The sequence below is a fragment of the Ruditapes philippinarum genome, unplaced genomic scaffold (genome assembly GCF_026571515.1).
Source record: "Ruditapes philippinarum isolate M1 unplaced genomic scaffold, ASM2657151v2 ctg168_1_1_1_1, whole genome shotgun sequence".
NCBI lineage: Eukaryota > Metazoa > Mollusca > Bivalvia > Venerida > Veneridae > Ruditapes > Ruditapes philippinarum.
In genome coordinates, this window is record NW_026854841.1 from 1 (window position 1) to 72,089 (window position 72,089).

Sequence of the window (72,089 nt, forward strand, 5' to 3'; positions counted from 1 at the left end):
CCACCAAAATATCATTTTTTTATTTTGCAATTTTTTTTGTAAAATGTTAAAATTGAACATTTATTTAATTTCAAGTCAAGTTTCAAATTTTTATATACTTAGCCGTTAATTGAAAATAAAAACATATAAAAAATTAATATTCACAAATATCATAAAATTATATTAGGGTATTTGCTCACTCATTATAATGTTGACCAATTACAGACTCCACAGCTACTGTACACGCCATAGCTCCCTCTTTACCAAGCAATGCAGACCCAGCTCCTGAAATACAAACACTTTATAATTATGTTACTTTGTCATTAGTTTTCATCCAGTATGCTACATACTAAATAATTATATAATCTCAGGGCATTATAGTTTTCCACAAAAATATTGTGTTTTCTTTAGTCTCCATAATGTTGTGGTGCTGATGATAATTTTAGTCCTAACCACTTGATTTTAATTTTGAACATGTTAAGTTGAATGTCTTCATAACCTCATTAAGACCAAGCAGGTGCTCACACAGAAAACCAATTATATATTAACAACATGTTCCTGTAACACTGTCACTTCAAGCAAATGTGGAGAAAATTCAAATTATATAAAAATGGGATAAGAAATAGCAAACTAGGAAGAGATAGAGTTATCAATTAAGGGCATAAAGCTATAATATTATAATGGTTGATTCTCAAAAAATATAACATATGCCTTGTGTGTTTTACACACATAGAAATTGTACGTAAACAGAATAATATGTTCCAGAACAAAATACTATGCTGCTGTTTTAAATAGGGTTTTAACCTTAAGGCAATAATATTGTGCATGTGACATTCACTCTAACCAAAATTTAAAAACTTATTTGTTTCCTTTTTACTAAATTTTGCAGCTTTCTACACTTTAACATGTGTACAAAATCATTTACCAAGTGCAAATCCTGCAATATTCCACAGAGGTAAGAGTACAGTTGGTCTAGCACGATGATCTCGCATCAACTTTACAAACTCTGCCAGATGCTTCTCTTCTTCTTCCTGCATCTCCTGAATGTACAGTTTATAATCTATGTAATGTATACAGTCTGTGGTTTTCTACTTTTGTCTTTCTAAACATGCTTAAAATCTTACAGCAGGGACTCAGTGAAAAACACTGATTCAGGCGAGTGGCAATTCAAACTAATAATCATATTGTTACAATTGTGTGAACATCATTTCTATAAAAAAATTGTAAATTGCATGATTATGTTTAAGATAGAACAAATCATACTGGTTAGGAATTGAGACTAAATGCACATATTTTTCAGAGTTACTTTATTTGTGCTACATTCTTACTGCTTCAAGAGTTCAATCCTAAAAACTGAATGCAGCATTTATCAATATAAAATTTACACAACTGCTACCAAAAACAGTTTTGAGCTGTAAGGAAAATATCCATCTTTGTTTGTTGTTACAACTTATCACAGACTTCAAACATAACTGGTTTTAGCAACATTTCATGGTCAGAGAGATCTTTATACAGGATTTATTTAAATACATGTAGTTTGATTGTGTATGAATCTATAAACTTAACACTCTCTCAAATCTGATCCTGGAACCAACCAGTTCTAAGAATTGAGTGTAAACTTGGAGACAACAGCTTGCTCATGAAAGGGTTTGAACCCATGCAGCCAGCAATCCTTAGATTAAAAATACTACTCTGACATATTAACCATTTGGCCACATGGCCATGCTATCACCTCATAAGAGATAATTTATATGAAATGCAAATTATGCCTCAGAAATGAATATTTTTTTCTAAATCATGTATTTAATAAAGTTTAATAATGGGTTTCAAGCATTTTAAACTTAGAGGCTTATAACTTGTAGAAAGAAGTGCTGAATGTAAAATAATTTGTAATAAATAAAGTTAAACTTAACAAAATGGTGTTTTGATATCCATAAAAATACTATATTACCAAAGAACAGAAGCAAAAGATGGTTGAGCGTTATCTTAAAGAGTTCTTTTTGGGACACACTGTAACATGATAACAGATATAAAAGCTATTGAGAAATAAAGATCATAAATGTTTACCTGTATTATAGGTCCTGTTGGGGTGTTGCCCAGTATAGCAAGCTGACCCTGGTAAATTCTTTTAGCACCAAACTCTCCAGCATGATCTATTCTGATTATTTTATCTAGTAAAGCCTTTGTCTGCACCTCCTTGGCTCTATGACTCATACATCTTGTAAGTGTACGGTACATATGATATCTAACATATGTCCTTGCCACTATGGGTGCTGTCATTGCCATCTTCTGTTAATTTGTTTAAAGTGAACATATAATTTCTAAATTCACCAATGAATGAAAACTTTTAATGTACAAGATTTATGACATCTAGGCAGACAAAATGACAATGTACATTGTATGAAATCAAAAATGTCTCTCTTGGTTTTACCCACTATGAGAGGACGTGATGTGTGAGAGAGGGAGGTGGCAGAGACATTTATTGCCATATTTAAGTAATCTACAGGCATTTTTGTTGTGCCCTCCTAAAGTACTTAAAAGTGATTTCATTACAAATAAATGTAAAAATCTAAAAAAAATCCTCCTGCCTTCACTAATTAGCTTGTTCTACAATAACATTTAACTATCTATATGCAGTCATATACAATGTATTTAAACCTTTCAAAGTTTATTTCAAATACAGAACAGTTGCTTTCTCTCTAGCAGCCAAATATCAAAAATAATATAAATATCAAGACTGTCCAATGAAAATTCATGTTGCAAACGATAAGTATTTATTTTCCTATCCTCAACACATTCTAAAAGTTCACAAACCTTTTTGACCTGAATCCATGTTGGAGGTCAAATAAAATATTGTTGACCTCAAAGTACAGAGTAATTTGATGCATAGTTTTGCAGAGAACACATGTCAAGGGAATGGGTCCGTAATTTGCCGACTTATTGCATTTCTTAGAAGGTGGGAGGGTCGTTGCTGTTTGCCTTGGTCCCATCAGAGGGAATAGTGCCTGTATCTGATGACTTTTGAAAAATTTTGGTGACCAGGGAGGCAATATATACACCTAAATTTTTAAAGACTATTGGTTTTAATTGCTGGAGATTGGAGTATGTATTATGTTTATGCGTTGGGCGTCCTCAGGCAAAAGTAAGTGTATACAGAATCCAAGCTTTGAAATATACACATCCAGCAGCAATAAACATGCGTACAAGGACTGTACACTGTTTTCCCTGCTATTAAATTTCAAGTTAATTTATCTGAGGAAGTCAAAGGCAAGGACAATGAAGCAGGCCCAGGCTTTGGCTTGCCCTGCTATAGATTACACATGTATATTTATGTAATAGTTTTGTAGTTTGGAATTTCTTTACATGCAAAAATATATAATTATATAAAGGGAGATAATGATTCAAATATAATTGTTGAAAGTTTACATTGATATTGTACATTAAGATAAAGGGAAATAATAATTAAAATTTTATTTTCAAATTAAACATAGTTTTGATATTAAATTGTTTTTTGTTATTGTTGAAACAGTACATTATTATGAAATTCTGATGATTTGTTAAAAATTTTGTATACTTTGAGAAATTTTAAAACCATGTAAAACATTATATTGTGAGTTAAATATAAACTCTTGATTGCTTTGCTGTCATCGGTGGTTATCTTATTGGATTGGACATAAGTATTGTTACTGGTCCCAAATTTGTGGTAAGGTAACAGTAAGAAGCATGAGGAAAGTTAATAGTAACACCTTGATAGGCTACACTGCAAATGGTTAAGTTGTGATAGTTAACACTTCAGACATTATATTTGATAAAATCATATCGAGATGAATTATACATTGGGAATATTTATGTATTATGAATTAAATTTAATCTTATTGCACAAAATTAAATGTCATCAATCTGATCTGTTTTTGTTATCACTGTTGCTAAATTAGGCACAGTGCTAGAATCATTCAGGGCTGTAGTCACCTCGCAAACTAATACCGCTACATTTAAATAAAATCAAATAAATAACAATTTAAACATAATTATATAGAATTCTATACCCATCAAAAAATTTTTCATTGTTAGTTTTAGTTGGGCGCCGCCATTTTCAAAGTAACTCAATGGTAATAGGCAGGGTATTCCAATAACATTACAAATTTTCAGATTAATAATAATCGTTGAGTGTTTCAGGTGAAAACGGAAGCCACGCATGAAATATCGAATGACACAAGGGCATACATGTGAACTCTCCCACTTTTAGCGGGAGACTCCCACTTTCTGCAGCCATATTATCAAAGATTTTTCTTAAAATAAGTGGTATTTTCACAAATCAAAGAAATCTCCCTATTTTTGATGTCAGAACTTCCTTCTTTGTTTATTGCAAATTCTAAAATCTCCCTCTTTTTGAAAAAAAATCTCCCACTTGATCATCAAAAAAAGTTCACATGTATGCAAGGGTCTTTAAAACAAAAAAATGAAAGGATTTCTTTTACAGACTTCCCTGTTAATAGGCTTTGCCTTATTTCATATTATCATGGAGCTAAATATAGATGGAGAAGAAATTGTGACGTCACACAGTTAAATTCAGTATCGGCAGAATTGTGTTCGCACAAGTTATCATATGTCACGGAATTTTGTGAGATTTGATGCATCCTCCAGGTAAAAGTAGCCAAAATACCGCCATAATGAATTCCCGGAGTTACATCGACAAAAAAGACGAAGCATTTTAAACATATATAAGAAGCAATATTTATTTATTCTAAAACGTCCAACACACACTTTTTCACACAAATATTTCTCCGATGAAAATCTTTGTCGGCAATGTAAACAATAATTCACGGATATCGCCAAGTTTAACGACAGCGCGAAAATTAAAGACTAGCAGGAAAACCCGATTATCATCATAGCGCACAAAGGATTGTGGGTCTGAATCTGACTATCTGTTGTTTATATATCTGTCATCTGTGATATTATTTCACTTAAATTGCCTTCTTGCAATATGAATTTTATTTAATGATATCATAATGCAATTGATCCTACCAAAAATTATTGAAGATGTGTGAAAAGAATTACATATTACATATAAGTTCAGCAAATCGATACCTATCGTTTAAATTGCCAATGAAGCAGTACGCAGTACAAATTTTAAACGGGGCGAATCGTTAGTGGTGCGAATGATATCAATTAAACTGACCTGAAAAGAATTTTACAACCCGCAGGAAATCTACATAGATATACGATTGTTTTTCAAACCTATTTAGTAAATTTTCAAATTTGGTAGACAAAAGATAAAAATTACCTTCCAAATCCTTTGGAATAACGAAAGAAAACTTTATAATGATGCTGTTTGTTTCGTAACAATATTAATGGAAGCTGACATATTGAAGGAACGAGGTGAAGAATTAAATGAGATTTTTTTAAATATAAATTTTATTTATCTTTTCCCTTTATTTGATTCCATACAAACATATTAGCATCATCTTTCTTAATTTTTTAAGGGAAAGGATATCCAATTTTTATTATCTTTTGTTTATTTTCGATATCAACCAATCAGTGTGTTTCAAAATCAGCTGATTTCCCAATTCATGATTTTGACAGATGGTGGGAAACTGAGTTATCTGTGAATGAAGACATGATACACAAGAAGATTCTGCTCGTGTCTAACGAATTCATTCTTTTTAGGTAAGAATTTTGAATGTAATTGTAAGACAGATTGTGTCCACATTGATAATGAACACTGATAAACTCTTATCTTATAGGAATTGAGTTTTGATAAACAGATAAATAACAGATAAAATCAATTATTTTCATTGATTGCTTAATATAAACAGATAAACAGACCTATACTTTCTGTTTTTGATGCACTGCTTATTAATTTTCATGAAATTAATTTTTTTCTGCAATGTTACAATTGATTAATTTATCAATTGGAAGTTTTTCTTTTAATTGACTTTTTATTAGCTAGATGTTTATCCTAATTACAGTATGGATAATCTTAATTGCACGTGATTCATGTCAAGACAGAATGACAATAGTCTTACTAAATATGTAACTCTTCTTTGTTTTAGGAAACCTTAGATAAAAATGTGCTTGAACATAGTCCTAAATTTGCACATACTGCTTAAAAAATTTTAAGGTCTGTTTATTAATATAAATATTATTGTTTAGGTTAGCACATTGTGTAAGAGCTGTCATTGATAGAGACAATATTGATGTATTGTTGATATTTTTCTGCCAACCAATAATCGATAGGCATTTGTAAAAATCGATAATTTTGGTTTTTTATTAATGTCTTAATGAATCATGAAAATTTGACCAAAACATATACAAAAACAGGTGGCCATGTCTCAACACCAAGCTGTTGTGATATAATGGACACATTTCATAGCAGTGATGACAAAAAATGGTTAGGGAAAAGTCCTACAAAGGACATTTATAAACAGGACACAACATATTTGTATGAATAGAACATATATTTTACAAGGTATGAAAGTGAATTATATAAGAAATAAGGAGTATATATCGATATATTGGTTTATTGGTGTATTTGTCATCCGATATCAATGTATCATCAATATGCTTTACTATGAATCAATGATAGCTCTACATTGTGTAAATTTTCTTTGATTTGGAAACAATTTGACATTTGTTGAACAAATTTGTGGGTAACATGCATGTCTGCAACCCCCCCCCCCCCCTCCCTGTTTTTTTCATGGCTTAAGCTGCCTATTCGTTGGCAAGGCTTTCTTTGGGGAAAACAGACTCATTGGCTTTAAATAATATCAAATTTTGAGTTTTATACTTAAGTTAGACTTTTTTAACATGTGTATGATGTCAGATGTCGGAATATTTGTATATGCTTATGTGGAGTATATAAAGCAGTTTTGCCATTTTCCTTGTAGAGTTAACTTTTTCAGCTAGCTTAACTTACCAGATACCTTGGTGATCCTGATTTAGTCATTAGCATTTGGAATGCCAGCAATGAATTAGAAAAAGTGACAAGTGCCAATCAAAGCCAAAACTTGGTCCTAGTACTCCTATGGTCTTGTTCTTATTTAGATTTATATCAAATGACAAAATTTAAGAAGTTAAAAGCTCCAAAAGTCTTTAGATCTCTCAATTTTGCAACCAGACAAATGTAGTGTGAATCAACTAGGCCATCACTTTAAGGACATTTTCGGGAGTTTTCATATAGACATATAGGCAAAATTAAAACTGTTCAATAGAATTTCTTTAAATTTGGCATGTTGTTAGAATATGATAACAGAAACATTTTAGTCTTGGCTTAGACTCTTGACCACAAGCATATGTAACTCAGGGTGTCCGTTCAACCCTTGAAATGATTTTTTGACCCTTCAAATTTCCAAAAGGCCTGAATTGACACTCAGGATTGAAACTGGAGGATCAAATTTTGTTAAAATCACGGTGATTTGGCCTCGTAGTTCAACTTGGTAAAACTTAAGTCAAAATGACCCTCAGTGTTTCATGGCTATTGTACACCCTGTAACTTATGGCAATTTTTTTTTTAACAAAATACTCTTGACCATTGAGCCAAAGAATCCATTCCCTGATGCAGCTCACAGACGCTTGGGGGTCAGATCCTGCCCCCCAACGTGATACGCCCCTGTAAACACTCTACCAAAACTATTTTAATATTTAATGGGACATCTATTACAACGATAAAAATGGTTTTCAAACAATTTTTACATATATGAAAAAATACCGTATACCATCAAGTCTCAATAAATACTCAATACAACCGAGCCTGCAACATTTTCAATTTTGCCGTGTTGGGCTTTCTTTAGGGATTCTGTATTTATCTATTTTATTATTAAAATGATTTTAAAGCTCTACGCCTCAGTATGATCGAAAATCAATATTAAGAAAAGTGCGGTTTAAGACTGACTTTGCAGTATTTTATCACCATATTTCTACTGCGCTACTAAAGCAGTAAGGGCTGGTTTTGCATATGTCAGGACAACCTTTTGGTAATTTCTGTGGATTGTAAGTGCCAATTGCAATATGTTAATTACTTTATTTGTTCACCTCACATTTTTTTACTTTTAAATACAATTCCAAAAATGTTATAAAAATTAACATGAGTCTGGAGCTTTAAGATATAAAGAAAGACTCATCACATATACACAAACAAGAATATGATCATAACATACTGTGTGGAAACATAATCACTGTATCATTTATTGCAAGTATATTCAATTCAATATGTATGGGTTATGTGTATATAACAATAATTACAAGATCTTTCACTTCCTGTCACTATATCATATATTTTGCAAGCATATACAATTCACCTTGTATCATCTTTTGCGATCACAGGAAGTAGATGCGTTTTACTAACAGTGATAAGTGAATGAAAAACCTTATATGTTACTTAAAATGATGATATATGACTGATTCAAACTGAACATTATGTGTTATTATTGGCGAGATTATAATTTCTTACATATAGTCAGTACTGTATATAATCCTAACTGACAGGGATGCAAACTTAGGCTATTAACCCTTATAAACTTTAATATTGATTTTTCTTCTTAAATATGTTCATCTGCACTTAACTGAGGCTTTAATAACAAGTCACTTAAGTGTCATTACAATTATTAATTTCTTTATATTATTTATATTATTGATTACTTATTATTGATTGCACTGAAAAGTACATAGATAGATAGATATTTTTTCAGGTTAAAACACAAATATACATAATACAAACACTCATACATTTTTATATTTAAGTTATAACACAATTGTAATAAAATATTTCGGAAGTTTGTCAAACATAAATATCACATGAGGCTGACATTAAATAATAAATAATAATAATTAAGAACAAAGGCGTCCAGCAGGTAAAGGGTTAGTCTGGACTGAAAATGGATGTTTACATAAATATTTAATAAGATAATCATACAATGTTTTGGTACATGTATAGTAAAATGCTTTTGTCATGTTATAAAAAAGCCATTTTCCTGTAATATTTCTATTATGCATTATAATCAAATAAGTAAATAAAATATATATATTTTGAATTTTATTGTAAGTATTATGTTTCCAATTTCATTTTTTTAAAATTGTAAATGCATAATAAAAATATTACAAGAAAATGGCTTTTTTATATAGCATGACACTTTACTTAGGTTGCTAATCTTGGTGCAGTGACAATGTACTAAGAGATGAAATAAATAAGTTTTATGGTTTAACATTTGATACATATATTTTTGGTGGGATACAAATTTGACTTTTTTACTTCCATGTAGGTTTAACATAGTTTTAATAGTTTTGGCAATATTTTAGTATTTTCATCTATATTTTATAATTATGTAAAACAAAATTATATTTTGGTGCAAATATTATTTTCATGTTTAGTTAGAAGTTTTAATTTAGATGACAGTTTTTCATTACATTCAGTCAGAGTTACAGCCCTTTTTATATACAATTTAAATTATTTTTATGTTTTTATGTTTATATGATTATCATGTTTATTAATCAAGTTGGGTATCTTCAGATGAATGATATATTATCCAGTTTCTAGTGTATCTTCCTTTTTCATATTTGTGTCTTTGAAAATGCATGACTTATACAGCAATTAGTGCTATAGGGGCCATCTCATTAATTTTCATCAATCTGCTAGTCATATGACCAAACTCCGTACCAAATCTTAAGACTGTAGGCTAAAGCATTTCCAAGTTATTTATGTATAACACTTTGATTAGTTAATCCACTCAGACAGGGAATGACTATCATAAGTCTAAATGAATCAAATTTTATTTAATCTTGAAAATCCCTAAAAACTATCTGTGTTGAAAAATGATTTAATATTATAGTGGAGACTTGCAATTATATGATGACAGTTGTAATGTCACACTTCTTTATATAAAATACCAGATAAAACTGGAGTAAACTGGAACATCTACATCAGTGATATAGAATGAAGTTGCTGTGATTATTGTAAGATGTAAATGAGGATATAGATATTGTTAGTCTTTGTAAATTTAGATTGGACATTGTTCAAAGAAAGAAGGCCTCTAGTTGGTGTACAATTATATAGAAAGGAAATGTATTTATAAAAAAACAACAAATGGAATAATGATGTCAATTGATTTATACTAACACTTTCTTTCTGTGACCACTAGAACTTGAAAAATGATTACTTCAGTTTTTGTTGTTCTGTTTCTAGAATATGCCTTTGAACTTTTTATTATGGTGGCATAGAGTTAACATTTGTAGTATTATTTTATCTTGCGGCCACAACTTATTATCTTGTTGCCACAAAATAATGGTCACAAGATAATATCTAGAGGCCACAACTTATTTTAGCCAATGAAAATAGTTTTCTCATCTTGAATGAAAGTTGATATCACACTGGCTGTAGCTTTTACAGAAAGGTGGGTCAAACATAAATTTCTTTATTTTGCATCAATATTTGTATTAACAGATTATTATTGTTCTGCTTGAATCGATACTGATATTAGAAAATTGAATAAATTTATCACTAATTCAAATTTAGCATGATTCTTCATCTTGTTTTACATCAAGAATACATTGTGGTCATCACATGTTCTTGTATAAACTGCTTAATATTATTTTGAGTTGATGTTTGTTTTAATGGGCTCATAGGATCATGTTACATAACTACAGGACAGATAAGGAGCATTATAAGTTATGTTACCTTTACATGTGTGATAGATTTATATCAAAGTCATACTATCCATAGACAGCGAAATGTACAGAGATGTCTCCCTCCAGCAGTATGTCAGATGACTAATACATATACATTTAGGTTTAAAGTTTAACCTAAAATAACAATACTGTAATAGTACCAGCAACATTCTGTCTGCTATTGATCTTAGAACAAAGAAATTACTTTCAGTTCTGTAAGAACTGTATTAGCCTTGAACTGCTCATGTACATCTATGCTGACTGGCTGAATTTGGAGTTACACTCCTTGAACACATGCTCAAGGTGAGCTATTGTCATCACTCACCATCCCCCAGGTGGTCATGGGTTTTCCTTAAATATATATATTTTTTTTTTTTAAAATCATCTCTGAAGCTATAAAGTTAGAGCTTAGATATTTGACATGAAAAATCATCCAGTAGGCCACTATCAAGTTTGTTTAAACTATAGCCCCTGGGTCAAACCAGGGGGTTTACCTTATATGTATAAAGGAAAGTCTTTAAAAAAAACATCCCCTCTGAAGTTTTCAAGACTAGTGTTAATATATTTTGCATGAAACATAGGTAAATAAGATAAAAAAATTGTGTCCATCCAGACCATATCCCTTGGTGAGCAATTAAAGGCCATCATGGCCCTCTTTTTTTTATAAATATACAGCCTAGAAATTTCTTACTGGTAAAGTATAATAAAGTTATATGAATCATATAATATGATACAGAACTATTAAGCATAAAAAAGGTAGAATGAGTGTTTTATTTAAGCTCAACGTTTTGAGAAAAGGGGAGATGTGGGTATCGGAGTGGGTGTCAATATCACACTGTGGTTAAGTTTTTATGTGCAAGTTGGTATCTTCAAAACTACTGAAGGGATATGGTTGAAACTTGGCATACTTATTTGAGTGTATGAACAGGCCACTGGCCAAGGCCCATTACTAAAACATGGATTAAACAGAATAATGGCCTTTTTTAAACTTTGAAAATTTTACATTATCCAGACTCTTGTTTTACTATCAAGCAATGGCAATAGTCAAGCTATAAAGATACCAGCCCATTGATTGTTTACACCACAGACAATTTTTCTCTAGATTTATAGAACACATAATGTTTGCAGACTGATCTAGTGTCTAGCCATCAAATAAAATGAGCTTTCACTCCTGGTCATATACAATAATTAACTTGTATAGATAAAAATGCAATAATAAACTTGTATAGATAAAAATACAATAATTAACTTGTCTAGATAAAAATACAATAATTAACTTGTATAGATAAAAATACAATTATTAACTTGTATAAATAAACAATACAATTATTAACTTGTATAGATAAAAAATACAATAATTAACTACAAAAAAATACAATAATTAACTTGTATAGATAAAAATGCAATAATTAACTTGTATAGATAAAAATACAATAATTAACTTGTATAAATAAAAAATACAATAATTAACTTGTATAGATAAAAATACAATAATTAACTTGTATAGATAAAAATGCAATAATTAACTTGTATAGATAAAAATGCAATAATTAACTTGTATAGATAAAAATGCAATAATTAACTTGTATAGATAAAAATACAATAATTAACTTGTATAAATAAAAAATACAATAATTAACTTGTATAGATAAAAATACAATAATTTACTTGTATAAATAAACAATACAATACTAGTAATTAACTTGTATAGATAAAAATGCAATAATTAACTTGTATAGATAAAAATGCAATAATCAACTTGTATAAATAAAAAATACAATAATTTACTTGTATAGATAAAAATACAATAATTAACTTGCATAGATAAAAAGATACAATAATTAACTTGTATAGATAAAAATACAATAATTTACTTGTCTAGATAAAAATACAATAATTTACTTGTATAGATAAAAGATGATCTTTGCAGGTTTTATTAATGACAATATTTTCTTTGCTGTAAAGAGTTAATTTTGGAATATTGGGCTGATACTGTGATTTAAAAAAATGTGCTTATATGCAAGTATACTTATTTACCATATCTGAATTGTGTAGCTTATCTTATAGGAAAGATCAATGTTAAGATCTAAAAAAAAATAAGATGAAACAACTTTTTTGAAATTGAAAATTGATACTTTCCAAATACCATTACTAAATATTAAGGCTGTGCATTAACTGGTGCAACAGGTGTTGAATACAGCCAAATATATTGACAAGGATGTTTGGTTTATATGAGCATTTCAATGGACTTGCACAACTGCTATTGAACAATTCCATGCATGTGCAATTCTGGTGTCAATTTGAACAATAAATGCATGTGCAATACTGTACGGTCAAATTGAGTCAATGGATGTGCATTTTTTATATGCCTGAAAGAATTTCGGGCATATTATGTTATACCCCCTGGCGTCCGTCCGTCTGTCCGTCCGTCCGTTAGCAATTTGGTTTCCGGAGCATAACTTAAGTTCCATTTGGCCCACAATATTCAAACTTCATAGGATGATTGTCCATATTTGGTAGAAGACCCCTATTGATTTTGGGGTCACAAGGTCAAAGGTCAAGGTCACTATGACCTTAAAACTGAAAACAGTTTCCGGAGCATAACTTAAGTTCCATTTGGCCCACAGTGTTCAAACTTCATAGGATGATTGTCTATATTGGGCAGAAGACCCCTCTTGATTTTGGGGTCACAAGGTCAAAGGTCAAGGTCACTATTACCTTAAAACTGAAAACAGTTTCCGGGGCATAACTTAAGTTCCATTTGGACCACAATATTCAAACTTCATAGGAGGATTGTTATTTGAAGGAGGTAATACTTTATTTAATTCCAATGTCTTACAAATGCTTCATCTTTACTAAAAAAAAAAAAATCACTTTCAGGCATATAATGCTCCGCCTAGTGGTGCTCTTGTTTCCGTTTGTTATGTATTCCTGTTGTCATTATAAATACTGCAATCGTGATACAATACTTAGAACTGTCAGTTTTATGATTATATGCAAATTTTATGACCATGCAATTTTCAGTTGCCAGTCCCTATGCAACAGATTAGTTCTGCAATAACATCTGCTCACAATTCTGTCAATCTTAATACTTGATTTGCTGCAATTTAACTAAGCTTAACAGAACTGTTGTTGACAAATCCATAATTAACGCCAATCTTTAAAAATTTTAACAATTTTTGGCAATGCAATTCTGCTGTAATGGCTTAGTGCTATACTTCTACTAATCTTAACATCATAATGGATTTGCATTAAAACATGCATACAACTATTTATGTGTAAAGTACATAGTTAAGTAATCATTTATCACTAAACAACTAATAAACTGAGCAAAACTGTTATTGATACAAAATAATGGCCGTCCAATGATGTATTTTGGCATTTTTTTGAAATGCTTATATAAAGACTTACAAACTAATGACATGAAAAGTTATGCAATGATTTTTAGAACAGGCAATTTTTTTACAGACTTAAAAGACAGAACAAGCTTGTGTCAATTCTGTAGTTTTGAGTAAATTGATTCATCAATAGCAAGCAGCTTGTGAGAGACAGATATTTTGTTTTACTGTCAGGTTTCATGACAAAACACATTATCAAGCTGACTTTTCTCTCATTTTCAATATTTCTCTACTTACATTTCTTATATCTTGAACTACTGTACATATACAATGTATTTCAGACTTTGGAAGGAGAGAATTATATAACGTAATACAATTTTATTGAACACCCATAATCCAGGTTTCATGTCATCTTATTTCCAAACATAATAGACAACCTGACATTTTAAGCTTTTAGTTCTGTATTCATTATCTTTTATGTTTACTGACATGCTTTGTTTTTTTTTGTATGTTTGTAAACACTCCAATTTCTTCTGGCACTATTTTATAACATGTAGTGTGCATCACAAATATGAAGAACAAAATGTGACATATTCAGACAGTATGATCAGTATATGACATTTTAAATGTAGAATTGAGATACAAAATAATTATTGAATATTAGTCAGAAATCATTTGGTTATGGAATATTATGCTAGCCTAATATATTATGGTTCTTGAGAATAATTTATCCTAACTGTTGTCATTATAGGAGTACATCTACTACAATTTAATGGGTGATTTAAACTGTACATAAATCTTCAGTGTGATGCCAATTTTCTCAAGATATTTTGTGCATTTGGATATCAAATTAGCTTCAAAACTTGAAAACTTTTAGGAAGTTAAGTTTTTGCTACCTTACAAATTATTTCTGGAGAAGTGTAGAGGAAGAGAAAAACCGATCATTCAACATTAGGGCTGGTTTACTCTTTAATGTTTTAGTTATCTACCAGTTTCTTTGTATTTTTCTTCTCTCATATAAAAGATTTCACATTTTATAGAACTTTTCCCCATTATTATCATTATTATTATAGTTTATATTCATTATATATTTATCTTTAATATTCCAATATTAAAGATATCACCGTCATTAACAGTGTTTAATGTTTGTGATATTTGATTTTATAGTGATATTACTAAACAAATGTAATAACCTATTACAGAGTACAGGTTTTTTTCCATAGATTTAGTTTCTTGAAACTGCTGGTAACTGACTTTACAGGTTGAACTGATGTTAAGATAGTGAAATTTGTGTAATGTTTTATCTATACCTGCTGCCAATTTTATGATACAGCTCCTTGTGTTGAGAATAGAGAAATCTCATTATTACTTTTTTTGAAGAGTAACCTTGAAGAAAATTTTCCTAGTTCAGCACGATATTTGTCTTATCTTTACTTGGCATAATGCAATGCTGTTGTAATTTATAATATATGAAATTGGTTTTCAACATAATAATGTGCATGTGTTATGTCAGTATCAATTTATGTATATAAATTGTGAATTATCCTTTACAATGAATTTACATAAATAATCAAACATTCCCAGAGTATGGAACAAATAATAGCAACTTGTATCATAGTTTGGGGACCTTTCTGTTGAAAATGTGTCAGAGTTAAATCGTATACATATACGTGCACAGTGCGTTAACTGGAGTGCAAGTATTAGTTACCCGCACTCTAGAGCATGCCCATTGATTGGTTCATTTTTGCTGGGGTTTACATATTGCTACGGCAGAGAAAGCGACAGAAATATCATATTCAAAAGCTCGTTCATTGGTTACTTTTGAACATCAAAACACTCGGCAATCTGATTAATACTCGTACAAATCGGATAGCCTCGTGTTTCGATGCTCTTTTCTTACTTAGAGGTGGACTTGCACCACATTCATTTTGCTTTGTTTCTGCTTTTAAAGCACTAAGCTCAACACTAAAATTTAATACCAGTGCATGCAAAATTTAAGTAATTAATGAAAAATTATTAGTATGTACACCAGCCTATTCCTAAAGACTACCTAGCCCAGTTCGTGAAATTGCTTAATTGGGAAAATACAATGTATTTGGTACCTTCATGCTCTTTTGGCATAGTATTTTAAATTGTGCAAAATTGTTTACTCCAACCAATGCAGTTATTCAGAGCATAAAAAATGCATTAAAATTTGACAATGAAATTTGTGGAAACAAAGATTTTACTACTACCCATTTTAGTAAACAATGTATGCTGGCTCAAGGCAACATCAACAAGTATGTTTTTATTTGTTTGACATTGTTTTGTCTTCATTTTCTGTGTTTGTTTATTTTTGTTACAGTGCCAAAATGCTCATATAATTTCTTAAGTTTAAACAAGAGCCCGGTTTGAGCCGGGTGATGCTCCCCGAATAGGTTTTGGACACAGGAAAGTACACCTCTTGTAGTTTCAGAGTTCAAAGTGCAATAATTCCAAAATTAGGCAAGGCAGAGTTACTGTTCTTTGCACTGCACTTCTAATCAATGTGATCTATCGACCTACAACGTTTCTTGATGATATCTCTTATGATTTCAGAGTTATGTCCCGGACAACTTCAAAAAGTAAAAATAAAAAAAGGGCAATAACTCCAGAATTAGGCAAGGTAGAGTTATGATTCTTGTGCACTGCACATCTACCCATTGAGATATATCGACCTACACAGTTTCATGTTGATATCTCTTATAGTTTTACAGCTATGTCCTGGACAATATTTTTCTAAAAGGGGAGATAATTCAAAAATGCGGCTTAACAGAGTTATGGTTCTTTAGCACCGCACCTCTACTCAATGAGATCTATCTACCTGCAATGTTTCATCTTGATATCTCTTATAGTTTTAGAGTTATGTTCCGGACAAAGTTCAAAGTGTTAAAATTAACAAAGGGCAATAACTCCAAAATTAGGACAAAAACAGTTATTGTTCTTATGCACTGCACATCTACCCATTGAGATCTATTCACCTACAAAGTTTCATGTTGATATCTCTTATAGTTTTAGAGTTATGCCCCGGACAAGATTTTTCTATAAGGGGAGATAATTCAAAAACCGGGCAAAATAGAGTTATGGTTCTTTGACACTGCACTCCCCCTCAATGCCCTCTACCACTGTATGAAGTTTCAACAAATTATCTCCAAGGGTTTTCAAGTTATGCTCCGGACAAGACAACGGACGGACAGACGGACAAGGCGCGACTATATGCTCCCCCGAAATTTTTCGGGGAGCATAAAAAGGTCGGCTTTTCTTTATAATACATCATTCCATTTCTGAGGGACCACTAGTAAGTGCAAGCATTTGCTGATTAGATTGATTAATCTACACCTATAAAAAGCAATCATTGTCTGTTGAGGGACTTTCAAGAGGTTGTCCTGTCAGAGTAAAATTGTCCCTCTTTATAAAGTTGATACTTCAATTAGGTATAAGCTTGTAAAAGCCTTTGCAATTTCTGATGGAATAAACTCATGATCAAATAAAACACAGTTTAGAAGGTTTTATGATGGGGCACAACAAAATTCTTTTTGTTCATTTTTGTAACTTATTGATTTTATCAAATGTAGTTGGCCATTTTGGAAGAAGCAGTCTCAGTTGATTAAAACTGACAGCTATTAGACTTTTCCTTCAACAGTTTTGTTGACACATCATTCTAATAGACCTGAAGTCATGGTACTCAAGTAAGTAAAAACATATACATGCTTGTAAATGATGTCTTGCGTCAGTTTCTTATTACATTCTACATACCAGATGTAAAGTGAACGGCCCTTAGACTGCTGATTCTACCCATGCAACCACTGCAGACCTAGAACAACTGGCACCTCCGCTCAATTCAGTCAGTATTTATTATGAAATTTTCCTTTAAAAGGCTGATTGTTCTTGCCCAGATTGAACGATGGGCAATTTTATTTAAAGTTTTAACGTGGTATTGGTAAGAAGTTATGTATCTTATTATTATACATGCCATTTATAATATATATATAATTATTATGTATTTTTATCTTTGAATTACACTTCAGTAAACTGTTTCAAAAAAGATAATGTCAAACAGAAAGATGTATAAACAACTATTATCATAGTTAAGACTCAAGACAACATAATATTAAATTTTACTGATTTATAGTGGATGTATTCTATCACCATACATAAATGAAATGTTAGGAAAATAATTATGAAAAATTGTTAAAATAAATCACAAAAGTTATTCACTGTGTCTGAAACATAGTTTATATCATATGTCAAAGTTTTAATTCACAAAAAGAGATTTTTGTTGTAAGGCTGTTAACTGTCAATTATTTGTTGTTTATAATCTTGATTTAGTAAGTTACTATGACAACAATAGCTAAATTGTAACATATTATAACATGTTGTTGGCTTAATAACAAATATTTGGATGATTTAATACAGTTTTCTTTTTGTAATTGGCTGATCATTTGTTTGCTTTTATTCCAATGTTTTTGTTGAAAATAAACAATAAAGACTTATCTAACAAAGTAAGTATTGTATGGTAGTTCATAATTATTATTTATTACAGCTAAATCTTTCAGAGTTTCTGTTCTGTCTTGTTTTAACATAAGAATTGTTTATTTATGGATTTGACAAGATTACAGGCATTTTATGTTTATAATTGTATGTCAAAGCTACTATAATTCAGATAGACAATTCAAAATTGTTATTTTATTGAGAACATCATCAAAGTTGATTTAAACTAAAGTCTCATTGATTCAGCTTTATTGGTCAACTGCAAATTGCATTTACTTCTGAAGGTATTACATAAGTACACAAAATGTCATTTAAGTATTTTTTTGGTTCATTAGTTTGTGTCACTGTTATCCGAAACCATCTTGAATGACCTTGATACCCTTTTGTGAACTCCCATGGTTAAATTTTGACATATGCAGGTTCTTCTCCACAATCATTTGAAACATCACATGATTATAGTCCCACCACATAAATGCACAATCCTAACATGGATTTGCAAAGTGGCCTTCACTTATAAATGACCTTGATCATCAAGGTCAAAATTATTTGAATTTAGCTTGATTTTTACTACAACATTGCTATAACTTTGTTATTTATGAATGTATTCTCCTCACATTTGTATAAAATAATCCTTTGGACAAGACCTTTGCAAAAATTCCTTTATAGTTCTTGTTTTACATTCTTTTGAATATCCACCAAACTTGCCATCTTTTCTGATAGCTGTTGTATATATGTTGGAGATATTAATTGACATCAGACAAGAGATAATGTTCCTGTACCTTGTCAATATGTACATTATTTCTCCCTTGTGCCATGTTTTCTACAGTTAACATTGTCTATTACCCTTGTATAGAATATATTACACCTACCTATATATGGCAATAAGTAACATTGTCTGCTATTGATTGTACTAGAGTGACATTGACCTTCAATATATTGCACATGTGATTCTTTGTATGACTCTTTTGAAGTGGCAAAAGTGCCATCTGTTGCCCTAATTATAATACTGGCTTGAAATTATTGATTTAATTATAGGATACAATATGCATTATTTTGACTCTTTGAATCCACACTAAATATTATTCAAAATGTTTTATGGGGACTGAATAATATACATGATCAGTGCAGATAATGATCATTTGGCATGGACGTGCTTGCTGATCTTGGTTTGCACTTGTTCATATCAGTCACATATACTGTGAGCCAGCAGACCTTAAAAGGATTGATATTGACAAGGCAGAAGTTTAAAGAAGAGTGAAATTTAGAAACATTATTGTTTATATAAGGATCAAAGATAGATTAACATAAGCTCATAGTAATGGCAATGAATGAAGACTGAGGACACATTTTTGTCATTTATTGATATTGCCAGTCAGTGATTGGTTGCTCCACAGACAATAATTTTCCTGATTTATAGGGCACTGTATCTTTATAGAGGGCAAGTGTCTGGCTATAAAATTAGCATTGCCTTTTCCAGATCATTTCTTCTATAAATTGGTCGAAACATACAAAAATGTCATTGATATTCTGTGTTTTGTTATTTCATCTCAACTTATAATCTTTACAAGAAGTCATTTAAACTGAAATCTCTGCACCAATGCTGTCTGGCCTGACTAAATGTGTACAAAATGTTTGATTTTTAGCTCTACTACTGAAGGGTTTGTGCCTTTTTTGGGATAATTTTATGCATTCATAATAATCAAGCAGTGATTTACTTAATAAAACATCTTAATAACAAGCTTTGTACTTTTTCGAACAGTTTTATGTATTCATATAGGTAACCATTATTATACTCAATGAAAGACCCTTGTGACAACTTTTTTGAATAGTCGAGCATCGCTGTCCTCCGACAGTTCTTGTTAAATCTTCTAATGGACATGTTAACTGTTCAAACTAGGACATACCTAGAGTGAAATTGATATTACTCTAACAATTAACAAGTTTGTTTGCTTAACATCAGAAGAGAAATGAAGATCTGATGGAACTGAAATTGTTCATCATTTTATACTATAAAGTGGTCACATGGGACAAATTATTCAAAGGTCACCACTCCTTATGTTTGACTTCGAACAGAGGTTCTAAGTATTAAAAAGAAATAGGGATAGAAAATAGAAAAAAAGAATGGGGGGGGGGAGAAATTGTGCAAACAGAGGACAAGCTTGTGTCAATTCTGTAATCTTGAGTAAATTAGTTCATCAATAGTAATCAGTCTGGCTGAGACAATCATTTTATTTTACTGTCAGGTTTCATGACAAAACACATTATCTAGCTAACTTAAGTCCTCTCAGTTTTCTCTCATTTTCAATATTTCACTACTTACATTTCTTATATCTTGGACAGCCTATATATCAGATATTTTGTTAAAGAGTATAAAATAATGTAATCTTGTTATCTGATTTCAGAATGTCATAAACAACACGACATGCAATATGCCTTTTCTGTACTCCATAATTCTCTATTTTTTACTTTGATTTCTGAATTCTCTAAAATTTTCAGACATATTCATATTTATATGCACAGACATGGCAAAGACTGAATGGCAGTCATAGAATATTATCAACTTGCTGAATAGACTTTGAAGATTTAGTGAAGCTTAAATTTATTTTCATTTAATGTCATTGTGTTTATGTTTCTTCTAGTTTTCTATCTAAATCTAAACAGACAGTTATTCAAATGAAAGAGTCATGCAGTTTTATTTTAATTATTTGTTACATGATAATGATACCAATCAATTGTGAAGTAATGTTTAATTATTGCAATAAATATAAAAGAATATGTTGAAGCTGTGTATCAATAAAAGTAATTAACATTTGACAGAATTTGATATGAACTTTTTTATGAACCAGTGTCTAGGTCTTCATTTACTTCATCCATACATCACTGAAACTTGAAGTAATCAGCCTTAAAACCACCACTAGTATTAAACCAAGTTAATTACTTCAACAAATTTTGTTTATATATGAGGTGGCAACAATAACAACTAAAGTCTAGGTCACAAATAAGAAAATGCCGCCGGGCGGCGTCTGTTCCTCCAAAAAATCGCAATATCGGCCGGCGTCCGTCCGGCGGCAGTGACTATCGGACGGCAGCAGCTGAAAATTTTGCTCATCGGACGGGAGCCTTCGAGTTTTAAGTAATACTTAAAAGCTAACGGCGGCCGGACGATAATTTTTGGGGTCACTGAGTATAAATATCATCGAGCGGACATAGCTTGGGCGGCGACTGGTGGATGATTTTTTGATCGGGCGATTTTTTGTTCTACTAAAATAGCGTCCGATTTAAAAGGCGTCCGGGCAGACATAAGCTGGGCCCTGCCCGGTGCCTGAATAGAGACAAGTAGGCAAACGATTATCGTCCCGTACCCAGACCATTTATGTACAGGCACCGGGCGGTCATCGTTTTGTCATCCGGCGACCGGGCTGCTTGTGTTTGTTGTAATTTCAGCTTGAAGAAGTTGTAATTGCCTCAAAAATATATTTGTGAATTTCTTTTGAATACTAGTAAACATGATTTTTTTCTTCAATGTCCATGCGAATGTCTGATTGATTTTCGCTTTCTACGGCCTCGATACTGGCCGTTGGTGACTTGTTGTCAACAACACGGACCAACTCCTTGGCCTTCCCCTTGGCTTTGGCAGCTGACTTCTTTGCTGGCATAATTACAACTGGCTGATTTATCTAGGATGTCATTAAATGTAAAGTCATTGTCGCTCGGCGCCTGCGCGGCAACCGTCCAATTCACTTTTAAATCGCACAGGCGCCGTACGGACATCGGGCGGCGAACGTCTGATCCGTTCAATTCTTTCTGTAAAATCCACTCGGCAAAAACTCGCCCGACGACTGTTTCATTCATGACCACGCAAGGTTTCAGATTTAAAATCGCCCGGCGTTCACGATATCAAAAAATCTGCCGATTTTATAAAAATGGTTTAATCGGACGGGGCCCATTTTATTTGTGACCTAGGCATTAGTTAATCCTTATTGCAAGTGAACAAAACTTAGTTGTCAGTGTTTCATTTAAAAAAGTTTTTAGATGAAAGGCCTGGCAGTTCAATCACTTCCTGGTATGATTGATCAGTTTTTCCCTTTTCTTATTTTCCTATAAAAAGCAATAGGATTATCAAGAGGCTGTCCTGTCAAAGTGAACATCTGTTCTTTACAAAATAGATACTTCAATTAGGAATAATCTAGTAAAAGCCTCTAGATGGAATAAACCTCTTAGGATTTCACATATGTAGGAGCTATTACTAAATGTGACATGATCAAATAATACACAGATTACAAGGTTATGGATTGGTCACAACAAATACATTTTGTCCAAATGTTTATTGCTTTAACCAAATGTAGCCATATTGGAAAAGAAAGTCTCTGATAATTTAAGAATTGGAATAAAAGAGTCAGTGTTATGACAGATTTCTTTAGTTCACTTCTCAGTTAATCATCAAGTTTTCATTCAGAATCCTGAAATCATAATGCTCTGTGGCAGTAGTGTATCAGCTATTGATTTTATAAGATGAACATACAGAATCAAAATTCTGAAACATTTAGTAGCTTGATGGAAAAAGAGACAATTACAGATTTCTCGAGACATTTTTAAGTTGACATGGCAACGTTCTCATCAATATAACTTGGATTAACATATATTATTGTACATTATGTTGTTTCATGTTTGTTATACATAATTATGTAGTCATTCAGGATAGGCAATAGATCATGGAACATGAAGGAACTCATTTGTAATTACATTTGTATTTATGGAATAATCATTAAACAAAGCTTACAAAAGTAAACTTTGTATTACTGAATTAGCTATTGATGTACATGAATGCCCATAATGAGTTTCCTTTTAAAGTCTGCCATTCATTTAATTAGTCTCTTAAATTAGCAAAATCTGCTCCCTTTAATAATTTGCATGATTCATATAGCAGAATTGAATTAAATACATATTACTATTACCTTTAGAGTAATTATTAGTGTAAATAATTAAACAAAATTTTATTCATAATCTTCAAATATTACATATTAAATTACATTTGAATGAATTTTATAGATTAGGCAGGAAGCTTAAAGTATAATTACGTGTTATTTAACCCTCATTTTGACGTATATATACATAATGATCATCCTTTCAGTTTGAATCTTGAAGTGATTTTGTTTTTGAAACTTTTAATCCAAAGCCAGACAAAGCACATTATGGCCTATGTCATAGGCAATACCTACATCAGAGTAACAGATATTTAAAACATGTGGAAATAAAAACAATTTAAATAGGACACAATTTTCGATAGATTAAGGACTCAATAATTCACCCCCTTCCTCAACCTTCCTTCCCCTTCCCCCACCCCCCCCCCCCCCAAAAAAAAAAACAAAAAACACACACACACAAAAAAAAACAACAACAACAAAAATAACACACACACACCAAAAAAAGTTGTTTTATATGGTGCTTAGTCATTATCTCTGTAATTTGGATGTAAAGTTCTGATAAAGGAACATATAAATACTGATTATAACATTTTATTGGCCAATTATATTGATAGTTCATTGATTGGTTACACCACAGACAATAATGTTTGTGATTTATAGTGGTACTATATTGTTACAGATGCCTTTTGTTTTACATTGAAATTATTTAGGAAATAGATATCAATTCTGAGTGCATTGTTGTAGAATAATGCACGGTTTGAGTTCAAATGCGTAGTAATATAATCACGAAGGCTGATAGGCCTGAGTGATTAATTACAAAGCATTTGAACGAAAAACGTGCATTATTATACAATAAATGCACGAAGAATTGATATCTATTTCCATTCTATACACGTCAAGAAAAAATATAATTATTATTTATACGTTGGAGCTTTATGTTTGGTGGTTGAATTTGTTTTCGCCTCAGAGTTTCCAATAGAAACGTTCTTTAAAGGCCGTTCCAGTGGGTTGAAAAAAAACTGTCGTTAAATCTACCGTGGGTAGAAACATTTTGAAAATAACGAATTTTGAAAACGTTGATACAACTCTGTTTGTTTATTTATTTCAGTTTTATAATTTTCCAAGCGAAATACAAATTATTAAAAGTGAAATAAATGTAAAACTAAACTTGTTTGCAACATTAAAATAGCGTACTTGATTTGATTGGTTTTGCACGTGCTGTTTGGCGCTACATTGTGATTCATGTAAACAACACTTTAAAACGTCTGTACAGCGTTAACGACTGAATTAAAGATATTGGTGTTCGGATTAATTTTCTTAGTTAGACCATTTTCTTTCATTCTAGATAGTTTTCACAACAAAATTCGACAAAAATTGTTTTAATTTATCAGATTTTTTAAACAAAATGGTGCCTTCAATGTGAAAATACACAGGGAGATAATAAGAACGGCGAGTGCATTGTTGTAGAATAATGCACGCTTCCGGCCTTCTTTGTCTATATAGAAAAAAATCCGATAGTGTTAGAATGTTGTTTTTCACTATCTTTATGTCAGTCTTTTAATAGATAAACCATAAAAAAAATTCTAGGCCAAAAGTCAAAGGCTCAGCTAAAAACGTTTGGTATCTGTTTTGGGCATCATTAGGGGAAGGGGGACTACCTGGTTGCCTTTTATAGAATATATTCTGGGGATCCATTTAGGGATCATATATTTTCCAAGAGGAGGGCAGTCTTTAAAGGGCAAAAAAGTTACATATTGCTTTACATAATTATAGTCAAAATATAGTGAATGTTTACTGTTTTTGTGTTATATTATTATAAACTGGAAGAACATACCAGCTTTTTTAAATTTCTTGCTAATTTTCTTAAATTTATAATAAATTAAATGCTATTGTCTTATAACTGAGTTTCCTTTATCTATGTCAAAAAGTAGGAGGGGGTGTTTATTTGTTTGTTTGTTTGATTTTACGCCTTTTCCCAACAGTATTTCAGTCATATAGGCGGATAGTTTCCTAACCATCGTTCCTAGAGAGTTACACAAGTACTAGACTACCTTCCTCCGCGCTAAACCATTAAAGCATCTCCCGGGGATCGAATCCACGCCAAAAAGGTAACTGGATTAGAAGTCATCAACTATAACCCCTCGACCACGGAGGCGGTTGTAGGGTGTTTATTAAAGAATACATGGTGTTGATCATTTATAGACACTTTAAAAATGTTTCACAGCTGTGGTAAATAAAATATGTGTAAAAATAGAAATTGTTTTGCTATATTTAACACATTTGAATTCTTTAAGCAATGGTTACCCATGAATAATTTAGCATATCACCTATAAAATTTATACCACTAGTTTTTAGTATACATATATATCCAAGTTTTTACATATCACTGAATATATTTGAATCATTATTAATATTTTAAAGTGAAACTCTGATTGTCTATTTGACTTAAAAAGATGTACTTTTCTTCAGGGGCCCAAAATATTAAAAAATTTGTCACAGCTAATAAAAATTTCTTACTGACGCCCTGTACTCTCCCCAACCCAAAATAGTAATATTTTAAAATATAAGGAAAATTTTAAATTTTAATTGCAAAAAAAATTTAAAGGAGCAAAAATTTTTTTAACTTATTTGTTTTTAAATTTTAAGTTTATTATATTTTTAGGAAGAAAATCTTTGTAAAATTTTTTGGGTTTTTTATAATTTTTAATTTTGTAAGTTACTATGACAACAATAGCTAAATAATGTAACATATTATGACATGTTTTGGCTAATAACAAATATTTGGATGATTTATACAATTTTCTTTTTCTATTTGGTTGAGTGCTAGTTTAAACATTTAGTACAGAATGTCACAATTATAGTTATTTTTTACCCAAAAAAATTAAAACATTTTAAGTGTTATAATGAGCTTCTAACACTTTCTGGAATTGATAGCTTTGAAAGTTTTCCAGTTAAAGAAAAAATGGCCATCATGTAAGTCAAACATTAATATATAGATTACACAATTAAATTAATAAAAGCACTCATATTGCAGCTGTTCAACCAATTTGTAAAGGTTAATGTTTACTATTAAGCATTTACAAAATTAAATTGGTGCAACCAATTTAATGCATTAATGTACTAACCAGTTTAGTGTTTGAAATTATTTAAAAAAAAACTATTTACTAGCCTGATAAAATTTAGCTGTTTTACCAAAGTTAATGTGCTATAATTTATTTAAAATACTGCTATTCTATTGATTAAAAAATCATTTCAAGCACTAAAATTTAGTAAATGTTTACTATAATGAACGCTAAATATACATGTAATTTAACAGTACACTAAGAAACATTATGCTGCAGCATTGAAGTGGTATCAGGAGTAGACACGTTGTGATTGCATAGGATACTGACTGATGGCATGCACTTTTAACATGCTCAATCAAAGCAAGTTCCCTTATAATGCTGTTACTTTTGACACAAGTTAAGTTAGATCCCAGTAAGGATGCCCTTAGAGATGCAATTTTATCATCTCCTAGCACAAATCACACTAAGGTTGCAGCATGAATGCTTTGGTTGTCTGTGGTTTATTGGTGTAAAAGTTCTGTGTGAAGGCAGTTGAAGTCTTGAAAGCACTGTGGATAAGCTGTGAGGCCAACTAAAACTCTGTAGAAACAGAATATAGCATCCATAGCAAAGCCTTGGTCACAGTGATGACGCCATGAAATCTCCCTCTTTAAGTCATCTCAAATCTCTGGAAATTTAAACTACACCATACAAACATGTGACAGGTGCTTGATGAACATTGTTATCTGTAATTAAACTATTGATTACTGCAAATGTTATTTGACAAAAATCTAAAAACAACATGTACCTGAAACTTGTTAATATGAAGACAATTTCTTTGAAAATGGGACAACAAATGGATAATGATTTTTAAAACACTTTTTGAAAATAAAACACTTATTGAAAAACATGTCTGGTTTTACTCTGCCTTTAATGTGCTGGCATTATGTGTATAAATCCTCACCTTTGTTACAAAAAAAAGAAAGTTGGGGAAAATAGAATAGAAATGAACGATTTAAGACTCAATGAATTGAAAGATTTAAGGTAAACAAAACAGAACTTGTTATTCTTATTATTATGGCTGCTTTAAATATTATGATTTAATCTTTGAATTGTCAAAAACTTTGTCAATATGAAGGTCCAATAATTTACATACTAAATGTTTAATGGTCCTGTTTCTTTCTATCAAGACATTAATTAACATAACAAGGGATAATGTTCCATTTTGACGGGACTGTACCTTGTAAATTTAATGAATTTTTTCTCCTTGTGCTAGGGGTTTTTCTACATTTTACCATTTCTTTTTACCCTTTATAGAATAATTACACTCCCTTATATATGGAAATAAAAATTCAAAATTAAAATAACATTTTTCTGCAAATTGATTTTTTATAGGGTGCCCATTGACGGGTCAAACTTTTTCAATTAGAAAAAGCAATGTGAATTTTTGACTTCTCTTTAAAATACGGGTCACCGGGGGCGGGGTGAACTGATCTAACATATTAAAGTATTCTTAGAGAAAAACCTAAAAATTTTTTTTCAAAATTTGGGAATTTTGGGAAAATTTCTTTTTTTTTAATTTCCCATTATGAAAGGGAGTGAAGTGTTTCTTTTCCCTTTTTCCAAAAGTCGTGTTATATTTTTTTAAGCTTTTTTAAATTTTCCCAAATGAGATCTTTATATCAAAATGTGTCTTAATTTGGTGGCTGTGAAAGACTCAGTTTAAAGCCAATGTTAAGTTCCTGATATCACCATTCTATGACAATTAGGCTTCTATCATACAATCATTACCCTTGTGTTTATTACACCTGATTTGTTCATGATGTAGATCAAAATAGAATAGAGTTTCAAGCAGTATATATAAAGAAGACTGCTCTTCAGATTCTAGCCCCAACCCAGACCCCCTGTAACTAATCACAGAGTAATACCAACTGTATTTCGTTTTAAGCTATAATTGATTAACAGTTGAAATATTTGAGTATGTAACAGTTAACATTTAAATATTTCTTACTGAAATGACTTCATTGAATAATAAAATCATGTTTAAATGATACAAAAGGAGCTTTAATTTACTAAGTATTAACTATTGACTATTGTATTGTCATATTGTATTATGTTCCACTGAACATTATTTAGCCAATGTTTTCTGTTTTCCATGTCAAATACATTTCCAAGAAAACACTTGGCCTAGCACTTGCTGATTGGATTGATCAATCTACACGTATAAAAAGCAATCATTGTCTGTTGAGGGACTTTCAAGAGGTTGTCCTGTCAGAGTAAATAGTCCCTCTTTATAAAGTTGATACTTCAATTAGGTATAATCTTGTAAAAGCCTTTACAATTTCTGATGGAATAAACCTCTTAGGATTCTAGATATGTTTCAACTATTACTAAATATGACATGATCAAATAAAACACAGCTTATACAAGGTTAAAGACAGGTCACAACAGTTTCTTTCTCTTCAAGTGTTTTATTGATTTTGCCTAAAGTTGTCCATATTGGAAAAGAAAGTCTTAGATAATTTAATAGCATGGGGAAAAAAGAGACAGATATAAGTCAATTGCCAGGAGATCTTCTCTCTGGTCAAATGTTCATTCTTAAAATCTGGCTATTGTGATTGTGTTGTAGGTCAGGGAGAAATAAATGTGTTTAGTTGAATGTAATACATGTACTTTAGAATCCCAAGTCATTATAACACGTGAATCAATGATATCAATTATGAATGACAATGATCATTAACATGAGCCGCAGAAATTGAAAAGTCATGTGATCAACTGTGAAATAGCTCAAGTTTAATGTAGTGATACCTTGACAAGCCATTGTTAATTTAAGAAATTTATGTATGAAAACACAATAATTTCACTTGTCTGGTCTGGCTGCTCAGCCTCGCTCTATAGTCAAACTATTTTTACTGCTAGTGCTTCCAAGTGATAGTGCTATAATGAGGAAATTATCAAAATAATTATTTTCAGACATTTTGTGCAAGTCTAAGTTGATTATTACAAATACAACCTTTGACAACTGCATCAGGGAATTGATTCTGATTCTTTGGGTGTAATCTTTTAATGATTTGCTTGTAAGCCAGTGATGGCAAGTTGGAATCTCAATATAGAGGGGGATTTTTTTACTGCATTTGCAATCTTTTTTGTGTCGCCTCTACGGAGTAGTGGTGAAATATAGGGATCACTTCTCTCTGCGTCTGTCGGCGTCCGAGCGCACGAGAGGGTATAAAAATTATGTTGGTACTGAATACCCAACAACTATATTACTCAGCTCCGTATGTATGGCTTTGATTGTTGGGTACTTTTTTAACTGAAAAGGGGAGCTATCCTACTCCGCCCCGGCGTCGGCGGTCGGCGTCACCTTGGTTAAGTTTTTCGTACCAGAAGTATTACAAGTATTTTCACCATACTTGTTCACCATCATAACCTCCATCTACAGACAAGAGTACATAACTCTGTCAAGGTTTTTGACAGAATTATGGCCCTTTTTTGACTTAGAAAGTGTATTGAGCTTGGTTAAGTTTTTTGTACCACCTCACTTTATTTCAAAACCATTGGAGGTATTGCTTTGAAACTGACCATACTTGTTTACCATCACGACCTTCATCAACAGACAAGAGGACATAACTCTGTCAAGGTTTTTGACAGAATTATGCCCCTTTTTGAATTAGAAAATACATTGAATATGGGTAAAATCCACTTATTGCCTTAACCCTTTGAGATATTGCTTTGAAACTTTTAATGCTATTTCACATCATTACCCCCATCTGTACGCAAGAGAAGGTAACTCTGTCAATGATTTGTTTTAAAAATTAAGGCCTTTTATCGACTTAGAATCTTGGTTAAGTTTTTAGTACCAGTCCACTTTTTGACTGAACTGTTTGAGATATTAATTTGAAAGTTGGAATACTTGTTTACAATCATGATTCCCAAACATGTCCAGGAGAAGGTAATTCTGTCAAAGATTTTATTTGAATTATGGCCCTTAACTGTCAATGTTTTGTATTATAGGCAAGCACTAAAAAACTTAAAAAATCTAAAAAAATTCATTCCTATCCACTTGTTCACTTTACCATAAATTATGTCATAATAAAATAATTCTTCACTAAATATCTTAATGCTCATGGCCATTGTTCACTTTAAAAATACAGAGATTCTTGTATTGCCTTTTACTGCAAAAACTTTTTTTATTGGCAAGCAATAAAAAAGTTGAGCGCGCTGTCTTACGGACAGCTCTTGTTTACACAGTAAAATACCCAAGAAGAATACAAATCTAAGAACGTCCGTTTGTCTGTCTGTCCGCACTCACAGGACAGTTATTATTTGGCTAGAGGGACAATAGGTAACTGTTCTTTCTCTTTGATGTCATTCATTCCGTAATGCTTTTATGTGGCTATTTTCTTTTGTGTGGCTAAAAAGAACAATAAAGAGAACAATAGAGTAGCCACATTATTACTCACCTGTTAGAACGTCCGTCTGTCCGTCCATCACAAAACTTGTCCGGACTACTCCTCATAAACTACTGGTGCAATTTCATCCAAACTTTACAGGAATAATCAGTACCAAGTCTAGTTGTGCATATTGTCAGCATTTTCTGGTTCAATGATTTTTGTCAGAGTTATGGCCCTTTAATAATTTTTATTTTTAAAGTTTGTCTGGACTACTTATCTTATACCACTAATGCAATTTCAATGAAACTTTACAGGATTGATCTGTAGCTCAAGTCCTTGTGCATATTGCACAGGTTTTCCGGTTGAATGATTTTTGTCAGAGTTATGGCCCTTTAATAATTTTTATTTTTAAAGTTTGTCCGGACTACTTATCTTATACCACTAATGCAATTTCAATGAAACTTTACAGGATTGATCTGTAGCTCAAGTCCTTGCGCATATTGCACAGGTTTTCCGGTTGAATGATTTTTGGCCGAGTTATGGCCCTTTGATAAAAAGGTGTTTTTTTCTGTGTGTTGCCAGATACACAAAAGCTTGTCCGGACTACTCCTCATAAACTACTGGTGCAATTTCATCCAAACTTTACAGGAATGATCAGTACCAAGTCTAGTTGTGCATATTGTCAACATTTTTCGGTTCAATGATTTTTGTCAGAGCTAGGCCCTTTAACAATTTTTATTTTTAAAGTTTGTCCAGACTTCTTCTCTTATACCACTAATGCAATTTCAATGAAACTTTACAGGAATGATCAGTACCAAGTCTTGTTGTGCACTGTCCGTCTGTCTGTCCGTCTGTCACAAAACTTGTCCCAACATGAAATTGGCCATCATTAGGCAACACATGTGATCACTGATCGCTCTCTATGTTAAGATTAAATTTGAAATGTTCATAAGACAACCGGGGGGGGGGGGGGGGGGGGGGCGGAATCATCATGTATGCAGAAGGTATAATCATGTAAAAGTTATTTTAGAATGTTTTAAAACTGAAATGATCTTGTTTGTTGTGATGTTTAAGAATGCTGACAGGTAAATGATTGCTGGAGGTGTTCAGTATTTCCCTGTGCGGGTGTCTGTTTCATTTTACCAGCTTGTGCAGAATATTTTCCATAACTTATTTCAGTTACCTCATAATGAGCCAGCTGTTCCTACAGTGTTTTTGTTGGAAATGTTTGGCAAAGAAAACCTGTTAAATAGGTTTTTGTAATTTCTCAAATGTTATATATGTGATTTGTTAATAGATTTGCTGACAGTGATAGTTTTGTGCACTTTTTGGTATTTATAGAGATCTTTTGATGTTGTTTCTTTTATCAATATATTAATATATTTATCGTGTTTTGAAGTAACTGGTTTAAATTGACAAAAAAAAAAACAACAACAACAAAAAACAGTCTGTCAATAATTTGGTAAATAATAAAGAGTTCAAAACCTTCTAGCTTATTGAGACATTTTAAGAAATCTCACAAAGAATTATCAGATATATTATAAGAAAAGAAAGTTTGTTTTGTGAAAATTCAGCAACCAGGAAACCCTAATACATTGTACTAACTGCGAAACCATTATAATTAAAAAAATAAAATAAAATAGCATACCTGACTGGCTAAGAAATTCAGGTACAAAATAAAGAGAGCTCACTTAACCAGGAAAAATTTCCTGGACAGAAGATTGACAATTCATCATACAATTAACAGCCCATTGCTCTGTCATTGCGCCAAATTAAATACAACATTTTGTTCTGACATATATGGGCATTTTCATGAAAACAAATTTACAACATGGTACATTAAAATTTATAAAATGACAAATTCAACTGTAAAAAATGATAATTTTTGCAACTTGCACAGAACTGTTTATGTATTTTTTTTAGTAACAAAAGTGTCCGCTTGTCTGAATTATATAATTTGAAATTAAATTATGACAGTTTTATGATTAATTTAGTCACAGTCAGTTAATTATTTGGAGTTTTTTTGACAATCATGAACAGTGTGAGGTTTTTTTTCACAATGTGATTTTAGCTCATCTACATGTATATACTATAAAATTATGCTCTCTTAGTCATACAGGAGTCAACCATGTTTGTTGAGGGATTATACAATACTAAACTTTACTCCTTATCAGATCTTGAAAACTTCACTTCCATACCAGAGGTCATTATAAAGTAATAGAATTGGTCATCTAGAAAAAAATCTGATATAATCAGGTCACGAATTTACCTGACTAGATTTATTGTCTCTGTTTTGTTTGAATTCAGTATAAGGTCACTACACAAGTTGTTGAATCAATTGGAAATGTTACAACCCCCAAAGCTAACTTGATGATATTTGGTCAGTTAAAGTGTCCTAATTGTTACTGGCACATCATGATGCTTGATAACTTACATCATTTAAATCAAACTATTATTGTATTAACTTGGTTCTAAGCAAATAAACACAGGTAAATTTTAGTTAAAACATTCTAGTTTCTGTTTATGTTAATATATAATTGTAATATGCATTACAACTTTTACATTATTAATCTGTTTGTTTATTCATGTATTTCTATTTTTGGTTCAGTAAATTTATCATGTACCTGTTTCATAGCCTAAATATTCCCATCTGTGTTTTATTTTGATGATATGATTAATATGGTATTTTAAGATGAGAGTATGAAAATGACAAGTGTTTAACTTATAAAATCTGATGAAATATTTAGGGTTTATTTTCATCAGTACTGTAGTAAATAAGACATTATCAAACAATTAATGACACTATACTATCTTTGTTTTATTATCATGGTTACAGTTTTTGTATAATTACATGTAATTATCATGTATGATTTATCTGTCAGACATTTATGTTGGGTGTTAGTAAATAAGATATAATATATATACAATAGTTAAAGTAAGAGGAGATATTTGTATGTCTATGTTGAGCCTTCAGGCCTGGTGCAGTTGAACCTGCATACTGACTTATATCAAGGTTACAATGTCTTTCCAGTGTCTTTCTACAATTTTATATATGACAATTTGATTTCTAAATCAATAGGAAAACTGTTATATATTATAATACTGCACATTCAGGCAGATACAGTATGGGTTATATAAAATTGACTGGTTACTGATAAATGTGCATACCTCACATTCTTCAATATAGACCTTGTTTCTATACTGTACATCGTAGTGAAATTTCTTCATAGTATAGCATAGGTTAAGATAGATGAGGCCTTATGCAATTTTACCAATTATTTCAAGGTTTAAGCAAAGATTGTAGGTGTTTATATCAATATTTGAGTGTGGATAAATAGGACAATATTTGATTTATATCGGTTAAACGTGCAGGAACTCATATAAAAACTTTATGTAAGTATTTAAGACTTTTTTTTATCAAATTATTAAAAATATCAATTAAATTTCTTTTCACATATCTTTGAAATATTGAGGATTTAAAATTTAGAATTTTAAAAGCTTTAAAGCTTTACTGAACTAAAATTAATATGAAGATTTTTGTAAGTGGTTAATCATCTTTCACTTAAATTGCATTTGTAATTTACAGTTTTCTTTATGCATTTACATTTTTTTAATCAATTCAAAAATTGCGACCCTATAGAATGAAAGAATAAGGCCTTATAAAGAAAGAAATCATTTTATTCATTTTAAATCTGTGATGAATAACTTCATCATATTTTTGAGATTGGAGATTATGACCTTAAAGTGAATTCTAATCCCATGAGTAAAAAGAATATTTCAGAATGGCAAGTGATATAATGTATATTTCCTTGCAGGATTTATTGATATGTAAAGAAAGCCTAAAAGTTATAGCTTTATTAATATACATGTGTTGGTAGTTTTAATATGAAATTGTATGAGTGACATTGAAAACAGATTTTTTTTCTTAGACTTTTCTGGTTAGTAATAATTTGATTAATTATGAAATTGAAACATTCAAGATAAAGCTATGCTATTAAGTTTGGTATCTGATATATTAAATTGACATGCAGTACAAATATAAACATGAGATGTAGCACATAAGATAATTTTGACAAAAAGTTATAAATGATTTGAGGATCATCAGAGACTAAAAAGACAGTTATAATTTTAGTGAATAAAAACAAATAAAAGAAGGGCATTTTATAATACTGCTTTTTGTAAGTGTTGATTATGAGTGTTAATTTATAATATGGTGTGGCATTGAAATAAAAAGTAAATAGGTTTTCTTGATATTTAGAACAGTTGATTTGCACCATATGTAAACATGAGTTCATTCACTATTGGAAAACTAGCTGAAGGATCATGGGAATACCCTCATTGGAAAATACTGGCAAATGACAGTGTTTTAACGCTAGCGTCAATTAGTTTTTAGTTGGAATGGAGAAATTAAGGAAATAGTCACAGCTTCTCTCCCAAGTTTCAGGGATGGCGCACTTTTGTCACAGTTTACTTTCATTACAGCGTAGCAGATTGTAAAGGTTTAAATTGAGGATTTTATTATGTCTAAAATTAGTTCTTTTATTTAGGGAAAAACAATATTAGGAAAAAGAAAAAATCAATCTTAGGATTTGTGCAAGGTATTATTTTGAATGTTATTGATCTATTTTAGTTTGTAATTTTGTTTTGAAGATTTAATTCGTTCAAGTCTTTACTGTTAGAGAGATTTCCAGGATTTGTGCTGCAGGAAAAATCCAATTTGTTTTTCTGAACACTCTATTTCTGTATGTGCTATTAGTGCACATGTCAAGTGTTAGTGGTAAACAAGTTTGTGAGCAATCAGAGTGTACTAATGTTTTTAAAAATGTACTGTGCTAGTGTTGTTAGTTGTTCATTAGTGTACCTTACTGGTGATATAAAATGTTCACTAGTGTACTGATGGTAGTGTACAGTGTTCAATAGAGGTCTGTGCTGTTAGTGTATGCTGTTCAGTGGTGTACATTGCAGGTAGTGTACAATTTTCATTAGTGTACTATGCTGGTAGTGTAGACTGTTCTTTTGTGTACCATGCTGATTATAAGTGTACACTGTTTATTAGTTAACTTTGCTGGTTGGGTACAGTGTTAATTAGTGGACTCTGGTGGTAGTGTACACTGTTTATTAGTGAATTGTGCTGGTAGCTTACACTGTTCATTAGTATACTGTGCTGGTAGTGGATGCTTTTCTTTAGTGTACTTTGCTAGCAGTGTACAGTGTTCATTAGCGTACAAATATGCTGCTAGTATACATTGTTATTTAATATACTGTGCTGGTAGTTGATGTGCTGTGCTGGTTTAGTGTTCATTAGTGTACTAAGCTGTAAGTGTACAATGTTCATTGGTGTTCTATGCAGATATGCCCCTTTCTTTTGTACAGCTTTAGTGTTTAAAGTTCATTAGATACTCTCAAATTAAGACAATTTCATTAGTAATCTTCTGGATGATATTTTTTTTTAAATGATATATTTTTTATTAAACTAAAACTATTTTAGCCCTTTTCTTAATTTTTGGTTTCAAAATTTAATTCATATTCTGTAAATTTAAAAAGCAATATTACCTTGAAAATCTAACATTAGAATTTTCTTTATTTTATAATATGTTAATTATGATAATTTATTCAACCTTTTATTCAAATCTAAATATTCAAGGCTACATCATGTATATACAGTTGCAATTACTGAAGTATTTATGCATTAAAACATTAGATGATGGATCAGGGTTGTATACTTTGTGAATATTGAAACAGGTGGTCTTCTTATCCATGTAGACATGCTTATAATTAATTATATATGCGGGCATTTATGATTTAAGGACTTGATTTGTTATAGTTAAAAAAAAAGAAAAAAAGTAGGTATTATATTTTTCTATTTGAATGTGTGTCATTGTGTATATGCAGACAATCGTTTTGACAGGTATCAGAACATTTTAGGTAACAAGTTATGTAATTACAAAATACTGATCTTTTGATAAATTGACTGAGGTTATTTCTATCTTTTTCATATCATTAAATCATCTAAAATAATACATGAACATTAGTTAATATTTCATGAATTGCAGGGGTCCAGACTCTGTGGTTCTTGTTTAAGAATGCATAATTATGTATAGGGGCTAATTTCACTTGAAATATATAGAAAATAAGTCTTATATATATATTAGTTGCTCCATTTAGGAAAATATGTGGTATTTTGAAGAATAATACATACAATTTTATTGCATCAGTTATTTAAATGCATTAATTCTGGATCAGTTTAAAAAAAGCTATTTAATAATGTTTTGAATTATGATTAAGGTTGATGATTATACAAGAAATGATGTACATTTATATGTTTTAGGACATGAAGATGGCAGGATGTATTAACAGACAGTGACACTGGTACCCATCATGGGGGCTGAGGAGAGTAAGCCGGGAACCCCTTGTTATGGGCTAATGGGTCCCTCATCCGTTGTCAGCAACATGAACAGGCAGGCTCAGCTGGCAAGATCTTGGGCCCTGCTGCATCAGTGTTCATTAGAACAATGGAAACTAGGTCATGGAGGTTTGTATATATTTATATAATTTTAATACTATATTTTTGCTTTTTGAGCTGTTGGTCCAAAAGAGTCTATTTTTCAACTATCCTTTTAAGTGGAGCTGGTAATTGTCCAACTTAAAAGCCTCAGTGTTATAGGTTATTTTTTGTAGTAAAGCTTTTATATATGGTCATTAACTTCATTGCTAACAAAGCTTTTGAGTCGAAACATAATATGTGGATGCATGTTGATGAGTCCTGCATGCAATGCCAATATTTTGGTCAAAGGTCCTTTTAATTCTATTAGTTTATTTTACTAAAATGTACAGTTTACTATGCATGACTGAGGAAAGTGGAGTGCACTGTTGTTTGCAAGTAGGGACCATCAACATATCTATTTTTATTGGCTATACCACTAAAAGTAACTTTTTGTGTGTTTTCTGGATAAATGAACTTTTACCCAGTTCAAAGGAAAAGTCCTGGGGCAATTGTCAATGAAATTAATATCTTTTGTTTGATTGTTACAATTATAAATACCTTACAGCCTCAGAATCTTGATATTGATATTTATCTACATTTAGTACATTTTGTGAATTCCTTTCCAATGCACATTTTACCAGATTTACTAGATTTTTGTTAACAAAACAAATAAAACACAGACATATATTTTACAAGTATGTCAGAATTTAAGTCAGAAGAGATGTTTTCTCCATTAAGAATCTGACTGTTTTATTGTTTTGTTTCTGCAGAATCGTTGTGTTTGTCTAACCACTCCTGTCTATGAACTTTACCTTATTGATTTGTAACGATACAGCTTGTAAGATGTTATCATTTTGACAAGCCTTATAATGGAAATAATTAAACCATGCAATGTTGTTTTGTATTAGATTATTGATAAAGATGAGGATTATTTCTTTATACATGTTATGCATGTTCAAATGTTGAATAATATCTTGATATGCATACAGAAGTTCCAGATAAAATTTTATTCTTTAACCTGCTGAAAGACTTGAAGATTCCAATTTTAAAACTGTCTATTTTCAATTTTTGGGATACCAATATTAAAATATAAAGTTAGTAAAGCTTGATGTACAAGCTGCCTTGGGTCTACTGGTGTAAGGATTTCATATGAATGAGTTTGAGCCTCAGGCATTGCTTTTTTACTACTACATGAAGCTTAGTATTGAGTTGTAAGTTTTAACAACACCACAGATTAAGTTGTTTGTCTACCACCACAGTTTAAGTTGTTTGTCTACCACCACAATTTAATTTGTTTGTCTACCACCACAGTTTAAGTTTTTTGTCTACCACCACAGTTTAAGTTGTCAGTCTACCACCACAGTTTAAGTTGTTATTCACTACGACATTTTAAGTTGTTAGTCTACTACCACAGTTAAAGTTGTTAGTCTACCACCACAGTTTAAGTTGTTAGTCTACCACAACATTTTAAGTTGTTAGTCTACTACCACAGTTAAATTTGTAAGTCTACCACAACATTTAAAGTTGTTAGTCTACCACAGCAGTTTAAGTTGTTTGACACTACCACAGTTAAATTGTTAGTCTACTACCACAGTTAAAATTGTAAGTCTACCTTAACAGTTTAAGTTGTAAGTCTACTTCAACAGTTTAAGTTGTTAGTCTACCACAACAGTTCAAGTTGTAAGTCTACCACAACAATTTTAGTTGTTAGTGTACCACCAGTTTAAGTTGTTAGTTAGTTAAGTTGTTAGTCTACCACCACAGTTTAAGTTGTTAGTCTACCACCACAGTTTAAGTTGTTAGTCTACCACCACAGTTTAAGTTGTTAGTCTACCACCTTAGTTAAGTTGTTAGTCTACCACCACAGTTTAAGTTGTTAGTCTACCACCTTAGTTAAGTTGTTAGTCTACCATCACAGTTTAAGTTGTTAGTCTCCCACCACAATTTAAGTTGTAAGTCTACCACCACATTTTAAGTTGTTAGTCTACCACTACAGTTAAAGTTGTCAGTCTACCACCATAGTTTAAGATAATGCATAACTACAACTTTTGGAGAAAAGTTCGATTTAAAGCACACTGACAAGTGGTAACACTCTCACTGGCACTGTAAGATTTCTTTTCTTGCATATCAGACTGCCGGAAATTTCATCTGGCATGGGGGGTGCCAGATGAGTCGCGTGCTGTACAATGGCGCGCTCAGGATGACGTCATTTTACCGTTATGAATGAAGTTGTAATTCATACGCTGTTGTAAGAAAGTAGTTACGGTTGTAATTATATAAATTTCCATTGAAATTAAAGATAAAGAATTTAAAATATAATGGAATATGGTAGAATATGCAAGAAAAAATATCTGACATATGTTTGCGATTTGGATCGGAATATCCGTCCCTCGGTCACCCGCCCAGTTTGCAGAGTTACCGCCCATGGGCAGGTGACCGAGGGACGGATATTCCGATCCGAACCGCAAAATATGACAGATATTATTAAGATATGTCATTGATAACTATTTCTAAATAGTTTCTAAATAGGTGTAAAACCATAACAACTGAATGTTTAATATTTATGAAGTAAATTGTTTTTAATTGTATGCTTAAATATGATATTGCAGAAGTAACACAAACTATATTTAGTTTCAAATATTGCTGAGATTTCATCCCTTTTGTCAATGTAAGCAGGAAAACTATGTAAATTATTCACTTGCTGTAAGCTCAGTAGTTCAATAGTAATACAGCCCCCATGGAATTGTGAGATTTTGCCTGAGGCACTGTGCATCATTTAATGACACCTTAGTTGAAGACATTTTGTGAAGAGTGTTACAGTAATGTCATGTGGAGCTTCTGTTCTAGACAATGCACCTTGTATATCATGTAATGCAGGAATTTACAAATAATTAAGGATTTGTACAAAAGTAACATAATTGTGCAATTTTTTGGCCAAGAAAACGCCTGAATTATATTTTTATATGTGTCTTTTTAGTATTATATGACATTAGTAGTTTGACTGATGTCTAAGGTATACCAAATATCAAAATAATAAAGTTTAAAATGCTTTATTGTACTTATTGATATTGACAAAACGCAAATGTCGTCTTCAAAATGGTAGTCTGATCATAATTCTCATAAATGATCTAAAAAGGTAAACATATTCCTGGATATATTTGTAATGCTGGTTAAAATTAATACCTTAGCAGTCATCTGGCTGTAGCTAAAACCTGAAGAATAGCAGATAATTGTTCGTACAGAATCCATTTAAACTGCACACAAGTTTCATATTTGAATATTGTTGTTGGTAAGGCAGTAAACCAAAAACGTAAAAGTAACGAATAATTGAAACAGTCAGCACTATTGGCTGTATTTATTTCTGTAATCATTAATGTATGATTTTATTACCATTATTGAACCAACTCATGCTGAGATAATGTTTAGTTTGATATATTTCTGTAGGTAAGTATGTTAGATATAATCATGCAGTAGAAAATAAATAAATCATTACATATATCCCTAGCAATAATTAATAAATATTTGAGTGGAAGTACCTGTTGTCAATTAGATATATGAGCATCAGACAAGAATAGAAGTACATGTAATTGATGTAAATAGATATATGTTTGTTTTAGCCTGATTGCGAAACAAGTTTTTGCTAATCATTTTTTAGTCTGCTTCCTGGAACCAACCAGGACTGTGTCATCATATGAAGAAACATGATTGTTACCTGATTAGGGCTCGGACCTATGATCACTGGTTTGAGAAACAGACACCTTAACCACTAGGCCACCACTCCCCTGACATTTTGTAGATAACTGTGACCAGAAAAAAGTGATTTTTCTCATGACTGATGTAATCTGAAGATGTCTTTTAGCTTTATTTGTGCTGATAATAATTGTATGTTATGGTATCAAGGTTGAAATTAACATTGTGATATAATGACACTTACCCTGAGTTATGTGGTCATATAACCAAAATATGTGTTATAACATTTATTCTGCATGCAGTTTTCGAAAAAATCAATGTTTTTTTATGATTTCCACATTTCGTAACAAACAGTTTTGGTATATTTTGTATGAGTATACATAAAACTATATATGGTTATTAAAGTCTATGTCAGGTCATTCAGTTATACAATTGTTTGGTTAATGAAGATTTTGTCTATATATACCAAAGTCTGTAGTTTGATAAAAATAGAGAGTATATATCTTGGTTTTTGGACCTGTCTTTCTCCTATTAGGTCTAGCCAGTTTTGAAACTTTTGTATAAAAGTGTTACTTTGATGTTTCTCCTAATATTCTAATGAAAAAGTTTCACTGGGTGTTATTATCTAGATTTGTAGCATGTATATTTGTTGAAATTTATTGATTTTCTTGATATAAGGAAGATTCCTAATCAAAGTAATTAATTTTGTTATAAAATTAAATTGGATTTATGCAAATCAAAAGCAATATTGAAAGGATTTATTATATATTTCCCTGATGTGAAGATAAGGTTAAGATTAACTAGAGAATTTGGAAAGCTCTGAGTCTCTGTCCCATCTGTTAGCTTTTAGTATTTCACAAACATAAAAATGTTCTCAAAATTAATGAAGTTAGCAGAAATTCAATTACCTATTTTTGCTCTCTAGATTGAAAAATTAACTCAAAAACATTAGAGGTAGAAATAACTAGGAAAAAATCCAAGAAAAGACTTCATCTACGCTTTTGTATTTTATGAAATGTTTTATAAAATTCTAGGTATATTTTTGTACATTGTGAAATGTTATATGTAATTGTAGGTTTATTTTTGTAGTTATATGTAATTGTAGGTATATTTTTGTACATTGTGAATGTTATTTGTAATTGTAGGTATATTTTTGTACATTGTGAATGTTATTTGTAATTGTAGGCATATTTTTGTGTTTTATGAAATGTTATATGTAATTGCCAGTATATTTTTGTACATTACAGAAGCGGCAGGATTCAGTGAGACAGTGATGTGTTGTAACAATGTTGTGTTCAAAGACTGTAGTCCTGCTTTCTGTACTAGTCGGCAAAGTATCATAAACATACCAAAGCCTTCAAGAATATTCCGTTTTCGACGGCGTCGGAAATTCACCAAGATGGCAGAGCATTTTGAGTACAAGGTTGTTCCAGCACAGATGTCATGTATTCAGAACTTCCAAGTGAAGAGTGTTCTTTGTTTCCAAGGAAACACAGTAATTTTACATTTGATTCGCAATATGACAACTCAGTTTGGAATTGTTGATCTGTCTCAAGACAAGTTTCTAGGTGTGTTCGGGATTCAGTTTGCCAGTTTTAACAATGAAGTTTTACGGGGCAAGATTAGTGCCGATTGTTCAGTTTGCCTTATCAAAGTTCCCCAGCTACAAGCTGGAGCCACCAATGTGTTTATATTACAGTTATATGATCTCAAGAGCAAGTCATTGCTTAGTGAGTATACACTGCCATATCTAGATACAGCGTTTGCCTTTGACCCAAGGTTTAATTGGACCCGACTTGCTGCGACAAGCTTCCTACAGGGAAGTGATAATAGCCTTAGTATTGTTAGAGTAAAAAGCTGGGAAATAGTGGCTTCTAACCCAAGACTTGATGATATGAGACCTAGTCAAAATCCTGAACTTAAGGACATTCTGTATTCAAAAGATGGTTTTCTGATCTTTGCTGTCATGGTAACAGGTGGATGTCATTGTCGGGAGAGAAAGTCGAGGCGAACAAATCCAATAGATGTTAGTATATATGTGTTCAATGCTGACACAACAGATACCATTCACTGCATACAATATCACAGATACACATGTGGTCTACATCTGTGTCCGGTCAACTATATGCCAACATTTTCACACTGTGGCAGTCGTATGGCTATCGTTTTAAATGATATGGAAGATACATTGGATCATGTACAGATTTATAAACTACCAAACACAATGAGTCTACAGAATAGGTGCCGTGTAAGGATTCTTCAACAGTTCCCACCAGATATGCTTCATCAGCTGCCATTACCCAACAGGATGATTCAGTTCTTGAGATTCCATCCTGAATATGAATAAAAACATTGTAATGTAGGATGAAAAATGCAGAGTAATGCTACAATTTCATTTTAAATGAAGAAATGATAAGCATGTTTTTGTTTTGTTAGGAGGTTTCATATTGAAAACACATTTAGTTTAGTCATTAAGCAATTCTTTTTTACTTAAGTTTGTTTTCTATGATTTTTTTACTATTAACTTTTATACCTGTTTGAAAAAGTTTATTCAGGTCTTTGATATCTTTTTTTATTCCTTTTTTTTCGTAGTAATTTTTGTTGATCAATTATTAGAACAAAATCATTGTTTTTATGAGAGATTTAAAAAGAATTTAGTCTACCCTTCTTCTGTTCATTTTGTTCTTTCCTTCCTAGAATCAAAATTAATTTGTTTAAGGTTAGTGATACGCAATTATAAGGGCACAATTTAACATGTTAAAATTGATTATTATTTTATCAATTTTTTTTTAAGAATTTATTGTTTTGCTTTAATACAGTAGATTAAAGTTGTAATGATACAAGTTTTCTGATATACCATGATATATTGTCAATGATATTCTATGGTACAAGGGGATTGGTGTACCATGATACATGGTCTATGATATAGTATACAATGATACAAGGTTCCTGGTATACCATGATGGACAATCCATGATATCCTATGGTACAATGTTTTTGATACACCCCATGATATACCATGATACAAGGTTCCTGGTATACCAATTGATACATTGTCTATGATATACTACGGTGCAAGGTTTTATGATATACTATGATACATGGTCCATGATATGCTATGATACATGGTCCATGATATACTATGATACATGGTCCATGATATACCATGATACATGGTCCATGATATACTATGATACATGGTCCATGATAAACTATGATACATGGTCCATGATATACTATGATATACATGGTCCATGATATGTGGTCCATGATATACTATGATACATGGTCCATGAGATACTTTAATACATGGTCCATGATATACCATGATACATGGTCCATGATATACTTTGATACATGGTCCATGATATGTCCATGATATACTATGATACATGGTCCATGATAAACAATGATACATGGTCCATGATATACTATGATACATGGTCCATGATATACTATGATACATGGTCTATGATATACTATGGTGCAAGGTTTTTGATATACCATGATACATGATCCATAATACTATATGTATAATTAAGAAGCAGACAGTTCAAATCATTTAATTTCATTGAAAACTGTACTTTACAGCTTACAGCACATGGTAATTGCAGAAAAATATGCATACTCTGTCTTCAAAGTAAGTGTGACATTTATCCTATTTTTTCAATGGCACTTGTGGCAGTTTTAGGAAACTTGAACACCACATGTTTGTTGACACATCACAGGAATATGCTCTGTCATGGGCCACCAAAAATAAAACAGTAGCTTATTTCCTTCTCATAAATGATATTAAGTACACAGTTCTTATAATATAAAATATTATGAAATGTACATTTTCATTTGTAATGAAAATCTTTAAGGTAGTCGAAAAACAAAAAATACATTTATCTTTTGGCCTAATACAGAAAAATTAGAATGATGTTCTTTTCTTTTTATCCATCAATTAAAAGTGTTTGTTTTGTGGAATATAATGTAACAAAGAAGGTGTTAACATTTAACGGGTTTACCAAATACGATTTTGTTTGCTCCTGCCAGTATTTCATCTAGTCCTTGTTTATAACCATGTTTAATGTTTTGTGATATTACAAAAGTTATGAAATATTATCCATAGTTTAAACCTTACCACTTTAAATAAAATAAATGGACATGTCCATAATTCAATTTGGAGAAAACAATTACTCATTTGTAGGGAAAATTATGAAATATTAGTAATGATTGATAGAGAACAGTACATGTCATGTACATATTGCATGGATATCACCAGCTGTGCATGGTCTGATTGATGGCATGGATAAAATCTACTGCTGACATCTAGCAAAAATACAATCATGTATGGATTATTTATATACATGAACATGATAAGGTTTTATTTTTTACATTATTCAATCAAAATAAGACATCAAAAGTTAATTTTTTATTGATTTCGGTTAAATTTGAAAGCTAAAGTTATCAATTTAAAATATAAACTTTGATAATTTAAGGCAATCAATGTTTTCATGGTTTAACTGAAGGAATTAAGAAAGTTTTATATTGTTAATGTATTGTTTGAGAATGGTATTACAGAAGTTGTTCATTATGATTTTATGGTGTAAAGGTGTAAATGGTAAATTGTTTAATCAATCATGCAGTAAAATCAATACAAGAGGTCATCAGGAAGTGATGAATATGCTATATAAACATGTATTTTTAGATATGCTATGCAGAAAACATAAACAACTATGTGACATGTAACAATACAGTAGCTCTGCAATTAAAATAAGTCCTGATAGATGTCATTGATGAGATGATTTCCTTCTGCTGTTCACTGACTTCAATTATTTTTGTTTTTCTCAGATAATCAAGTCTTGAATTAGGGTTGACAATATACATGCAGTAAACATAAATTTTTTATTTAGCTGATCACAAATAGAGAAGTTGTTTTGTCTTCTATTGCCAAAGGTAACTGCAAATTGGTCCAGATATTCTGTATAAAATAAATGGGGCATATTTGCAAAGATTGTATAGAAACTTAAAATATATATTGTTCATGAGGCAATCATTGTTGTATACCAACATTTTTAGTCAACAGATGAGATTTACTGTTTCATATGATCAATATTTCATTATATCACATACCCGTGCCGCTTTTGCAACGTTATTTTCATTACATAAACATAGTGTAAAAACATGCTAAATTTTAGTGTTGCACCATAGGTGTATGTATGAAAAATGATTGTTTTACACTTATTTTGGGTATGGGTATGTGACAGATAGAATATTATATTTGTGTTGGTTCATTTCCGAATTTATTCAACTTGTTCAATAAAATTATATTTTGCTCACCAAAGGCCCACATAATATTATTTTATTCAACTCGTTCATTAAATTCAGTATTGAACCTACACTCATGCAGTAGCCTCTATATTGAGTGATAGCATCACAAAGTTTTTTTTTATCAACTGTACTTTTTAAAAAAAACAAGAAAGTGCTAAATTAAAATAGATTTTTGCACATATTAGTTGTTTGGTTTTCTCATAAAAGGAATAAATTTGAACAATAAATTTTTGAGAAAGAATATGGATATTATTGTAAAAATTAATATGTAAATATATTTTGCTTGAATCTGTCATGTACAATGTATACAAAATGTACTATATTTATAACTTACATGATTTATTTCAGACATTTGAAATATTCATAAGTTTTAGAATAAATGTGCTCAGATATATGATATTTTACATTTATACTGGTCACAGGAAGAAGTTTTAAGATTTGAGCCGCGTCATGACAAAACCAACGTAATGCGTTTGCGACCAGTATCCGCGCAGTCTGATCAGGATCCATGCTGTTCGCTTACAAACCCTATAACAAGTAGAGAAACTGATAGCGAACAGCATGGATCCTGACCAGACTGCGCGGATGCGCAGGCTGGTCTGGATCCATGCTGGTCGCAAACACATTATGTTGGTTTTGTCGTGACCAGCTCATTTTATGAGTAAGATCCAGTTAATGATATATTTGACAATGTTATAGCATGTAAATCGCATGTATTCACCAGTCATGTATATATGTGTGTACTATATGTAGCTGGCTACATACATTCTAATGTTGTTTATCTAGTCATACTGCCTGTTAAAGCAATGTATATTTCATGTTGTATACAAACTGTACAACCACTACAGACAATACTGTTAATGGCTTTTTATTATAACTTATAATTGTTAATTGTTTAAAGCTTACTTTTAAATTGTTTTAAAGTTTAGTTGGCTTGTTCTACGAAATATCTAACCACTGCATGTAATCAATTCATTTTTTTGTTAATTAAGACCATAATTAACAACATTTCTGAATGTCCTAAACATCCTTACCTAATTGTTTAAGTATAATGAATTTTGTTAATAACTAGGAGAAATAATCCTCCATTATAATGATTTTAGAGTTATTCGTGCTATTCATTATTCTTTTGAATGATGTTAAATGTAAATACTTCCCTCAAATAAAGGGATTTGAATGTTATTAAGGAGTACAAAATGAAATGGTATTTCAGCAAACATGTTCAAATATTATGACTACATGTTAACTACATAGGGCAGTTGACCGGTCAGTTATACAAGGTTGTTTATAGTGATATATTTTTATGGGATGTAATAAAACAGTTTTAACAGATATTGAACTGGTTATATATCACTGGTTTCATTTGTTTTAATTGTTTCCTTTGTATATTTGTCAATATACCTATACTTAAATTATCTGGTATATACACTAAATATGTCATCAATCTATATTTGTTACAACACAACCACACTAGAACATGTTGTATCTTTTAATATAAACTTTTAAGGTACATTTGCATAGACATTCCCATTTTCATTAGCAAAAAAGCTCAATTTTAAAAGGATGAATTCAGGCCAAAATTATGTGTTAGAAATTACTTTCACTTTGTCATTTTTATAGTTGGTTATGTAAAATAATTGATATAAGTTGATTAGATATATTAGATTCAGAAATTAATATTGAACATGAGTGCTCACAATAAAGTGTTCAGTCAAATTACGTTGTCTTTCTTGTTACAAAAATGTTCATGTTTTACATAGTTAATGATATCATTATTTTACCAACATTTAATGTAAATTGCATTCTCATTTACATGTTGTTGTGAATTTAAATTAAATGTATACAAGAAGAGTTTGAGTTCACTGAAAACATGAAGAAAATCATTGTTAAACATTTAAATAATTAAAGAAAAAAAATGGCTTCAGCTAGTTAATTGTAAGTTTGGTTCAAATACAAAAGGAAATGTAGATGTCTTGTTGTTTTTTATTTCTCACAGAGATTTAGAAGTACTGCTTTAGTTTATTTTGAACAATTATTACAGCTACATTATTTTGTAAGAAGTGTTTCCTCGGCATTTAACAAAGCTGCAAATAAGTTCAATAGTCTTTGAATTTTTAGTTAAGCTCACCTTCCAAGATTCATTAAGATTCTTCACTAAGTTTTTGTGTAATTTTTGAATACATTCTGGCTACATAGCAGTAAAACTTGGCAAATCTTAAACTATTTGTTGTAATTGAGAAAATCTCTTGAAAAGTTGAATCATCTTGGCAGACAGGTATAATTAGTTTAAGATTGTTTATTTTGTCTTAATTGTAACTAGGGGAGGAAACATTAACGAGCATTGCTACTTGTGTAATTTAACACTCAAGTCAATTAGCAAAAAGATAATGTCTTCATGGTTTATTTAAATGAATCAAACTTGATTTTGTTAAAAACTGGAGTTTTATAAATTTTGTTTCAATCTTTCTCATCTGAATTACAAGTTGTTACAAGCTGATAATAGTTACAAAAAATCCTGAAAATTACGCTCTGTTTTTAAGATAAATTGATCTCATTTAAGTTATATAACTTACTACAATAAAATGTAGTGGGTGAAGCCGTTTTATACATCAAATTTGAGAAGAAGAATCTTTTAACAATTTTATGAGGGCCTAAACATGATTTTATAAAAGATGAAGTGTTAATTTTGAAGTACAGAGGCAGGTGTTGTTTTTTTCTCTGGTAGTTTTTGCTGTAAAGATAACATCCTGCTAGGTTGATGGAGAAAATAAATAAATTATAAGATAGTTTGCTGGAACATGTATCTTTATTGTATCTTTACCTTTATAAAATACATGAATAAAAAGTGTATGAACCTAACTCTGTATCTCATAATTGACTTGAGTTTTACTTAATTTTAACAGTTTATTAAATTGGATTCAGATATTTTTTTTTAAAATCTATAAATATACCAGTATGAAAGCGTACTATATAATATAAATAAGTAAATTATATAAGGGAGAAATAAAGAGGTATGTTTTATTGTTAGACCTTTTGGCTACTAATTAGTGCTGTTTCATGTATATTATTTAGTGACTTATACTGATGTAAGCATGTTCACAACTCTCTGTTATAAAAAAATCCACAATTACAAAATATGTGCTAAAGAATTAACATTTACATGGTGGTTTATTGTGTTTAAAAGAATATCAAGGATATTTATGATTTCTGTTTAATTTCTGTGCTTATTGAATAGTGCTGTTTTAATCTATATTTTTTATTATTTTAATGCTAAGTTATAAATTTACAATACAAAACAACATTGTTTCATATTATTTATTTTGATTGTTTACAAAAAAACTTTTTTCCTGGGTATATTCTTTATTCTTTGATATTAAGTTTAAAACCCTTCTTAAGAAGCATAGCCTATAATTTATATTGATGATAAAAAGTACTGCAATATTCTATAAAGTAAATATATCTTCCTGTCTATTTTAAATACATGATTGTTTCAGAAGATACTGTTCCTGTAAATTCAAATTTGAAATTTATGCCTTTCCATAGATTTTATGTAAATTATAATTTTTTCCTGACATAAGATAAAATATTTTTCTTGTATGATTCTAGGTGGAGGAAGACAACACATTGATATATTGTCTTATTTCATGATTAACTTCGGGGTGATTGATGGGGGCAATTACCAATTACAGAGTCCATAATGTGCCTTTTGATTTATACATACCATATACACATTAACTCTCTCCTTTTGGCATATCTCTGTAAATTAAATGAATGCTTTTCAGAAAGTTAAAATTTAAGAATGTTTCTTTAAATTATCTGGTGTAAATGTACCAGTAAACACCATTTTGATGCAGAAAAATTAACCAGTTATGGTTTATAGCTTTCATAATGAATTTGTATGCATCGAAACTCTAGACAAGTGTTTGTGTATAAAAGCAGATGAACACCATTCAGATTGATATTATTTCTTAATCAAATAATGGCTAGATTCAAAGCCAGACTTCATAAATCTGATCTTAATAATAAAGTAAAAAAGAAAATATTTAAGAATGCATGCCCCCTTTACAAAATATATATGTCTTAGCTTAGCTTGTACAAATAGGAATGTAAAATGCTTTTTGTAATGAGATATATCTCAATGAAAGTAACCTAACCTTGGAGTAATCTATTTGTTCAGGGGCATCTTATATTAGTAAAACACATGGCACTTTTTACATCTTAATATACATGTATGACAATCATTTTCACAGTGTTGTAAGGAATCTAGTTTTGTAGTGTAACATACATTTTGTAGAAAACATTTCCATTATTCAAGAGATTATTTTCAGCTTCCATTGTTTGCTTCCATATTTAGTGAACATAAATGCATTATCACAGTTATGAACACTCTTTGTTTCTGATGATTTCAAGAGAGATATGAGAAGTTTTCTCAACTTCAAAATATTTAGGATGTATTATTATATACTTTGTAATCAAAGGTTTGTAATACATATAAGTACAGAAGTTTGATCTGTTTTCCATTGTTAAATCAGAAATGATGCTTGAAATATTTATCTTCAAAAATATTTTAGCAATACCAGACATCACCTTGTTATGTTCTTTATACGTAAATAAACCCTAAAAATGTTATGCAATCAAGTCAAACTGTTGCTGTTGCCAGGAATGTCAAAAAATAATCGACGATTAAGTTAAAATCACAGATGAGTAGTTTTGTTTCTGTAATACATATTTTACAAAATGATTTAATTTAAAGGTTTTTATAACAGTGATAATGTAATTTATATCATACATACATGTATTGTACATGTGATTGATGTAAACAAATGTGATATATAGGTATACAATGATGTTAAGTGCATGTCGTTTAGAGTGAGCTGATTTGTTAGATTATCACAATTATCTGTTGTAGGGATAATTATCCTTTATTTAGTCATTTCATGTGCTGCAATATATTGCTAAAAGCAGATTAAAAATTATCATGGACATTTATGTGTTAATTATATGTTCCTTGTATGCCATTTCACCTAAAGCCGTTCATATTTCCCTCCATGCTTCCCATGTCTCTAAGAAAAAGTCACGCATAGATCTGCATAGATCTTCATTATGTACTACCCCTTCTTAAACAGAACATGTTTGATATGTTTTAGTAGTAAAAAATGTTCACTGTAGCCATAAATAAAAAAATCCCTTTTTGAAAACCATAAGTAGATTATCATTGACACTAGAATATAACAACCTTGTCTAAGGTAAATAATATAAACAGCACCCCTGATTCCAAAATGGATGTCGCAGCTGAAACATAAATCATTTGATATATGTACAAATTATAAACTTATGACTCATTAATTTGATGAGCTCTTTCATTTTGGACAATATTTGATCGTAAGTCTATTAACGTGTCATGAGCATCACTATACATGTATATACATTATAAGTAAATTGACGTCTGTCGAGATTATTATTTATATCAATTGACTTAAGTCCTTTTTAATGTCCACCAAAGCTATATTGTTATTAACTTAAATGATTGATTATCGCCTATAGATAACATCCTTAATAACGTTATCAGAACTACAGAAAAATGTTTTAAAACTTATATTATTAATCACCGACAAACGTCATATTTGGATGGTCATTTATCAAGTTTTAACTCAAAGATCAAAGGAAGATAAATACGTTCGAACAATTTCACAGGATCTTATTTCGGGAGAGTCAACATTGTAGTTGTGAAGATCTAAGACATTATAAAGCCTAAAAATCTCCAATTTGTCTTTGAAGTGTAAATTAATGGTAACAATGACTTGTGTGATATTGTACATAATACATCTTATTTGCATGATTTTAGAAATTTTAACAATATCACATAACAGTTTATTTTCATTTACTAAAATAGTAACTGTTGTTGGAATAAATCAATAGCATTTTTTGCGTAAAATGTCTGTTTTTGCGGCCGCATCTCTGAAATGAGCTCAACGTTGCTTTTTATATCTTAATTCATTTATATTAGTATTCATTTGTTTTGGAACGAAATAATAACAAGCCATGAAGTAAAGATTTGCTTGGAATAAGTACTTGCACATGTAAACAGTTAACCGAGGATTCATCAAAAGATATGATAAGCAAAACTTGTTATGTCATTGATATAATTGACTGTCATTGACGTAATGAAACGAGACAGTTTGTAACTGATACGATCATAACATTGTCTTGTTTTTCCAAAGATCAATTGCAATATGTGAAGGAAAATGAATGCAAAGAGATATTAAAATGAGTCATTAAGTGTCCAACAGGTATAGACTGCATTGCTCTGCAAATAAATGAAAACCAGAATGCACAAGATAAATGGCTGTTACAAATGAAGTTCGTGTCATATCTTGATGAATTCTTGTAAATTTGTGACAAAATGCCCGGGGAGAATTAGATAAGAATATTACTTTACCTGATAAATTATTCAGGACATAAAGGTTATTCCCAATGTTAATAGTCACACGTTAATGATGTTGTTAAAAGTTCCTTTCAGTATCCTGTCATTGATGTCTAAGTAAATGATAAATATAAAGTTAATATTCACAAGAAATGAAAAGTATTCAAAGGAAACAGTTTTTACGAACACGCATTTCATTTCAAGAAAAACTGTAAAATATCAACTGAAGAGAAGCAAAGGTGGTCCAACTCTTGTGTTCCATAACTCAGCATTTTTATCTTAATCTATTCTTTAGATGGTAGAATGTCTTTTAAGGAAAAATTCTTCTAGCCTTTAAAATCCTTGTAATTTTCCTGAGAACAAAAAAAAATTCGTCTTGAAATATGTACCGTGTAATGTATATCACATTATTTGACACACAATTATTTTGTAGATGAGACTGTTTGAACTGCAACATATTTGTTTCATTAAAAACATAAACACAGATTTGGAAACTAAGTTGCTTTTTTCCCCATTTAATATGTCTCAATTTGTTTTAAAGGGAGACACAGGCAAAATTTTCACTTCTTCGTTTTGAATTTTTCATTCATTATTCTGTAAATGTCCTCAAAATGAATACAGTAGATAGTCACAGGAACATAACTTTTCTCCTTGTAAAGATTAAAATGGTGGTTTCCTAACTTGACCTACGCTGGTCAGGTTAGAGCGTTAAGATTTCACAATTGTTGTAACAGTGAACTCTGGAAACATTAAAGAACATGTCAAATGAATGACTTAGACTTGTTTCAATTATACAATATCCACAATATCTGTTATTGTAACTTCCGGAGTTTGCTCCTGTCACACGACCTATTTTAAAACTACCCGGTGATTATGTCGGCGTTTGAATTTCGATCAACATATATAGATATTCTCGTATTTACGCTTCAAACCCAAAATATGTAGAATTTATACAAAAATTCAGGCTAGGACTTTAAAAAATGTCATTTTAGCGTGATTTGAGTACATAAGATAATTTAGATATTTTTGTCATAAATTTGGTATAAGGTATTTGAAAATTGTTCTGTAGCCCCTGTGTCTTAAGTAATATTGTTAAACCTAGTAACAACAATATGTTGATGGTGCACATTGACTACAACATCACTCTTGACTCGCCCTAGGCCTGTATTGATGTTCTCACACATGATCAATGTATCACGAATAGATGAACTGGGACATGAATATTATTGTATCATTTACATTCATCTTCTCATTATTGAATGATTGGACAACATAATTAGATAAACTGTACAAGTGTGTTATATAATTCATAATATTACTGAAGGAAATAGTCGTTTTATTACCCGGGTCTAAAACAAATCTCTCGTTGACTTTATGGAAATGAAGCTTTAATTAACCAATATTAATAAGAATATCATTATGCAATGTGTTAATGTGCTTACCGTGATTCATTACTTGGCACGAGTATAATATTTATTTTGTTTTTGTTTTTAACAGTATTTATTTGTCAATTATGAGGTAGTTTTATTAATAATATGATATGTTGAAATGATTATACTACGTCGTGTTTTGTTATTATATTTTTTGCAAGAAGAATGGAGCTAATATTCATACATCAACTACTAGTATAGATATAAAAAAATAAATATATCAATTACGTAATGAAAATCCTTCTCAGTATTCCGATCATTATACACAATAACAACACCGTCACTGATTTGTTGCCTTAAAAGTACAAGTAAAACCAAGTGCTAAAATCAACGAATGACCTGATATAATATTACATTGTTACGTAATTGACAAATACATGCATATTATTATGCTTTGAATTTTTACGCTTCACGTATACTTTATAAGTTAATTCTGAGAAGCATTCACAATGGTAACCAATATAGTTTATATATATATTATTACAATGTTCATATGTTAATTGTAAACGTTAATGTTTGCAAGACTATGCATACGTCAAATGAGTCATTGTTTGCAAAATCACCACTCTTTTTTGTCATTATATTACATAATGCTGATATAAAAACATATTTTGGTTATTTTATAAAACAAATATATGTTATCATTTTATTTTTTGTCTGATTTGAGTATCAACTCAAAGAAAAAAATGGAAATTTTCTAAATATTGTAGAATATTCAAGAACAATGAGTGCTGGTCACGCATTACAGATGATTGCCAATAGCATATTCTTTCATAATTCTACTTTATCAGTCTGTAAGGTATCACAAACATAACTGTTTAAAATTCTTAACGTAACTTTTACGACAGAAATGTAGAAATGTTCGACATACAATACAAATATGACCAACTTAATTTTGTAAATACAAAAATAATGTACTACTAATAAACTTTAACCTTAACTTAAGAATCACGTCTGATTCTTTACTAGTAATTGTCTTCGAAATGCAATCATCTGAAAGTATTAATGTATGCAGTAAGTAAATAACGTATTCACATCTTAACAATATGTTATATTTAATGTCTTGTTACATTTATATGTATTAATAATACAGTATGCACATTTACTTCATTTCACGAGTGGATATGTTTTGCTACCAGTGAGTAAATTCCAGTATTAACGTATACCCTTATTCTCTTTATTGAATTCCGAAATTCATTAGAAGGTATTGAGAAAACTAGCACTCTCTGAAGATATTGGTCGTGCATGATATCACAAATAACCCATTATCATAAAAGAGTTTCTGTGACGTAATGTGGCGAGAATAGCCTGAAGCTGATGCTCTATTATATTTACAGCCTTTGTTACAATAATGCAGCTTCAAAGATCAATTGCCATTTGTGAAGAGATATTTCTGCAATTAGATGTTAAGATGAGTCATTTGCATCTGACAGGTTTAGATTACTTTGAAAATCAATGCAAGTCTAATGCAGAAGAATGTCATAGATAGCTTATAACTTTAATATTAATGTTGCTTACATTTATTTTGGCATGTCCTTCATCGAATATAGGTCCCTGCATTTTTTAACGTAAGTAAGTAGAACATTTCTCATTTTTAAAAAGGCTTTTCATTCGAAAAGTTGATACTTTATTTCATTACATGCTTTTCGGTGGTTTATAGAAGTATATCAGTGGAATAAAAAACTGATATTTCACTGTTTAAAACAGTGCAACTATCAATTTGTTTTTTCCCCACGTAGTTTCAGTAAATACCAGCGTGACCAACTTAATAAAGGTCACTCGGTGAAATAAATTCCAATCTTACACTGAACTAAACAAATGTTCTCTATTTAAACAAATACAAATACAACAATGATATATTCTGACACAATTATCCTTACCGAGTTATTTACATACACTTTTATCCACAAAATCGTGGATGCATTATACATGTATATCCTCTTAAAAAGGAAACAAAAACCATAACAATTAAACACATTATGGCCATACATGTATATCTAAGCAAGCATAGGCGCAGTCTGAAAGCTGTCACGTCATAAGCTGATTTATAAATCTTCAACGTACCTTGCGTTGTTTTGAGCTGCGTCACTGTAGCGTTTTCTTGGTTATTTAAGGCGGCCTGAGAGGTACTGGATGCTATTAAATCAAAAATATTTTGCAATCAAATAGATGAGACATCAAAATTTACATAGGTATAAATTTAATATTTATCAGAATCATACAAACAAATTTCGGGTAATTCTGGATAATCATCGGGACGTTAATGTACTGCATACGTTTTAAAGAGTAACATAAGTTAACATTTTTAAAAGGTACAATGTATCTTCTACCATCATAGATCAGTAGGCTATATGACAGATGAAGATACTTAAAATCATACTTAATTTTCTTAAGTTTCTTTTTACATTTAGTTAAGCCATTGAAAATATTATTTCATTGGATTGTTATATTACTAAAAAAAACACAAAAAAACAACAACAACAACAAAACAACAACAACAACACAAAAAAACCAGAATTTAAATCAAACGAATACTTATATTTTCATAAATTCATTAATTGAAGATTGTAAGACTATCAAAAGTTAAAACCATATACATTGTATTGCTTATGTCATATTTATTCGTTTTCAGACGTGAACAAAACACCAATATGACTGAGCAAATATTTTGGCAATAAACATTGGCACAGCAAATCGTGGCCGATAGTTTAGAACATATGGACATATTTACAGAAAAAAACTATCGGAGCGTATGAAAAAATAATTTCCGGGATGTAATATCTTTTCAATGTTTATGTCATTTTTGACCAGCCTTTGACGCTCCTCTCCTACACAATGATATAAATTACCCTAGGATCTGAAATAATAACTCATAAAAGTCGTTTTACCTCGTTTTTATGTCATGGGTTTAAATATTTTTGAATACATTTTCCTGAAATAACTTTGATCATTTTGTCGATGTTATCTTCCATTTGCGACCTTATTTAAATAATTTCGATGATCTATTACATAATAAGTGTGCTTGGGTGCAGGCTAGCTTTTGTCAAAATGAATTCCATACACATCTAGTATAATGGTCAGACATTTCAGAATTAAAATGAATTTTCTAGTAACATAAGTAATGTTGAAAGTATCTCATAACCGTAGAAAGAGTATGCTACGACAACATTTATTACAGATGCTGTATCACGCCTTTTGCCACACATACTTTACACATCAACAATGTTGAAAATATTCCCATGTCCGAAATGAGTCGTTGTTATGTAAAAGTGTTATGTGTGGTAAGACGACCAAACATTGACCACTGTTTAAAATATCATTATGTTTAAAAGTATATTAAACCACCACTGGGTTATAAGTCTGCAGATTTTGTAACACAGGCCCTATATCACATGTAAATACTAAAACTTGGAATCTCGTATTATTTGACAATTCTTTGCATTTTATGATAAAATCAAATGTTTCTATGCGATTTTAACGACTAATGATAACTTATGCAACAAAACGTTTAAGCATTATAGATCAGGAAAACGTGGCTTATATATTCTTATTGCTAAAATATTAGTTAATTAAAAGTCAATGTTATAAATTGTTTTGTTCATTCAGTTATTACGAAAATTAAAATGATTGAAAGTTATAGTTGATACGTTGCTAAGAAGCAAACAAAATGTAATTATTTTGAAAGATAAACGGCTAGCTCATTGAAAAAATTACAGAACAGAACAGAACAGAAATTTTATTTGAATCTAACTTGAACATTTACAGTTCATCGTTACATACAACAAATTTTACATGCACATAGTAATAATGTAAATATCATATTATAAACATGCAAACAACTTTACATATTTCATCAGATCATAACAAAGAATTTAATTCATTTGTTCTTAATTTAAAAGCATTTCTGCAAAACAGAGCCAATTTGTTTAAGACCTTTACATTTGTAGAATTCAACAATTGTGTGAGTTTGAGCATACTCGGGTGTCTATGATAATACCTAGGAATATACTGATTTCTAAGTAAAGCATACATTGGACATATTAAAATAAAATGGTATTCGTCTTCAATATCATTACATTGGCACAGTGTACATTTTCTATCGTTTCTATCTATATTTCTATGTCTACCAGTTTCAATATGTAGGTCATGTGAAGATAAACGTATTTTAGCTAAAATATTTCTTAAACTACGACATTTCATTTTATTTATATATTCGGACCTTTGAAAATCTGGCTTTAATTCTTTAAATAAAAACAAAGATGACTTTGAACAAATATCTTGTCTCCAATTATTTATATACATGTCAATAATTCTAGTACGAAAAATAGGAACAAACATATTAATATTTACCGAAGAAGGATACATCCATACTTCGTGAAAACCAGTGTTTTGTAGTAAATCTCGGACTTTAGATGCCCAGTTCACAAAGTTACAATTTTCAGCTTCATATCTTAAAGTGTTCATTGTGCTTGATAAAATACAGTTATAATCCTTTTCAACATACAACTTTAGGAAATATTTAACAATTCTAACTTGTCTAACTACATATAGTGGATATCTACCCAATTCACCATATAATGCAGAATTAGCAGTAGACATTTTAACATTGAGTATCCATTTCATGAATTTTCTATGTATTCGTTCAATATTTTCCGCTTTTTCAAACCCCCATACTTCACAAGAATAATTCAATATAGATGCAACATATGAATCGAATAAATTTAACATAATATTTACAGGAACTTCAATGCATTTTGTAATACTAAATAATGAGCCCATAGCTTTAAGAGCTTTATCAGCTAATGTTTTTGTTGCTGTCTTAAAAGATCCACCACTAGATAACACAATACCTAAGTAATTAAAACTTGAAACAAATTCCAATTCTTCCCCGTCGTAATAAATATGTTCATTTACATTGGCCATTCTTCCTTTTTTAAATACAAGAACCTTCGTTTTATTAACATTTACTTTTAATTGCCATTTATTACAATAGTCTTTTAAATTATGTAATGAAGTTTGAAGCCCATGCGCCGTCTCTGAGAAAATGACTGCATCGTCGGCAAAAAGTAGTAGGTATATAGAAAGTTGCTCTAATGTCAAACAAGAACTATAATCTTTTTGTAAAAACAACTCAATGTCATTTACGAATAATGAGAAAAGTATCGGAGAAATTATCTCCCCTTGTAATAATCCAACATCACATTTGAAAAAATCAGACAAGGTATCCATATGACGTACACATAATTTAACATCTTCATACAGAGACCTAATTACACAAAATAAGCGTCCATTTATACCATATTTTATCAATTTTACCCATAAGGCGTTTCTGTAAATAGAATCAAAGCATTTCATAAGATCAACAAAACAGCAATATAATTTCTTTTTTTGTTTTAATTGTCGTTCTATAAAAGCGTGAAGGAGAAATATAGCGTCTACTGTGCTATAGTTACATTTAAAACCAAATTGTGCATCAGTGAGTATATCATTAATATCAGCCCATTTTTTTAAACGCTCATTAATAACAACAGTAAATAATTTTGCAAAACAGCTGATTAATGTTATACCTCTATAATTAGTAGGTTCACTAGAATCACCTTTTTTAAAAACAGGTATAACAACTCCCTGTGACCATGATTTGGGAAAACAACCCGTATCTAAAATATGATTGAACAATATTTCTAAAGGTTTGTCTAAAATATCTATACCTTCTTTAAAATACTCGTACATAATGTGGTCAAAAGAGCTAGCTTTATTTGTTCCTAGTTTTTTGATAGCTTTTCTTATTTCATCAGTCGTAAAAGGTACATCAAGCTCCTCAAAAGTAGAGTTAAAATTTGCATTTTCATCAAAAATATGTAAAAAATTTTCAATTTCGTCATCTTCCGCAACAGAAAATTCAGATGCTAAGTTCTTAAAATGATTATAAAAATCATCCAAATCTATGTTTTCATCAGACACGGTTGATTTACTTTGACGAAACATCCTCCAAAATTCTTTTGGCTTTTTGTTTCTCAATTCATTCATTTTTGCAGCTTGTTTTCTGTCAAAGTTCCGTTTTACTTTTCTACAATGATATTTATAATCCTTCTTTTTTAAATATAATAATTCTCTATTTTCTACAGATTTGTTAGCATTAAATTCTAAAACAGCATTTTTATATACAGTATACTTTTGTTTACAGCTTTCATCGAACCATTTATTCGTTTTATTATCGTTGAAACATGCGTTAACAGTTGCCTTACAACAAGTTTCAAAATACGCATTACCTCTTTCAGATAAATATGTTGTAAAAATATTAACCATTTCATCTGGATTCTGGTTATTTTGCTTGGATTCATTTAAGTTTTGACAAAGCATTTCTATGTCTCGCGATATATCGTTTACAAATTCCGTCCTATATTCTGGATTCCATTTATAAATCGTGCGTTTACGCGGATTCGTTACGACTGGCACGGTCCTTACTTTCACCGAGAATGAAATCGGGGCGTGATTTGAGTGGGCGGTCAAATCATGAACACGAAACTCTGAAATATTTTCAAAATTGCATGCTTTTGTTAACAAATAATCCACTACACTATTCCCGTTATACGTATAACAAGTAGGTTTCCCGAGATTCGCGTCGCTATCCAACCGTCCGTTTACAATGCGTATATCGGTAGATTTACAAAGATCAAGTAATTGCTCCCCAAACCGGTTTGTACCACGATCAGTCGTCGTCCGCGGAATAAATGTATCCATAGCTAAATAATCATGATCATATAACAATATATCATAATTTATACAGTCAGATTTTGAACCAATTCTCGAGTTTGTATCTCCGCACACATATACCATTCCTTTATTTTCGTAACAATTTATATCATTCTCTAATTTTCTAAATATATCAGTATCATATAGATTATGAACAGGTGAACTTTCTGGGGCAATATATATGGAACATAGATAAATATCTTCTGGTACCTGGAAAAAATATTTATCCAGTTTCAACCACATAATACAATCAATGTCATTTCTGACTAGTTTAACACCTTTTATGATCGACCTTTTTACATACGCTAAAATGCCCCCACTGCTCCGTCTGGCTCGTTTATTCTGAAATTTTCTATAAGAATGAAAAAGTTTATACCCATTTAGTTCTATTTTTGATGTTTTATTAGTCCAGGTTTCACTTAAAAATATGATGTCATAATTACCAATAAAGTTTGTAAAGTCAGTGTTATTTTTCTTTAATTGAGAAAGTCCTTCAATATTCCACGCTACACACCGTATCTCTGCTCTGTGACGATCCTAGCCGGAACCGGAAGTCGCCCCATCCCTGTACAAATGTCCGTCAATGTACAGCTTGTCTGCTGCGAGATACGCTTCCTTCCCGGCCTTCCGTGCGTCGAGCATGACCGGAACTAGTTTTCGTCGGCGTTCCATGACTTCTACCGGAAATTGCTGACTGATGCCAAAAGGCCTACTTAATTTTCTAGCGTCCAATCGCACCTTTTCTCTATCAGGGAAATAAGCAAACTTTGCTACAATAGGCCTAGTGCCCGTCGGCTTATACTTTCCTATTCTGTGTGCACGGTGGAGTTTGACGTCTGTAGTTGCATTTTCATGACCTAACTTTTCCTCGATAAATATCAAAACCTTCTGCACACAATCAGAGTCCTTCTCACCTTTCTCTTCTTCAATGCCAAAAAAGAGCAAATTATCGCGCATGCTCCTCCCCTTCAGGTCAATAATTTCTGCCTTCATATCCTGCTCCCTTTTACACTGTTCATTTTCTAACTTTTTGAATTTTGACATTAAAGAATCGAGCTCTTTTTGTTTTTTACTTATATCACTAATGCAGCTCGCATCATGGTTACGGCTTATCTCAATGTCCGACATTTTTGTCTCTAGACCGTTAACTTTTTGATCCAGACAGTTTAGACGAACATTAATACCGTTAACGGTAGATTGTATAGAGTCTAATTGGGCAAGTTTTAATTCTATACGGTCAAGACGTTGGATAAGCAAAGAAAATTGATCACTGCTCACACTTGTTCCCGAGGAGGTCGGTGTTTGTGGCTGTGGAATGTACTGCGTCCCAGTTTGTGACCCCAAATTAACAGGTGAATACTGAAACATAGGTTGCCCTGTTTGTTGGTTTTGATTAACAAAGTTTGGACTTGCCTGTTGTAATCCACTATACCCATTATATCCATTTATATTTGACTGATATTGTCCGTTTTGTTGCAATATCTGCTGGCTTTGTGCGATTGGGGGAACATTATGCGCCATAGCTAACCTTTTGTCTTTGTTATTGTTCTGTGGTGAACTTTTACTTTTCTTTCTCTTTCTTCCCATTTAGCTCTAAAAGTCAAACCTCATATCACTCATATACTTTAAGCATATATAAAACCTCTTAATCCGCATATTTTAACACAGTTTATGTAAATTTATCACTTATATATCCTCAATTTTTCGATTTTTTCTTTGTTACAAAATTTTGAACGTCCATTACTATTGCGCATGCGTACCATTTCATGTTGAATACTGCTGAAACTGGTTCTAGGGGGCATTGGTGGTAGCTTGCACTTTCTAGCGAGCCTGTAATATTTTCAATTTCACCGTATTCGGCGTACTCTAGGGATTCTTTTTTGTCTCTTTTTCTATAATATTGTTTATAAATACTATAAGTGTACATAGACAAGACATAAATAAACATAACATAATAAAACTATATTAAAACGAAAACAACAAGCTTGAAAACAATAAATATAATTATAATTTTCTTGAACCTTTTGCAATTCTTTTAATTGTTGTATTGTTTGAGAGTTCGGTATGTTTAAAGTATTTTTGTTCGTTTACGCTCTTACGTTTTATTTTGTAAGGATTTGGAAATAGTAGTCATAACATGGTACAATAAGTCACAAAGTATATCTCATTTATATACGCTATAAATAAGAAACTTAATGTTAAAATTGTTGTTGATTTTTCCAGGCATTCAGCGATATCATGTTTTACTATTTGATTTATTTTACTGATACGAACCGCATTAAAGAAGTGAAATACGTGCACTTACAATAAAGCAAATAAATCATTTTGTTAAGAAGATATATCTTACAAAATGAGCTTGTGATTTAACAATTTATTTATGTGTTACACAAGTTTTCTCTGCAAGAAAACCATTGTTTCATTTCAAATTGCATTTATGGATATGACTTTCAGACGTGTTCATTATACTCAAATGCTTTGTAAGTTTATCAAATGGTGTGTTAAAGTGAACGATACACACAGACAGTCATATTGTTTTGTCAAAAGTAGCAATAGAAGATTTATTTCAGATTAAACACATTATACCAATTGTGCTTCACGACATGTTAAGAATAATCGGAAATAAATGTAAGAAAAAAGCCAACTTTTTCATGTTAATTTTTTGTGTATTAAAACAACCATTTAAATACTAGTTAGTTGATTGACATTCTTTCTCTATTGATTGCGAAAATTAGAATTCAGCTAGATATAGAGAAACAAATATACAAATACATATAATAGCTTATCGTATCCTATTGTTTCCTTATAAACTGTATAGATTGTTGTGTATACTTAGGCAAGAAATTACCCGGGGCATTTAAAAATGGCTTAACTTGATGAAAAGGCAGATGGGGTATTTGCAATTTGTCATTTCATAACTACTCTTTACATATCCATTTCAATTTCAACTAAATAAGGGATTATTTTTTATATAATTATGCATCATCAATATCCCCGACTGATAATAAAGTTGTTAATAACGTACCATTATTTTTTTATTCATGTCTTTTACCCGCACCCCTTCACAAGATAACAGCTTGAATTCTGCATTAACAAAATGCAATGTTAGGGATTTTACACAGACAAGGCGGTAAAATACTGCCATGGCATTACCAAATACGTAATTTACCTTGTGAGTGTACAGTGAATATTGGATCTGCTTTTAGAAGCCGAATTACATTGCAATTAGGTTGTAACGTTAGGTGACATGTCTTTTATCTCAACACCCTTTCAATAAATTGAATAGAAAAAAGACACTGCTTTTGTTAATGAACGATGATATGATTTGATTTTGCATTTTTCGATTGACTGAAGCTTTGAAAGAAATATGCACACATGATAATGATATCTAGTGCGTAATAAAAACCAACAGAATGTGTAATTACAATGTTGAAAATATTAGAAAAAATAAACACTGAATGATTCATTTAGTCATAATACTCGAAAACATTAAACAATTCATTGGAGAAAAAGAACTGGTCGTCTCATTATTGAGTGTTTACAGAGAAGTTGTTGTTAGTTGAAAACAAATACTTGTAAGTTATCTATTTAGTAGAAGATGGTATCAAAGGAGTTGAAGTATCAGACTAATGCAGTTATTTGTAAAACAGTTGAAACATCAAAAAATTTACCCATTTTGTTAACACCTTTTCTACATATAAAACTGTGTTTTTAACTTATACTTGTTATCAAAAGGTTAACATGATACAATAGTAAGTCCAACACAACATGTTAATCAGCTTATTTTCTCTTTAAATTTAAGTTCGAATCGAGTTCATGAAGCAATGTGCTCATTGTAGATCAATCCATTTGAAATGTAACTTAATTCGTGTTCAGAAAATGATACAGTTATCCTTTATGGTGGTTTGTTTGTCGTTAAGAGTGCCTTAAAACAAATCCTATTTTCAGTATTACTTACTTTGTAGCACAATGTTACATAAAATCCTTATCTCTTCTAGTTTGGTTGTATTTCATTACGTCGAGCACGAACAATATAGCACGTGATTGCATGATTAGTTGTGTTCCTCTGTGGGACTGTATCGACTATGGTGGTACCCAAAGTATAAACTAATTACCTCCCAACAGGTTTTCCAAATCTTAGTAATTAATAAAATATAGGAACGGGTAGCTTATCAGTTATTGCAACGTAAGCCAGTCACTATATTTTCTTATCAGAATTCTGTCAATAACTATTTAGTCAGATATTAATTAATATTCATTAGTTCTTATTTGAAAATGATGCTAAAGTGACCAATCATGTTAGAAATATCATATATCACAGTCAAAGGTTTTATAAGTTTTAAGCATAACAATTTAAAAATATTGTCATCCCATCAATTGTATATATTGCCGTTTTTTAAACACACATTAAAACCGTTACAATGAAAACGATTTCCTGAGTCAAAAATTAAGGTAACTCAATAAACCATATTTAAATTCTATCACAAAAAGTAGATATTAATGGATATAAAACCGAAATGCGGCCTTATCGTGACTCTTAATTTGTTTTAAGGACAATAAAATGAAGAAGGTAAACGAAAATTTGATAATTAAATTTCAGTGAGTAACATTCAACATAAAATCATTAGCATCCGTGGCATCTCAATAGGAGCGATTTATACCATACTCAAACGTGATTTGAAAATGTGAAAGATCTGTGCAGATGGATTACCCGAGCAGAAAATGGCTTCATGCACTAAGCTGTTGCTTAAAGGTACATTATGTTCCAGAAATCTATATATTTTTACTGTTTAGAAATATCAAATATGTAAATGTATGTCACTCAGGGTCCCGCCATTCAGGTTGCTGATCCTAAAGACAAATCTGTTAATGCCATTTAAAGAAAGAAAGAAAGAAAGAAAAAAAAGTCTTCGAAAACTAAACAAATACTTTCGAAAACGAAGACCAGCAACATGATTGTCAACGCGTTATCACACGAGGCGTTTACAGTGCAAGACCTTCTGAAGCAGAAACAAATCGTTCTCCGTATTTTGTTTGTTTCCAAAGCTACAAAAATACCTTTCAGGCCGGAATTTTGTTCAGCGCTAACATAAACATCTCGATCTACAATATTCCAGTTCGAAATAGACTATGGAAATACCTTCAAAGATTGAACGCGAAGACTGAAACATTGTATGTTAATGAATACTTAAAGGGAACAAAGTATGAAGAATTCGATTTTACGTGCTTAGATTCATTCAACACAGTTTATTAAGGAATTGACTACTAAATTAACTCTTCTTATATCATACAATGTATTTAGAATTGCTTTATTAAATGTAAACGGTTATTATCTAAAGAATCGCATGCAAATAACTTGCTTGATATTGATCCCTTCATTGCAAAGACTTTTATTGCTGTGAAGCGTGTAATAAATAGAAGATAAGATAAATCTCAGAAATTCCGAATTATCTAGAACCTGTTTTATTACTCGATTAAGCGACATGCAAGAAAATACTTTCTCAGCAATTATTGTCAGCAATCTTATGACAAATAGCTTATTTAAGTGATCAAAGTAGGTTCAATGAAAGATCTAAAGTCAGAATAAAATAAAATTACTGATGGAAATGTTGACTACTATCGACTTAATTAATCTTTAACATGCAATCACGATCACGCTAAATGCGTGTAAACAGCAAACAATTACATATTCACGTGATTCTCTAATTTTGCAACTGGCAATGTTGTTTTTATATACTTAACTATCTCCCATTTTTTTTTAAAAATAAATTCCCTGTTGCATATTTTAGTGTTGAAAGAAGTAATTTGTTCTGATTGAAGAAAAGTGACAGTACAGAATGGTGAATATGGATTTTTTTGTGAATATGGATTTTTTTGTTAATGTGGATATTATTCGAAAGTAGTTCGGTTATATTGTTAGGGCTAAGTGAATTTGATATAAAATCTCATATTCAGAGATAGATGTGTATCTAGATAAAGACGAAAAGACAATGGCGAAATAAAATGAAGATGTACGACTCTGTATAGTGTGAACATGAATTAACCGATATTTATTGATGTTTGATAATATACCACTTCATGTTTCGTTAAAGCCCGTCTCACACAAAACACGGTTGTGCACACGGTTCCCATACAGTATACTCGGTCAAACACGGGTTGACTGGTAAATGTATTGAGTGCCTGGGTATTAGTTGGTACGAAATAGACTCAAATGTAGCACGAGTATGTACGAATTGAGCACGGATATACTCGGTCAAGCAAGGTTTCAACACGATTTGTATACGAATTCATACGACTGTTGTACGGTTCCAAGTACGGTCTGGTAAGATTAAACACGACTTTTACTAGATTTACTCGACTTTCACAGGGTTTACATAGGGTCCCGCCGACTTCTGTTCGAGTAAAGCTCGTATTATCACACATTCGTGTATGTTCTGATATAAATTGACCCATTTTGATGACTTGGCTTCATAAATTTTCGAACTTTCAACGAAGAACACCTATAAATACATCATTAACATCGGTTGGTTCTCCAGCTCATCACTGTCGGCAGTGTAAAAAATAGGTTGAAGTGATCGGTGGGCCTGGATGGTCCTTCTTGTATTCCTTCTGTGCGTCAAACCCTTCTTCTTTGGATACATTACATAGTGTGATGCAGCAAGTACTCTTAGTAGGATGGCAGCAGTTTTTGTACCATTCTTGCAGACGTAGAGGCCGCGTAATATCGTACGAGGCAGTGTGAGGCCGTGTATATCCGTACTATACCGTGTCTGCGCCATGTATGTTTCGTACATGACCCGTATTGGTCGTATGGTGATCGTATGAAACCGTGTGGCACTCGTTAGAATCATACCGTGATCTTGTGACATTCGGGTGTTAATCGGGTGTTGGATGTAGGACTTGGGGACCGTCTCGAACGATTCCGTACGATTTATTTACGACCTTGATACGGTTGGGCTCACTCGTGGAGTGGACTTCACATACGGCTGTATATACGGTTTCATACGGACGCTTATACGGTCATAAACGAACATGGCATCCATACCTGTTTTTTAAGTTTTAAAAATCATACACGGCTTACACTCGAATGGCCCGAGTGTAACTCGGATAACGCCATTGTTAGTTCGGTTGTATATACGGTCTACACGGGTGGCAAACCGTATAAGCCGTGTGTCCTGTATGAGACGGTTTTGTTTTCTGTTTGACCGTTTTAATTTGTTGAATAATGTTGAGGAAGAAAAATCTAAGGTAAGTGTATATGTGCACAGGTCGTAAAGTAAGTATAGAGTATACTCTGACATTATTTACAATTTGATCTTAATTTTAAAATAGAAAAGAATAGGCATGATTCGTACCGAGAGAAACCATAAAACAGTTAAATTAGGTTATAATTAGTATTAATTTAGGATACAATGTACTTACTTTCTGATCCATTTAACATCACAAACTTCATCAAATACACCAAAACCCATTTCCTATTTTTGCGTTTTGTGGGCGAGTATTATACTCACTGGAGCCCAAAAATCAGTTTCAACTAAATACTGATTTAAAGTTACGCGTTACAATGTATGTCTATACTACTTGTTCGTCAAATCTGACAATCACCAGTCAAATCTAATGTCAAGAGCATTGATGTTTTTGTGTGGCAATTGTATTACTATGTAAGATACACAATTATTCACACAAATGATGTGAGGTGGACACTCAATTATGGAGAAATCCCATACATAAACAACATTAACGACATTCAATAGTTTATAAATACACTTATATCATTGAAAAGTGACATGACATCATCGTATTTGATATATGCTATATACATTTTAACAGAGATGAAAAGTATTTCAAAAAGCATTTACATGACTGGAATATTGGTAAATGTAAATGGTTGATATGTGCATTTAATAGTAAACATATTTAAAGACTTTTGTTGACTATTTATTTCATCTACAAAACCACTATAATTTACCGTATTTCATTGTTTCTGCCCTACTCGTAAATGAACAATGATAACCTCTCCTTATTGACTTCACAAGGAAAAAACCTGTATGAGACAGAAATATGCTCAAGTGCTAAATTCCCCGATGACACATTAATTGTGCAATATAATAAAGCTAACAGAATGATCGATTTAATTTCTGCAGAATTATAATATAAACGCAAAATGAGTCATCAAGTTAAAACTGACGCATTAAACAATATGTCGGTCATAATGAAAATATTAACTTTATACTGATTGTAAGAATATAATAAGCAGGCTATTTATTCATTAAGATATCTTTCATAAAGTACCTTAAACATATTTACTAAAGAATAGTAGTTACATTATAGTTATAGGGTAAATCGGGAGTAAAAAATATGGTAAACAAGATCAACATGGAAAGGCGGCGTTCAGTGAACCCCCACACGACCCAGCAACAAGGACCAGCGGCCAAGAGCCCAGAAGGATCAAGTCACATATCATTAGCGCCAGCGTTTGACATAACGTCAAGTCTATAATAAACGATGTCGCTTCTTTCAATATTCGTTTGGAGGTCTTGCTTTTAAATTAACATTTACCACTTCTTTTTAATTATTTTTATTCTTTTAAGAATTACTTGCACAGAGCATTTTTAGAATTACTAAATGAATATTCACAAAAATGAATATACGAGACTTTTTCTTAAAATCTGAAAATACGGACGACCTGATTGGAGAGCAGTTATGAGATTGAATTAAAACATGAAGACATTTTCTTCAGATTCATTTTTAAACGAATAGAATTTAAATGGTTTTATTAAAACAATTTACTACTCTTTATTTTTAATGTATAATCAACCAATTAATCAAACTTATTTAAATAAAACATATCAAACTTCTTACATGTGAGACTGTCAAAAGAACTTAACTATATCCATATGCACTTTGACCATTTTCACAATATAACTTCATCTTTTTCTTCATTTGTTCTTTTTCAGGATGCCAAAATAGAATAATTAGAAAATATGGTAAAAACTACACGATATTATCAATAGTCTCTAGAAAACGCTGTCAAAACTGTTGAAGCCAGAACTGTCGGTCAAAACGAAATGCATCAAAACAGTTCAAAGTGCTGAGGTCGACCATTGGCTAAGGCAAGTCAAAAAATCACATTGATTTCTAGTAGAAAAAATGTAATTAGCATAAAAACAGCTGCTAAACTTCAGCCACCGTCTGATTTAAAAGCCGGAAAAGCATGGTTATTTTGGGAAAGCCTAAGGAATTTTTATATATAAGGGCACACACGTTATATCCAAAAGTGCTGAGAAAGTATTTTGTCACCCTAGAGTCATTTGTTACTAACAATTTTATTGCAGGATAAACATCTGGAACTGTGATGAATCCGGATTTCACATAATCCAGTTAAGGTCTATGCTGAAAGAGGAGATAAATATGTCGTGAGCAGAACCAGGAACACGTCGTTACTAAAAACGCTTGCGTTAAACGCTTGAGTTAACGCTTACGGTGGCCGCATGCCTCCCATGTTAATCACCAAAGACTAAAACAAGTTGTCTTTCCTCGAATCGAATACACATAGAGCGCCTGACAAATCTGTCTGGACATTTCAGCAGAATGTTGATGGATAACGGATTAGATTGCTGAATAGTGGTTGGACATTCATTCTTAAACACTATGGTCCCGATCGTCCGCAACTTCTCATTATGGATAGTCATGGATTGCATGAGAGTTTCGTTACTGTACCATTTTTTTACAACCCTTAGACTGCACAGTCTATGGACCGTTTAATTTCCAAAATGGTTTAAGAGCTGATGTATTGTACCTCTGAATAGATACTCTGTGCTTACTGCTAACAAGGCTTTTCTGTCCAAGTAAACTTACTTGAAGATCGTTCGGCACGTATCATTGGTGTGTGAGCATGTTTTTTTGTAAATTTAGTTCCTTCTATTTGAATTTTTCCAGTATTCCTACATTTTTGTTTGTTTGGGTTTAACACCGACACTGACACATTACTTATTGTACTGCGGCGAACATTATAATAAATAACAGAGGACTGATACTATTGTTAACTATGGATGAAAGACAGGCATTACGTCGAAATCTAAGTCAACTGATATCAAAGTTCAAATCTGCATACACGATGCTCTTACTACAAAAAAGTAGGGCTTTCGGTCAATTATTAGGTCAACTGATATCAAAGTTCAAATCTTCACTTGAATATGTGGCAGTAGTTTAATTTTCAATGTTGTAGCTTTCAATACAAAAAGTAGATCACAATCATTTTATTTACATTGTCGTTTAAAAGGAACATGGTTGGGCTAAGAGTGATGGTTGGTGCACCAATTACCGGTTTAAAGTCCCCAGCAGTGATTATGCTGCTGACTCTTCATGGTCGTCGCCCTCTGTTTCCTTATATGTATGTCTTTGTTGTTTTGTTTGTTATATATTATTACGGGGACATATCTGTGATGTGCACGCCTCAAACCTCTGACTCCCTTTCAAAATTCCATTTTATGTAGTAACACCCATAGTGTTCTCGTCTAGCGCACAAAAATCCTTTTACTTGGGGACCATACACCGCTTTTCATAGAATGGCACTAACGTGTTACCTTGACACTTTCACATCTGCAAATTATTCATGTTTAAATGTTGTTTCCTGCTTAAAAAGGTGAAAAATGGAATCACTAAATAAGCCGGTGCAAGAGGACGCGGACGGTAGCGTGTTCTTTTCCAGGGCGTGAAGTTTCATATAAAATCCTATATTTTGGAGTAATTCCTATAAATTCCTATATTTCCACGAAATTCCCACATTTCTGTGAAGTTCTTAGAAATTCCTATATTTAAGGTTAAGCAAGAAATGTAGGATATTGGAGCAAAACCAGAACTGTATATTACAAGCAGTTTGTGTCATCTATTTGTATATATGCAACATTAACTTCAAAATTCAACTTTCTTCAATGTACAGACTCAATCAAATAGAGAAAATAAGAATCCCTAAAGAAAGTCCAAAACGGCAAAATTGAAAACCGAGTCTGCAATTATCTTTTTATTTTGTTGTGATTAATGCTTCCGAGGGATCACTTTGTTGTCAGATTTTTTTTTCTTTCAGGTGTAGCAAACCAGCAAAGCCCATCTAGTCCAGTTTAACCTGCTGGATTTGCTTAAGGGAA

General features: G+C 31.2%; 2 protein-coding genes across 6 annotated transcripts; one reads left to right on the plus strand and one right to left on the minus strand.

Moving 5' to 3' along the window:
- Positions 1 to 179: 179 nt before the first annotated feature.
- Positions 180 to 5,387, minus strand: LOC132741251 (5-demethoxyubiquinone hydroxylase, mitochondrial-like; the record flags this gene model as incomplete). Of its 2 annotated transcripts, none has more annotated exon segments than XM_060729380.1 (4): positions 180 to 264; positions 905 to 1,019; positions 2,047 to 2,268; positions 5,264 to 5,387. In XM_060729380.1, coding segments are annotated over 3 exon segments (419 nt in total), but the record flags the coding sequence as incomplete, so codon positions are not given.
- A 106-nt stretch (positions 5,388 to 5,493) lies between these two features.
- Positions 5,494 to 43,869, plus strand: LOC132741250 (uncharacterized). Of its 4 annotated transcripts, none has more exons than XM_060729375.1 (3): positions 5,494 to 5,646; positions 37,177 to 37,380; positions 42,270 to 43,869. In XM_060729375.1, exons 2-3 carry the CDS (start codon positions 37,227 to 37,229, stop codon positions 43,367 to 43,369), a joined length of 1,254 nt encoding a protein of 417 aa, XP_060585358.1. In that variant the 5' UTR covers positions 5,494 to 5,646; positions 37,177 to 37,226; the 3' UTR covers positions 43,370 to 43,869. The 4 variants fall into 4 exon arrangements, with proteins under 4 accessions (XP_060585358.1, XP_060585362.1, XP_060585361.1 ...); XM_060729379.1 differs by lacking the exon at positions 5,494 to 5,646 and adding an exon at positions 34,078 to 34,241; XM_060729378.1 differs by lacking the exon at positions 5,494 to 5,646 and adding an exon at positions 35,135 to 35,446.
- The last annotated feature ends 28,220 nt before the right edge of the window (positions 43,870 to 72,089 follow it).

What these genes read in the sequence shown, in the direction of transcription:
- LOC132741250 (XM_060729375.1), top strand. Translation starts at nt 37,227, where the DNA reads ATGGGGGCTGAGGAGAGTAAGCCGGGAACCCCTTGTTATGGGCTAATG. An exon ending in ATGGAAACTAGGTCATGGAG is followed by an intron (nt 37,381 to 42,269) that starts GTTTGTATATAT and finishes TGTACATTACAG; the next exon opens with AAGCGGCAGGATTCAGTGAG.